The 71,667-nt window shown below is 46.1% G+C and overlaps 3 protein-coding genes and 1 non-coding gene across 4 annotated transcripts; 1 reads left to right on the forward strand and 3 right to left on the reverse strand.

Moving 5' to 3' along the window:
- The first annotated feature begins 8,360 nt into the window (after positions 1–8,360).
- ankrd53 (ankyrin repeat domain 53) lies at positions 8,361–11,551 on the forward strand. Its single transcript, XM_046328088.1, has 6 exons — positions 8,361–8,562; positions 9,130–9,283; positions 9,511–9,710; positions 9,862–10,026; positions 10,322–10,442; positions 10,661–11,551. Exons 1-6 carry the CDS (start codon positions 8,450–8,452, stop codon positions 11,243–11,245), a joined length of 1,338 nt encoding a protein of 445 aa, XP_046184044.1. The 5' UTR covers positions 8,361–8,449; the 3' UTR covers positions 11,246–11,551.
- A 2,241-nt stretch (positions 11,552–13,792) lies between these two features.
- On the reverse strand, positions 13,793–20,599 carry LOC124013680 (protein TEX261-like). The gene is made up of 6 exons (XM_046328089.1): positions 20,375–20,599; positions 16,900–16,979; positions 16,370–16,523; positions 16,124–16,191; positions 15,283–15,385; positions 13,793–14,916 (listed from the first exon to the last, which is right to left on the reverse strand). The coding sequence occupies exons 1-6, from the start codon at positions 20,442–20,444 to the stop codon at positions 14,801–14,803; spliced, it is 591 nt and encodes a 196-aa protein (XP_046184045.1). The 5' UTR covers positions 20,445–20,599; the 3' UTR covers positions 13,793–14,800.
- A 961-nt stretch (positions 20,600–21,560) lies between these two features.
- On the reverse strand, positions 21,561–52,800 carry LOC124013836 (shootin-1-like). Its single transcript, XM_046328400.1, has 16 exons — positions 52,492–52,800; positions 51,544–51,593; positions 51,306–51,366; positions 50,976–51,070; positions 50,521–50,701; positions 45,246–45,343; positions 45,078–45,159; positions 44,895–44,974; positions 41,223–41,376; positions 40,878–41,022; positions 40,602–40,660; positions 28,563–28,660; positions 28,411–28,440; positions 28,255–28,308; positions 27,720–27,910; positions 21,561–22,354 (listed from the first exon to the last, which is right to left on the reverse strand). The coding sequence occupies exons 1-15, from the start codon at positions 52,523–52,525 to the stop codon at positions 27,848–27,850; spliced, it is 1,284 nt and encodes a 427-aa protein (XP_046184356.1). The 5' UTR covers positions 52,526–52,800; the 3' UTR covers positions 21,561–22,354; positions 27,720–27,847.
- Positions 52,801–56,815: 4,015 nt separating this feature from the next.
- Positions 56,816–56,898, reverse strand: trnal-cag. Its single transcript has one exon. It is a non-coding gene; the product is annotated as a tRNA-Leu (tRNA).
- Positions 56,899–71,667: the final 14,769 nt, after the last annotated feature.

Raw genomic sequence — 71,667 nt, forward strand, 5'->3', positions numbered from 1 at the left:
TTTCCAACAATTGTTTTACAGACAGATTATTTCACTTATAATTCACTGTATCACAATTCCAGTGGGTCAGAAGATTGCATACAATAAGATGACTGTGCATTTGAACAGCTTGGAAAATTCCAGAAAATGATGTCATGGCATCCTTTAGAAGCTAATTGAAGTTAATTGACATCATTTGAGTCAATTGGAGGTGTACCTGTGGATGTATTTCAAGGCCTACCTTCAAACTCAGTGCCTCTTTGCTTGACTTTATGGGAAAATCAAAAGAAATCAGCCAAGATCTCAGAAAAAAATTGTAGACCTCCACAAGTCAATCCCCCTGAGACAACTGTCAACTGTCAATCTCACTGAGACAGACTCTCTCTCTTTGGGGTAATCTCTCCTCTCCACCTCATCCTTCCTGTGTTTTTGAGTTTTGTATTTTAGCATGCCTGGACTGCCAAGTGGGTGGGGTTTGCACTTTGGGGAATTTCTATTGGTTCCATTGCAACAGGCAAGCTCAATGAAGCACAGCTAAAGAATTTGAAATGATTGGAACCCAGGTCTGCCATTCACAGCATCGTGATTAAAATAATGCTCTATCTTCTCACCTATATACATGTGACCAGTGACCCATAACCCCATATGAGAATACCCCTAATGTACAAAACAAGTGAAAACCTGCCTTGACAGGCAATACAAAAAATACAAAATATGTTTTCTTGTCACATACACCGGATAGGTGCAGTGAAATGTGTTTATTTACAGGGTCAGCCATAGTAGTACGACGGGTTAAGTGCCTTGCTCCAGGATTTTGAAAAATTCACCTGAATTGCTCAGGTATTCGAACAGCGACAATATTTAACACAACACATTAAATGAGCACATAAGAAGGCCAAAATGGCTCCTACAGTGTCAATCCCGATATATGAATGCAATGGGGTTTTCTGCAGTCATGATATGTCCTTCTGGTGAACCCATGATGAGGGGAAATGCTCTGTGACCTGGATATAGATGCCCTGCATCCATCCATCCACACTACTCAGCAGGGTCATGGTGTTTGTGTTCATACACGCGCGCACACACACACACACACACACTTCCACCAGTGGAGGCTGTAGAGAGGAACCATTAGGAAGGAGGAAGGGCTCATTGAAATGGATAGAATGGAATTGATGGAATGGAGTAAAGCGCGGTTGCCATATGTGGGATGTGCTTGATGCCATTCAATTGATTCCATTCCAGCCATTACAATGAGCCCATCCTCCCATAGCTCCTCCCACCGGCCTCCTCTGGAATACACATATACACACACACTAGAACTACAGTACAGAACTACAGTACAGCTCGGGGCAGGCTGCCTTTCTGGTTATAGTGACACCCAACAGATTGACAGAACAGCCTTCCAAGCATATCAACTTCAACATCATATCACAAAAGGGAACAAGAGAGGCGAAGAGAGAGAGAAAGAGAGAGAGCGAATAGGAGAGAAAAAAAATGTAACTCTCTTGTACAAAAGAGCACAGGACCAGCTTAAGCAACGTCATATCGGCATTACACAACAGTTAGTGAGGTAGCTGGGTTTGGAGAGAAGCCGAGCGTTGAAATGAGATAGAAGACTAGTTTACGCTACAGTCCAGACTGGATTTAATTAATTTAATTTCTGTCTTTTACTCCTGACTGCACAATGAATGACTCCCCCTGCTGGGACAATAAAGTTTGAATTGGAAAATTTGGGCCTGGTTACAGGTTAACATTACTGGTGTTACTGTTCTGCTGTCTGCTACTGTACCTCACCCTCTCCTCCTTGGCACAGAGAGGCTGGAGTGTGTGTGTGTGTATTTGGTGCAGGTTGCCCATCGATCTGTAAGAAGATTGGCAGATGAGTCACTGGGCCATCGTCCTTCAACTATGTTACATCGTGCCTGCCACTCAGCTGGGGGGGCCAGGGACTGACATGTCATAGAGAGGCCATGGTCACCCGTCATTTCAGAGAAATGTCTCTCTTACCTTCCTGTTCACCCCCTGATCTTTGACTTCACTGCCCTAGCCCCATTATTATCTCTCACACACACTCATGTCCTTTCCCGCTCTCTGTTTTCCCCCTCTCTCTCTCTCTGGGGCTCACCCCTGCCTCTTTCGTCCATTATATTGCACTCTTCATTTACTCCTTCAATTCTTCATTAACCCAGCGCCATCGGCAATTCTCAGTTGCTCTTTAAATCTGTTTCGCCGCAGCTATTATCTTATTTCACTCATTATTGCCCTCTCTCTCTGTCTCTGTCGCTCTGTCGCTCACTCTTTTCCTCCCTCCTGGGCGCTCCAGCTAAGGCAGAGAAAAGAGGAGAAGAACGAAAGAGGAAAGGAGTGGAGAGGGAAGGACAGGAAAGTAACAGAAAGAGGAAAGGAAAAGGAAGGGGAGGAAAGAAAATGAAAGGAGAAGACTCTTCACAGGGACTTCATGGATGAGGGAGCATGACCCATCATATGAGATGTTTATCCTGATGAGGGAGCATGACCCATCATATGAGATGTCTATCCTGATGAGGGAGCAGGACCCATCATATGAGATGTCTATCCTGATGAGAGAGCAGGACCCATCATATGAGATGTTTATCCTGATGAGGGAGCATGACCCATCATATGAGATGTCTATCCTGATGAGGGAGCATGACCCATCATATGAGATGTTTATCCTGATGAGGGAGCAGGACCCATCATATGAGATGTTTATCCTGATGAGGGAGCAGGACCCATCATATGAGATGTCTATCCTGATGAGGGAGCAGGACCCATCATATGAGATGTCTATCCTGATGAGGGAGCATGACCCATCATATGAGATGTTTATCCTGATGAGGGAGCATGACCCATCATATGAGATGTCTATCCTGATGAGGGAGCAGGACCCATCATATGAGATGTCTATCCTGATGAGGGAGCAGGACCCATCATATGAGATGTCTATCCTGTTGAGGGAGCAGGACCCATCATATGAGATGTCTATCCTGATGAGGGAGCAGGACCCATCATATGAGATGTCTATCCTGATGAGGGAGCAGGACCCATCATATGAGATGTCTATCCTGATGAGGGAGCAGGACCCATCATATGAGATGTCTATCCTGATGAGAGAGCATGACCCATCATATGAGATGTCTATCCTGATGAGGGAGCAGGACCCATCATATGAGATGTCTATCCTGATGAGGGAGCAGGACCCATCATATGAGATGTCTATCCTGTTGAGGGAGCAGGACCCATCATATGAGATGTCTATCCTGATGAGAGAGCAGGACCCATCATATGAGATGTCTATCCTGATGAGAGAGCAGGACCCATCATATGAGATGTCTATCCTGTTGAAGGAGCAGGACCCATCATATGAGATGTCTATCCTGATGAGAGAGCATGAACCATCATATGAGATGTTTATCCTGATGAGGGAGCAGGACACAAAATATTAGATGTTTATCTTGATGAGGGAGCAGGACCCAACATATTAGATGTTTATCTTGATGAGGGAGCAGGACCCAACATATGAGATGTTTATTCTGATGAAGGAGAATGAACTAGCAGATGAGATGTTTATCCTGATGAGGGAGCAGGACCCAACAGGTGAGATGTTTATCCTGATGACGGAGCAGGACCCAACAGGTGAGATGTTTATCCTGATGACGGAGCAGGACCCAACAGGTGAGATGTTTATCCTGATGACGGAGCAGGACCCAACAGGTGAGATGTTTATCCTGATGAGGGAGCAGGACCCAACAGGTGAGATGTTTATCCTGATGACGGAGCAGGACCCAACAGGTGAGATGTTTATCCTGATGACGGAGCAGGACCCAACAGGTGAGATGTTTATCCTGATGACGGAGCAGGACCCAACAGGTGAGATGTTTATCCTGATGAGGGAGCAGGACCCAACAGGTGAGATGTTTATCCTGATGACGGAGCAGGACCCAACAGGTGAGATGTTTATCCTGATGAGGGAGCAGGACCCAACAGATGAGATGCTTATCCTGTGAGGACCGAGAGAGACGACGGCGTGCATCAGAGGCATCTTATAGTAGGATCCCAGCATGGGGCCTTCGCTTTTCTTTTCTACACTCTTAGAAAAAAAGAGTTCCAAACGGTTCTTCAGCGGTCCTCATTAGACAGAACCCTTTTTTGGTTCCAGGTAGAACCCTTTTTGGTTCCAGGTAGAACCCTTTTGGATTCCATGTCGAACCCTCTATTGAACGGGTTCTGCAACCAAAAAGGGTTCTTCAAAGGGTTCTCCTATGGGGACAGCCGAAGAACCCTTTAAGGTTCTAGATAGTACTTTTTTTCTTTCTAAGAGTGTATAGTGACTCACACTGTATACTATACACACCACTCACTGAGACAGAGTAAAACAAATACAGTGCACATCATTTGGAAGAGACATTTGATCATCAACGGTCCAAAATATTTCATTTTTGACAGTTAATACATTATATTCATTGTCTTCAGCTCCTCTAACTAATGTAATGTTCAGCACTCAAGCGCTGAAAGCCTACAATGAAACAGCCAGCCCATTGCATCGCATCACACATTCCCATATCTCAGTTCGCGGTCCTTGTCTCACTGGCACTGTGTTGGATAGTACCCACCGGGTGACATAGACAGAAACAGCGTCCACCCCTCTCTCCCCTATCTCACTGCCCCTCCCTGCTATTCTCTCCCATGTGCTCCCCCCCCACCCCTCCCTCCCCCTTCACCCCCCTTGCCCCATGTCTCACCCTCTTCGTACAGTGACAGTGCGTGCGTGGAGGCTGAGGGAGGTCGTGGTACGGTCACTGCTTAAAGCCCGGCCACATTGTGACTCCGAGCTGCAGAATGTGCCAGGATGCATTAACACACATGCTGCCTGGCTGAGCAGAGAGAGAGAGAGGGAGATAAAGAGAGAGATAGAGGGGGGGTGGGTAGAGAGAGAGAGAGAGAGAGAAGGATTAGAGATAGCGAGAGCAATAGAGAGAGAGAGAGAGAGAGAGAGAGAGAGGAGAGAGAACAAGATAGAGAGAGAACAAGAGAGAGAGAACAAGAGAGAGAGAGAGAGAGAGAGAGAGAGAGAGAGAGAGAGAGAGAGAGAGAGAGAGAGAGAGAGAGAGAGGAGCGAGGGCATCAGCGCACTTACACTAACATAGCACAGAGGCCCCCAGGGCATGAGGTCCTCACGAGGTGGCTCATAAAATATGAAGGCGCTGTGAGGCCTATGAAGCGCTCTTCATCTTCTCCATCTCGCTCTCATATTCTCTCCCCTCTTTATCTCTTTCTCTCATTTTCTCTTTCCATCTCTCTCTCTCACTGTCATTCTCTCTCTCTCTCTTTTCCTCCCTGTCCTTTTTAGCTCTCACTCTCCACATCAGCACAAATACATCCTTAGGCTGGAGCCCATCTTTTCACAGCAGTCATATTTCCACACAGGCTTTGTGTCTTTCAAATGGACCAGCAGTGAGAGCATGAGTGCTTGGGGATGAGAAGGGTACTGAGTCTGTTTGTGTGTGATTAAACGTGTTTGCATGAACACGGACTGACTCAATAGTATTTGCTTTAATGTTGAGTTTGAATGACTAATTGGCCGATCTTCATTCAGTGATCTCACCCAAAGCTCAGAACTCCGCCTCTTAGGGACCAGACTGGTGATCGGATGAAAAGGGGGAGCCAATGGCAAAGCATCACAGCTGGCCACTGCGGGCTTCTCAAGCTTCGAGGTCATGAGCTCATTTTCACTCCTGCCTTAAGCAGGGTTGAACAGCTCTGATGGGCCTTTTGCTAAGCTGTAACTATAGCTCAGATCAGATTTAATGGTGCGACAGTGTTGGAGAAATCAACCTGCTGGGGTTATATAGATAGTCAGTGGAGGGAGGCTTTGAAACGTTTGTCATCCACACACATGCATACACACACACACACACACACACGTATACACACACACACCACTCAAGCAAGCATCTGATCCGTGTAGCCAAACAGAAATTGACATACTGTATGAAAGGGTCTCTGTCCAGAGACTTCTGCTAGGAGCAAACATGAGTCCACAACATCGCACACATACACACGCACAAACACACACACTGCACTAAGTGCTCCACACGACCCCCACCATGTGGCCAAGGACAGGCTAGGGAAGTCACTGAGGCAGGGATGCATTTGGCGGACAGACTCCAGGGTCAAGCTGGGAGCAAAACCATCTCCGGCCTGACCTTGAACCTGTACTGAACGACAGTCAATCCCATACACAGTAACTCTTGGAACCACACAACACACAGTAACCATAGAAATAGAATTTGGATTCTACCATTTAAATAGAATTCTAAGAACTCCTAGAACAGGTATCTATCGAATTCCATTTTTTATAGATCATACAGTATGGCTTCTCCTGACCAAGTATGAGATGCAGAGGCTGTCTTTCTTCTGAGTGGCTATCACTGGACAGGGGAACATACACGTGACAGGCCTACTTAAAACAAAAGTGAATTAGTAGAGCAATCAGTTTTCATGTGAAGGTACAGTATTGCCATGACACATACTTTGCAAAGTATTATCAGATTTAACCAAGGTCCATCTCTCCCGGGTGTAGGCAGAGTTCACTCGGTCAATAATCAATGATCAGACTAGGCAACCCTTCTGATGAGAGCACTGATCACACAGAAACATAGAGAGTATCACCACACACAAGCGCGCACGCACGCACGCACGATCACGCACACATGCATACACACCACAGGACATTGCTGGCACTTTAATTGGGGAGAATGGACTCTTGGTAATGACTGGAGCGCAATCAGAGGAATGGTATCAAATACATCAAACACATGGTTTACAGGTGTTTGATGCCATTCCATTTGCCCCGTTCCAGACATTATTATGAGCCGTTCTCCCCTCAGCAGCCTCCACTGATACACACACACACACACCACTGTCCTCTCCTGTCACATTCTCAGCCAGCCTGCTCTCACAGACTAGACGTAACATAGCTAATGAAAATCTGGGACACTTAGTGTTACGTTTGGTATGGTTACATAAGACAGAAGGCTACTAAAATGAAAGGAGGGGGGTTGGTTGGTTGGTTGGTTGGGGTGGATGGTAGGCATATAACGCAAATTTTTAGCCACCCAAAAGTTGCGTTTTTGAATATCATCATGGATAACTTTAGCATTAAGTTCATTAGCAACTTTGCAACCGCTTAATACCTTTTTAGCATGTTAGCTAACCCTTCACCTAACCCTAACCTTAAACCCTAACCCTAATCCCTAGCCTGGCTAACATTAGCCACCAAGCTAAAGTTGCCCACAACAAATTAGAATTCATAATATGAAATAGATGATGGACCATACCAAACATAACGGACCATACTCATTTGGGTGTCCCAAATTTTAGCTTACTATGTTACGTCTACCCCTGAGTCCAGGTTGTTTCAGCGAGGCAGGCCTCCAATACTGGTTCCATACAGAATCGACCGATTTCATAGTTACTTTGCTCTGAAACCTCAGACCCATACACGACAACACATTCTCCAGCCAATGCATTGTCAATGCCTCTTCCCAGGGCTTTGGCTTGAACTATAGGAATCCCATTGGTTCTATGGAAGTATCCATTTCCCAGTATCATGCCAGGAGACACTCCATCTTACCTCATGAAGGCAAAAGGGGGATTTTTTATTTATTACCTTTATTTAACTAGGCAAGTCAGTTAAGAACAAATTCTTATTGAAAATGATGGCCTACCCTAGACAATGCTGGGCCAATTGCGCACAGCGCTATGGGACTCTAACCACAGTCAGACGTGATTCAGCCTGGATTTGAACCAGGGACTGTAGTGACTGCAGTGCCTTACACTGCTGCACCACTCAGGCCTCTGGTTAGATTGGATTGACCTGGATGTTGTTATTTGGGCTAGTAATTAGACAAATTCCATGTGGGCCAATGTGCCAGATTTGTGTATCATGTCATGGCATAGCCTACTGTAGGCTTATCATAGACATTAAAGGGAAAAAACAGAGGCCTCTATTGAAACGATTTACCACATTGATATGAAGGTCGGTGTTGAAATGATGACCACTTTAATGGGGAAAATTCTTTATGATGTAAGACTATGTATGTTACTGATAATATACAGTGTATATATATATATACATATATATTAAGTATGCTAGAACTTCCTTTGCTGTGAACTGGGCTATTTGTTTAATTCAACACATTTCATAGCCGTTACAAAACAAAGCCCAGTCGTCTGTAGGCTACGTGAGTGAGGAACAATAACAGAAGCAATTAGGATCAGGCCCGGATTCCTTCTACCGGAGGGGTTTCTTGGCCACTCCTCTACACACACACACACACACACACACACACACACACACACACACACACACACACACACACACACACACACACACACAAATTGACATAATTTATTTGCCTTCCACACTAGACTGCGATAATGAGCCATGGGCTATAACTCGAAAGTATTTCTATATTCTTGGACTGAAACATTAACAATGCGCATGTTTTCAATTAATTCTCTTTTACAAGGACAACTTCTGAATTCTGGAAAGATAAAGTAAGTGTTCGAATCAAATGGATTCTAAATAGGAAAGTTTCTGTCTGTCATGCATCGTTCTGTTGCAATGTTCTGTTTTGGGTTGTTGAGTAATATAAATACAATTAATTGTATTTTTGTTGAGTTGTTGTGCTTAAAAACAGTGGAACAATATGAAGAATAACCATAGCAACCATGGAACATATAAACAACCGCGGAAAGTTATCGACCTAAAGATGGCTACTATGTGGTCAAATTGTATCCGGATTTGCTAGACTACTTTGTAGCTATACATTTAGCCCGTTGAAACACTGTAACATTGTAGCCAAGCCTTCGTGCCTGTAATTTATCAGAAGTTATAGCGCAACTTGAAGTAGCCTAGCCTAGTGGTTGCGCACCGCCCAAGAGCAAGGAGTCGCCTTAATGCTGGCAGACGTTTAGGCTAACCAGAGCCTGGGTTTACTAGTTTATTTCCAACTATCGAACTATAATTTGAAAAACTAAAGACGAACTTTTTAAAATTCCTATTCTCAACCTGTTCCTGGACTGATTGTTGTTATTGAGTGACTGGATAATGTGCTCCTCCAGTAAGCCCAGGGTAGGTGGTGGGGTGGTGCTGGTGCGGCGGTTGGTGAAGGCTCCGCCGGACAGCGACATGTTCCAGGCGGCCACCTCGGGGGACCGTGACTGGCTGCGACTCAGCCTGAAGCGGGCGCTGTCCCCAACGCAGCTCGACAAACAGGTGAATCAAGCACTGTGTTGGCGGCTTGACTCGATGTCAATTCAATAACCCCATCTCTTGAAGTGCTGGTCATTTGTTTATATTTATGCATTCCAACATGTTATCTGTGGCTGTACTGACCTGCTGAGTGTCTGTGTCTGTCTGAGCGGGTGTCCATCCGTCTGCCCTTTTGTGCCTGTCTGAGTGCACAGTGCTCGCCTGCATACCTATATGTACACACACACTAGGGTCTGACGGTGCTCCACGTGGCCAGCCTACACGGGCAGTTGGAGTGTATGAAGCTGCTGTTGGCATCCCAAGTGGTGGACATAAACGCCAGCTGCCCCCTGGGCCGCAGACCCATCCACATGGTCCTCACTGCCAAGAGCAGACCCCACTCCCATGCCTGCCTCACCTACCTACTGGAGCATGGAGCCCTGCCAAACGTGTAACGACATCATCTCTTGCTCTGACAACATTATCCCAATGCCTATAATGAGCGTTACCTTTATAATGACGATGATGGAGACAATGACAGTGAAGATGAAGAAGGTGGTAATGATGTACTTTAAGAGAGTCGTGTATTGGTTCATTTCCAGAGCCACTGACACAGGGTTGACGCCCCTCCACCTGGCTGCCACCGAGGGCCTGTGGGAGTGTACCAAGACTCTAGTGCAGGCGGGGGCAGACACTGGTGCACGAGACAACCGAGGACACACACCTCTGGAACTGGCACGCATCTGGTGCCACAGAAGGATCGCCAGGTGTGTGTGTGTGTGTGAGAGAGAGCGAGAGAGAAAGAAAGACAGAAATAGAGGTATAGAGAAAGAGATGTGTGTGTGTGTGTGTTTGTTTGACAGGTTTGGTGTAGTAGTAGGGGTAACAAGTTGTGTACTTACCAGTTAATACAGCCATGTCAGAGAGATATTCATAGATCAGCTAAGGGGCGAGTGGAGCCTAGGAGTGGCGACACCTATCAGATGACAATGAGTTTACTCTGCTTATTTCTTAACAGAAGTGACACTTTACTTGACTGTATGTGTGATTGATTGTGGCCAGGTTTCTGAAGGACTCTATGTGGCAGAACGAGAAGAAAAGAGAGATGGAGAGGCGCAAGGCGCTGCAGAACCTTCGGCAGGACCTGTTCAACATGCACAGGAGGGCTGAGAACATGGAGAAGGTTTGTCTACTCTACTCTGTGGAAAAACACTGCAGTTATTATTACTGTTAACATTTTACTGATAGGAAGTTACTCATGAGTTACATAGATCTAACACTGTCATCAATGTTAAAATGTCCAAACGCTTGAATTTAATCAAAAGGGAATCATTACTTTTTTCCTAACGATTGTTACCTAGTTCTCCTCCGTGTCCATTTTTCTATGGTGACCTCCCTCAGGTGGGGAGACAGACGTTGATGGAAGAGAAGGTCACAGCGTGGGCCGATAAGAAAGGCCTTCCCCTCCTCTGGGCCCAGCCTATGGCCACATGGAACCAGGCTCACGCCCACTGCCTCTCCCCAGACCAGAGGCCACAAAGCCAGAGGACCATGGTCTGCCACAGGCAGCATCCAGGGGCCCCTCCTCGGGAGGCCTGGAACATCTCCCCCAACCCCTCCAAACCCCCGCCAGCTTCTGTCTCCCGGCCCCAGGGGGTGCGTCTGAGCAGCCAGCCTGAGAGGTCCCCTCCAGAGCCCGACCTGAGGCGCAGCATAACTCTCTGCAGGGCCCGTGGGGATGGACGTCCCCAGTACACTGCCAAGTGGGACGGGTCCCCCCAGTCGGTCCCCAACCTGCCCTGGGATGTCCTTCAGAGGGGGCTGTTCTCTGCTGCCTTCCCATCAAGGATTGCCTCACCCAACCACTTCCAGCCCAACCATGTGCTGGATCTGCCGCGCCTCGGCTGCTCCCCAGGACCCAACACCTCTCCCTGGACAGAGGTGGCCATGCACCTGGCTGAGGAGCTGGAGCCTGGCCACTACTGACTGGATGGAGAGGTAGAAGTTGCCCCTAACCAATGATCCAGAGTCAGATTTATTTCATCCCTCTCTGTGTTAAAGTTAGAATGGCAGGTAGGGCAATCTGATCCTAGATCTGTGGTTGGGGGCAACTTCTACTTTAAGGAATGGTGGAGATCCACTTTCTCCCAGTCTTAATCTACTGTAATGGAGAGACACTGTACTGACTCTACTGTCACCAAGCATCACAGGTGATTGGACAGTGGTGTTCTGCAAAACATATTTTGCATATCAGGAGTATTTTTATTATTAAAAGGTGTGATATTTGAGAAACATTACTGGTGTGTCATTAATACTGTATATTCTTGTCCAATAAAAATGGTCAGAGATTATGAAAGGTGTACAAGGATCGTTTGGCAATGTCAGAGCTAACTCCCGAAAATGGTTACAAATGGGTATTGTAATTAGTATATGACTATCTATGTATGTTGTTGAATACAGGAGAAATAAGGACTACCCTGTAACTTTCCACCCTGGGCTTGCTGTCCCAATTAAGTGCTTTCGTGTCATTATAGGGCTCCCCCATCCCAATGTCAAACTGGCTATGCATACATAAGTGGAACAACAGCTGAGTTCACCAGTCTCCAGCTACTTCTCTGTGGTTGGAGCCGCTCGGTCTCCTGCGCAAAGGTAAGGGAGGGGTGACACAGGGCTGAGACCACAGTAACCTGGGTCACTTGTCACAAACGGGGGCCTGCTGTCTTGATGACACTCCCTCAGGGTCTAGTCTGGGTCTGCAGGTGAGAGCTTGTCAAAATAAGGTAGGGGGTGGAGGTGGGAGTTGTGGTTTTGTCCGCTTACTTTGTCATCATAACGCTCACACTTCCTGAGAATCACTTCACACCCCAGCAATGACCTCTGCTCAACCTTTCGCCCCCTCCCCCCCGAAATGCTGCTAGCCCCAGAACATACACGTATAGTGAAAGCACACAATCAATATAGAGTACTTTGCAAAAGCAGGGTCATGTTCAGTTCAGTAGTGGGAGATCAATTTTTTGGAATGGAGAAATTACTAAACACAAGTCCAATAACAACGCTTATTTTCTATTAGAAGTGTTTAAACAATTCATACCCAGTGAACACAACCCAGGAAAGTAATTCTACATAACCGTTCACAAATTGAGTCTCACACCAGGTTAACAGAAAGGTTGCTTGTTCAAATCCCGGAGCTGACTAGGTGAAAAATGTGTCGATGTGCCCTTGAGCAAGGCACTTTACCCTAGTTGCTCCCTAGTAATTCGCTCTGGATAAGAGAGTCTGATAAATTACTTAAATGTAAAATGTTAACAGCCTCATCGCCAATCATTGATTAAGTCTGACAGTGGGGTCCGGAATTATTGGATCCCTATACGGCTGGTTGTGATACAGGATCGAACCAGGGTCTGTAGTGACGCCTCTACAGTAGCACTGAGATGCAGTGACTTAGACCGCTGCGCCACTCGGGAGGCTATTACGACTAATACAATTGCTCAGAGAAAGATTTTGTTTAACAAGTTAAATCAACACCACAAATATAGGGGTCAAATATGATTGGATCCTGTTTCCAATACCCTAGCACGCTCCCCTTGCGAGGATAACGACACTGAGCCTCTTTCTAAAATGTTTTATCGGAAGGGATCTTAGACCATTCTTCCATACATAATCTTTCCAGATCCTCCCCCGTAGGGATGATTGTTCTTTCGAAAGACAAACCCACCGCTGGTGGGCGTGTCCAAAGAGCTCTATTTTTATGTCATATGCCCATAGCACAGGTTCAAATTCAAGTGCCAACGCCGTTTAGTAAACTCCAATCGTTGCTATGGTCAGATGACATGAAAATACATACTCAGGAAACACCTCATCCCTACTGTAAAATATGGTGGTGGATCTTTGATGTTATGGGGCTATTTCCACTGGTCTTGGGGCCCTAGTTAAGGACATCATAAACTTGACCAAGTATCAGGACATATTAGCTAAAAACCTGTTTGCTTCTGCCAGGAGGCTGAAACTTGGCAGCAAGTTAATCTTCCAGCAACACAATAACCCAAGCACACATCAAACTCCACAAAGAAATTGTTAATTGACCACAAAAAAAATCTATATTTTTCAATGTACCCCATACTAGATCCTTGTACTCCATTGAAAACCTGTGGTTTGAATTGAAGAGGGTAGTCCTTAAGCGCAGACGAAAGAGGTCCAAGGATCTGGAAAGATTCTATATAGAGTAATGGTCTAAGATCCCTCCCAATGCGTTCTCCAATTTCATAAAACATTTAGAAAAAGTCAGTGCCATTATCCTCGCAAAGGGCGAGGGTGCTGGAGTATTGAAAGCAGGGCGTGCAATAATTGTGATTATTTTTGTTGTGTTACTTGTCAAACAATGAGACCACATCATCTAGTTTAAACACATTATTTTAGCTCACTATTAGTATTTTTTACTTTAGTTTTTGTTGCTCATCTTTATCAAGGGATCCAATAATTCCATACCCCAGCGAAAATACCATTTATCTTCCACAGTCAGTGATGAGTCTCACACCATATAACTGCCTCTTTAATAGCAATGCTACACATCCCTTTCGCAGTTTCTCTCGTCAAACTTACCCGATTCACCCATAACAAGCGTACAAGAATGATTGCGCGTCAACTACCTTATCACAGATTCAGAAGTATTCGTGGGCATGTTTTTTTTTTTTTTTTTTTTTTTTAATCAATTGACATACCTAAGAAAAATCAGTTGTATTATTTAAGCTTTCTTTTTCTTCTTTTGAATGGCTCAAGAGAATGAGCAGTCTGAGAGCCATGGAGTCATTGAGGATTGTTGAACGGTACAAAATAAAAACTCATTTGTTCCTATGCGGCCACGTACAAACATTGGCTTAGTAGGCGACCCCATACTAGTAGGGAGTTAGCGACCCAGCACACAACACAAGGGCTGCTTCCCAAAATGGTACCCTATTCCCTTCATAGGGCACTAGTTTGTTTTTTACCAGGGCCCATGGGACTCTGCACCATGTAGGGAATAGGGTGACCTTTGGGATGCAAACAAGAGATCCGGTCTAGGCCTCGTTTCACGCCAACCCTGTTCCCCTCTTTAACCTGCCCTCCACCTCCAACTGACTAAAACCGAGAGGGGACAACATGAACTTGTCCAATAAGAAACACTGGTTTTAGTTTTTCTTTTAAACAGAACAGAATAGTCTGATGCAGAAGAGAGCCTATTTGAGACACCTCCTGTAGCTGGAGAACAGGAGCCAGGGAGGCATTCAGTTCTTTGCTTGCAGTCACCATCATCACAGACAACCATGGATACCCTATTCACTATATGGTGCACTATATAGGCAACAGAGTGCCAATTCAGATGCAGACAGCGCTAGAGGGAGAAAGAGAGCGACTATGAGAGATGTACAAGTTCTGTAAACACACTGCTGCTAGTCCGTCGCAATAACGGGAAGCTCTCGTCTGCTCTGCTACGATGAGCTCTTCTTCCACCACTCCATTCGTCCCTTCCCAAATATACCCTTGTACCCCCCCCCGAGTAGAGCCTCAGTACATCTTCTGTCGACTAGGCAACACTGCCTCCTTGAGGAAAGAGAAGATGAGTAGGATGCCAGACCTCTTGCCCCTCTTGCCCTTGGTGAAGTAATTTGAGACCACGTCATCTAGAGAAGGAAAGAGAGGAGAAAATACATTTGAAATGTGTTGAATTTATCTAACCAGATAAGTTGTTGAGAAAGAGAGTTAAATCATTTTTAGTAAAAGAACCTGGTTGGCTAAGAGGTGAACAACTTGGGGGGGAATGGTACCTGAACGTGCTATATCTGGGTGGGGTCCAGCAGGGAGAAAACAACATTTAACGGAACTAGTTATATAGGGGAAAACGTACTTTCCTGGTAAACGTTTTCCATTTTAATTAAGTGTGTGCCCTACTGAACAGGACTAAGTATCCGTATCATAAGGCTCTGGTCAAAAGCAGTGCACTACACAGGAAATTGGGTGTCATTTCAGACTTCGCCTTAAGAGCTCACCTCCTTGCTGCACGGTGGACGGAAGCACGTTCTCCCCCGCCGATAGCGACACAAAGAAGGAGAAGGGGATGATCCACAGGCAGATGGTGAAGTACGCCAGGACCTTCAGGGAGAAGAAGATATGGAATTGAGAAGGAAAAGAGGTGAAGAGAGGAGCTACAGGGCCAGGAGTGATTCCTGACAAGGAAATACTCTGCCTTTAGAATTTACGACTAGGGCTCAGAGTTTTTCCTGATCATAGCAAAACATATAGCCTATGACTACTAGATCCTAATCAGCAGACGGCTGTTCTGTAAACACCGGCCTGAGAGGCTTTGTATGAAGGGCAAAAGAAAAAGCAGTGACTTTGTCACGTACAACAGAATCAGTGTTGAGAGAAAACAATCATAAATCAGTGATTCCTCAGTCTTTGAATATTAACTTCATTCAGTTTAAATATTACCATTACACATAGCAACTGTCTTTGCCCAAGGTGAGGTATTTGCAGGGTTGGGGAGTAACTGATTACAAAAAAAAAAATCTGTCTTCTTATGAAGGGGAAAGTAATCCAAAAGTACCTGCAAGTAATCTGATTACGCTACTGAGTTGGTGTAATCCATAAATGATGTTACTGATCACAATTTTGGACAGGTAACTAGTAACTGTAATGATTACATTTGGAACGTAACCTACCCAACCCTGAGTGTTTGAGCCATCACTCATATAGTTCCATTATGTCATTTGCTAAGTAAATAAAAAGATTATGTTCCCTGCAATACTTTGCTCATAAGAGCTCAGGAGTAATCAACACAGATTAGGCTTACCTCAGAGGTGTGTGTGTGTGTGTACGTCCTAGGCTTACCTCTGAGAAGGGGTAATACTCTTCAGCAAAGTACTGGAAAGCCATGTAGTGATTCAACACCACCAATACTGAGAGAAAGACAAAGATGTAGGAGGGATGAAGTGTATTTTAAACAGTTCAATTAGGCCACATGACCAGGGAAGAAACTCCAGGCCCTGCATATTATCGATTGGCGTTTACATCTAGAAAGCTATCGCCACTGTACAGTTGTTCCCGCCTCAGCTGCTGCCTGCCTCTGATGCTCACCACAGGAGAGAATGAAGTTGGGTGAGCTCAGCAGTATGTAAGGGAAGGTCTGCAGGAGGCCAAAGTACACCAGGTTGGTGAAGAGACCACAGCCCATCATCAGCCATGGGAAGCCCTCAAACAGGTACAGGCCCGTCAGCACACCTGTAGAGAACTAAAGTACAGTACACAGAGGAGGGGTGTTAGTAGTACTCCTCCCCTCTGCGGTATAGGACACATCTGAAATGCCTATTCACCAATGTAGTGCAACATTTTTGTTCATAGGCCTCTGGACCAAAGTAGTGCAACATTTTGAATGCGGCCTAGGACATATGGGAATACTGGGTCACCTAACAAGTAAAAAGGGGGAGAAGGGGAGAGTTGTTCAGAAGAGATGAATGTACTAGTAGGTGACCAAGGTATTCAGGCTGCAAGACTGATCGGTTACTGTAGAGAGGTAGTTTGAATGTGTACACTGTAGGCCGAAGTGTTCTGGGAAATGATCGGTCAAATTCACTGTGTTTAGATATCATCCAAGAGAAACTACTCACCAGTATCATGTACTTTATTATTCGACTAGTGGCAACTGTGTACTCTTCTATTAGTTCTGCCAAATAATACAGGCCAGCAGCTGGGGGGGGAGAGACGTACTAATAAATAAAATAAAAACAACCAACAAAATGCATTTACCAGCTTGTTCATAGACAGCACTGTGACATACAAGGGATGAGATCGATTGATGAATAAGTAAACAACATGCACGGCAGTAAACACACGCAAACAAACACATACATACACAAGACCCAAAATAACCCCTGAAAAACTGAAGGTAGCCTAGACAGAATCGGACATTTACTAACATGCTTCCAGAAAAGGCTACTTGAGGCAAAAGCACTAAAACGAGTCAGAACAATTACGTCAAAGAGAAGGGGGTGACAGCACACACACACACACACACACACACACACACACACACACACACACACACACACACACACACACACACACACACACACACACACACACACACACACGAAGGATCTGCATCTCGTCACGTAAGGCAAAGTACTCCAAGCCCACCCGGCCTTCTAAACACACAGAGTGGACTTTTGAACCCTATGCCCAAGTGCCGGTGAAACTCAGGCATGACAGGCAGACATTTTTATTTAGTTATTATCCCGCATCGGACAGCTCTCTCTCTCTCTTCGTTCTACCACCTCACTGCAAACTCACTCACTGTTTGAACAAGAGATTCAAGAGCTGTTTTGACGCACATTCGCATTAAATCCACATGGACTATGTTAATTTACTGGTTATTGGTGATTACTACATCATTGCTGATGACATTAGTTGCTAAAATAGACATGCCGGGCAATAAGTGACAGCTGTCCAATCAGATTGGATTTTAGGATAAAACTAAACAGCCTGTGACAAAAGTTCACTCACTCGACTTTCAAACTAGTATGATCTTCTAAGTTTACAGATGCGCATGCATTTAACACGTCAAAAATGTGTAGAATTTGTCAGCCCATCTGCACAGCTAAACCTACTAGCCCAGTAGACTGGTTTTAAACAAGGGCATAAGCCAGATGACTTCTACCCCATTCAGTCATACACACTAACTGCTTTAGCGCCTATTGACTAGGATTTGCCAGGGTGCTCAAGATTATCATGATACTTAGGTGCCGATGCGATATGTATTGCAATTCTCACTATTCTAAAAAGGTATTGCGATCATCAAAAATAATATCCCGATATCTAACTATCAACTTTTTTCCCATATCACTAATATTGACAATAGTATCTTCCCGAAAGTTAAACACGCATCGGTTGCGGTACGGTTTTGGAAGCATAAGGAGTGTATCTTCATATCAGCGCGAAATACTTTTCTATTTAAATTAGTACACACCTTTATATGGTTAGGGTTCCCACACAGAGGGGAGTATTTGGCTGTTTTGGCTTCCAGAGCCAATTCGCCTTTAAACAAAACATTGGTCCTTGGAATCAGAGTATGTGAACGGAGCGGAGCAATCTGTCAGGTTGGATGGGGAGGGTCACTGCACAGCTATTTTCAGGTTTCTCCAGAGATGTTCAAACAGGTTAAAGTCTGGGCTCTGGCTGGGCCACTCAAGGACATTCAGAGACTTGTCCCGAAGCCATTCCTGCGTTGTCTTGGCTGTGTGCTTAGGGCCGTCGTTCTGTTGGACCTTCACCCCCAATCGGGGGTCCTGAGTGCTCTGGGGCAGGTTTTCATCAAGAAGCTCTCTGTACTTTGCTCCGTTCAGCTTTTCCTCGATCCTGACTAGTCTCCCAGTCCCTGCCGCTGAAAAACATCCCCATAGCATGATGCCGCCACCACCATGCTTCACCGTAAAGATGGTGCCAGGTTTCCTCAAGACATGACGCTTGGCATTCAGACAAAATAGTTCAATCTTGATTTCATCAGACCAGATAATCTTGTTTCTCATGATCTGAGAGTCCTTTAGGTGCCTTTTGGCCAATTCCAAGCAGGCTGTCATGTGCCTTTTTACTGAGGAGTGTCTTCCGTCTGGCCACTCTACCATAAAGGCCTGATAGGTGGAGTGCTGCAGAGATGCTTGTCCTTCTGGAAGGTTCTCCCATCTCCAAAGAGGAACTCTGGAGCTCTGTCAGAGTGACCATCGGGTTCTTGGTCACCACCCTGACCAAGGCCCTTCTCCACAATTGCTCAATTTGGCCGGACAGCCAGCTCTAGGAAGTCTTGGTGGTTCCAAACTTCTTCCATCTAAGAATGATGGTGGCCACTGTGTTATTGCAGGCCTTCAATTCTGAAGAAATGTTTTGGTACCCTTCCCCAGATTTGTGCCTCAAAACAATCCTGTGTCGGAACTCTACGGACAATTCCTTCGACCTCATGGCTTGGTTTTTGCTCTGACATGCACTGTCAATTGTGGCACCTTATATAGTGTGTGCCTTTCCAAATCATGTCCAATCGATTGAATTTACAACAAGTGGACTCAAATCAAGGACGATCAATGGAAACAGGATGTACCTGAGCTCAACTTCGAGTCTCATAGCAAAGGGGCTGATTACTTACGTAAATAAGATGTTTTTTAAAAATTAATTTGTAAACATTTCTAAAACCCTGTTTTCGCTTTGTCATTATGGTGTATTGTGTGTTGATTGAGGATTTTTCCCCCCCATCCATTTTAGAATAAACCTGTAATGTAACAAAATGTGGAAATGCACTGTATATGATCTTTAATACGACATGTAGCCTATTTGAAATCACATGGTTTGGTTTCAATACTTAAAAACGAAATGGTAGGTCCAGGTAGTCACAAAAATAGACGAGTGTTGGCTAAATTGCGATTTCGATTAATGAAGCGGTGTGCAAGCGGGATTTAGGACCACTCAACTCTGCTGCTTGGAATATAGGAGTAACATTAGGGCAACGGTCGAACAGTTACGTGCCAGACATTTCTATCCAACTATTGCGTTCTACGATTGGCTTTCCAATAACGTTAGTTTGCGATTTTGTAAATAGCAGTGTTGTGGTAAAGATACTCGCTAACTAGTTAGTTACTAGTAGCCCCTTGCATAACAACCAGCAATAGGTAGTTAACATTGGGTAAGGTTTGTCACCAGCTGCAGGCTGGATGAAACGCCGCAGGTGAGCCAATATATTACTGTAGTGATTACAGTCAACTTTGCACGTGAAAACAAAGTAGATTTGCTTTACTCTCTTGGTTGGATTGTGAATCACAACTAACGTTAGCTACCCAGTTGGCTGTTAGCTCACACACTAGCTGTAGCTAGCTATGGGAATTTGCCACGCTACGTTATGTGCCTAGCATTGTTAACTACATTTCTACTATTATCCCAACTGGCAAGTTAGTCAAGTTTATTCTGCCACATTGCTGATTGTCACTTTGCTTGCACCCCTGAGCCCAGGCCGAATTGGCATGCATCGATAGGCTGGGTGTGAAAGAAGGTAATGTGGCGATGCTAGCTACTGTAGCTAACAACTTCAAAAAGTAAACTCACCAATTGCTAGTGTGATGAAAGATATCTGTATCACCAACGACAGCCAACTTAGTAAACAAATAAACCACATCTCGTTTCATGTAAAACACACACATATATATATATATTTAAAAACAAAAGTGACAGTAAGTGCTACGAAATAATTTAGCTAACTGGTGGTTGGTCAAAGTTCGCCCCACTGGCAGTCGGACATTGAGGAAAGCGCTGCAGTCTCCAGGGTCCAGTGTGGCTACAGCGCCAGTTATGGTCGGAGGAACTCCAGCACACTTGGACAGAGGGGGAGCTGCCTGCGCTCTGTACTTTACAGCTGGGGCTGGAATAAACGATCAGAAATGAATGTGCTGCTATTACCTGCTGGTCTTCCAGGTATGCTGTAAATGGTTAAATAACAGGAGAATCTTAATAGTGAGACAGTGGTAGAAATATAGTAGAATTAATAAGCTACTTTATTTCTGTTGATTTCATCACACACACACACACACACACACACACACACACACACACACACACACACACACACACACACACACACACACACACACACACACACACACACACACACACACACACACACACACACACAGAGAGAGAGAGACACACCTACACAGAAGGGAGTAGCAACATTATTTAAAAATCCTCCACCTTTGAGATTGAGTGGCAAAAAAACAATGAAAAATGTATGCTGAAAGTGAAAAGCAGACCTTTCTAGTAAAGGAGCCAAATTAAATAAATATATAATGACAGAACAGCGTGCAGCAGAAACTAAAATGGTGTCAAAGTGTGAAAGTAATCCCATCCTTTTCAAATGCTTTTACCAAAGAGCAGGGGTGTGTGGAAGTGTGAACTTGAAAAGCTGCCATCCATCCAGCCTCCATTTCAGACACTTTCAGAAGCTGGAGGACCTTTAAGATCACCTGAGTGCTCTTAGCTCGACAACACCTTGGCAACCCAAGTATATGAAGTGCCTAAATGGCAGCCGACACAATTCCTCTGTTGTGTGAGCTAATTAAGGCTAGCTACAAGGAGGTCGCTAGCTACAAGGAGGTCCAGAGTGCAGAATGAGAGGAAAGGTAGCTGTCCACTCTTCAAAAGAAACAGTATAAATTATTTGCTGGTGGTATGTGTATTTTTCATTCACTGGTACTGCATGTGTGCTTTCCATTTACAAATGGCAACTGAGGCATGATGTGAATAAAATATTGTATTATTTCCACTTTGAAGTATATTGTTTTTTTTACACAGCTGAAGCATAGCAGGTATTAGAGTGAAGTGACCCCCACACAAAAAGAGACAAGTATTCAGAGCATCGGGACAATAATGCACCAAGAATTCCACGATAAGAGCATCAATGCAGAACCACATTCTTCTCACTCTTTGCTTTTCTCGTTGCAACATTGAATGTGAATTGAGAGAAATTCATGGATGGGTTATTTCTCACATCCAGCACAAGTAGAATATCCGTGTACATTCTTACTGCCACAGAAAGGTCTTTGCCATTGGCTTTACTACCCTTAACCTAGTGTTTCCTGATCCTGGTCTTGGTGATCCAAATGTAATTGTTTTCCCTAGCACTGCACAGCAGTTTCAAGTCATAAACTCATCACCAAGCTTGGATTATTTCAATCAGGAGTGTGCTGCTATGGCAAAAACAGAAATGCACACCCCTTTGGGTCTCCAAAACCCAAAGATTAAGGTCAAGCCTCTCACATTTGAGTTACTATTATTATTAAAGGCAAAGGTTCCACATATACATCAAATATGTGGACTAGCTGGGGGTACACAAGGAGAGGTTTGGGAAACACTGTGGTACAGTATCCCAAAACTAGTCATCTGTTTTCCCAACTTTCAGATGTTCTCCTGGCAGATGATCAGTTTTGATTCTCTGATATGGGAGTTCCTCTTCTCTCTGTTTTGCAGGGGTGCTGCCACTCTCTCCTGCCCAGGGAAGTGCTCCTGCTGCTGGACTGCCCGGCTGGGGGCCTGGGGGAAAGACATGGTATATAAGCAATTTTTTATCTAAAAAATAAAATCTAAAATATTGTAGGTAAGTGAAAAACATCACTAAGGCTGTGTTTAGAAAGGCAGCCCAATTTAGTTTTTTTTCTTTTGATCGATCACATCTTTTTTAACATCAGATCTTTATCAGATTTGATCCGATTGGTCAAATGACCAAGTAGTGAAAACAAAAATCTGAATTGGACTGCTTGTCTAAACGTAGCCTGGGTAGGCTAATGGTGTGTCCTCCTGGTCCCTCGTTTGTTATCATCTTCATCAATCTTTCTCTTTAACCAACTTTGACCTAAAACCATTTCAAGCCATCCACGACCAGGCCAGTCCATCTTTAGCAAGATGGCGTAGCAGTCAGATGTCTTGTCGTGTGTCCCTTGTATATATCGTTTTATATATATATATTGTTTTTTTTTACATATTTTCCTTCGCATATCTTTTAAAACATTTTGCTAAACCTCAACATCTAAATACTCTCCTGTAACCAGCCTCACCCAATGTAGCGTGGATCTGCTTTTTTTTCTAAAGTATTTATATTTACTTCGGATCCGGAACCCCCTCAACTGAAGCTAGCCAGCTAACTACCAGCTATCAGTCAGCAAACCATTGCTAGCGGTCATCAGCTAACCAGTCATCAGCTAACCTTTAGCTCGGAAAACTCTCGCCAGTTGAAACAACGCGACTCTACCCAGAGCATAACGGACCTATTATTTTTATTTGTATTATTTTCATCCCCGGACTCCCACCGCAAACTGAACATTCTCATCTGGATCTTCACAACTAGCTAACTAGCTAACCGCAACCCCAGATGATTACTCCTGGCTATCGTTTCCATCCACTTAGCTTGAAGCTAGCCCGGCCAGAGCTCCTGTGCTACCACCGAAGCATTCTCCTGGGCTACAATATCCGGACCCACGACCGGTCTATCGCGACGTCCCCCAAAGCCTTTTTGCCCTTGCTATCTGCTTTCTTGCTAATTCGGCCTGCTAACTGCTAGCTTGTTTAGCCCCAGTCTGCTAACTGCTAGCTTGATTAGTCCCGGCCTACTAACTGTTAGCTTGTTAGCATAGGCCTGCTAACTGTCTGAATCGCCGTGTCCCCAGCCAGCCCAACCACTCACTGGACCCATATTTACTTTCAATCTCTTTTCGAGTTTTAATTCGATTATACCTCCCGGTAACCTGCCTCACCCAATGTGATACGGAATCGCTATTATTTTTAATTTTTAGAACACATTCAACAACCTCCAGAAGCTAACCAGCTAACTGGCTACAAGCTATTTAGTCATTGTTAGCCACTGCTAGCGGCTTTTACCTTCTGCACAGCCAGCCATTTTTTTTAAACCTGGATAATACTCGCCAGTCCAGCTTCCCTGCCCCATCCACCGCTGCCCCCTGGACACTGATCACTTGGCTACATAGCTGATGCATGCTGGACTGTCCATTAATCACGGTACTCCATTCTGCTTGTTTATGTTTTATCTGTCGGCCCCAGCCGCACTCAGGCTCTGTGTGTAGTTAATCCGACCCTCCCTGCCTAGTCAACGCCATTTTACCTGCTGTTGTTGTGCTAGCTGATTAGCTGTTGTTGTCTCACCTACTGTTTTAGCTAGCTCTCCCAATTCAACACCTGTGATTACTGTATGCCTCGCTGTATGTCTCTCTCAAATGTCAATATGCCTTGTATACTGTTGTTCAGGTTAGTTATCATTGTTTTAGTTTACAATGGAGCCCCTAGTTCCACTCTTTATACCCCCTTTGTCCCACCTCCCACACATGCGGTGATCTCACCCATTACAACCAGCATGTCCAGAGATACAACCTCTCTCATCATCACCCAGTGCCTGGGCTTACCTCCGCTGTACCCGCACTGAATATATTCTACCATGCCCAGAAATATGCTCCTTTTATTCTTTGTCCCCAGTTTTGATAGCCTTTAGCCGCACCCTCATACTACTCCTCCTCTGTTCCGCGGGTAATGTGGAGGTAAACCCAGGCCCTGCATGTCCCCAGGCACCCTCATTTGTTGACTTCTGTGATCGAAAAAGCCTTGGTTTCATGCATGTCAACATCAGAAGCCTCCTCCCTAAGTTTGTTTTACTCACTGCTTTAGCACACTCTGCTAACCCTGATGTCCTTGCCATGTCTGAATCCTGGCACAGGAAGGCCACCAAAAATTCTGAGATTTCCATACCCAACTATAACATTTTCCGTCAAGATAGAACTGCCAAAGGGGGAGGAGTTGCAGTCTACTGCAGAGATAGCCTGCAAAGTAATGTCATACTTTCCAGGTCCATACCCAAACTGTTCGATCTACTAATCTTAAAAATTACTCTCTCCAGAAATAAGTCTCTCACTGTTGCCGCCTGCTACCGACCCCCCTCAGCTCCCAGCTGTGCCCTGGACACCATTTGTGAATTGATCGCCCCCCATCTAGCTTCAGAGTTTGTTCTGTTAGGTGACCTAAACTGGGATATGCTTAACACCCCGGCAGTCCTACAATCTAAGCTAGATGCCCTCAATCTCACACAAATCATCAAGGAACCCACCAGGTACTACCCTAAATCTGTAAACAAGGGCACCCTCATAGACGTCATCCTGACCAACTGGCCCTCCAAATACACCTCCGCCGTCTTCAACCAGGATCTCAGCGATCACTGCCTCATTGCCTGTATCCACCACGGAGCCGCAGTCAAACGACTACCGCTCATCACTGTCAAACGCTCCCTAAAACACTTCTGCGAGCAAGCCTTTCTAATCGACCTAGCCCGGGTACCTGGGGGGACATTTACCTCATCCCGTCAGTTGAGGATGCCTGGTCATTCTTTAAAAGTAACTTCCTCACCGTTTTAGATAAGCATGCTCCATTCAAAAAATGCAGAACTAAGAACAGATATAGCCCTTGGTTCACTCCAAACCTGACTGCCCTCGACCAGCACAAAAACATCCTGTGGCGGACTGCAATAGCATCAAATAGTCCCCGCGATATGCAACTGTTCAGGGAAGTCAGGAACCAATACACACAGTCAGTCAGGAAAGCCAAGGCCAGCTTCTTCAGGCAGAAATTTGCATCCTGTAGCTCCAACTCCAAAAAGTTCTGGGACACTGTGAAGTCCATGGAGAACAAGAGCACCTCCTCCCAGCTGCCCACTACACTGAGGCTAGGTAACACGGTCACCAACGATGAATCCATGATTTTCGAAAACTTCAACAAGCATTTCTCAATGGCTGGCCATGCCTTCCGCCTGGCTACTCCAACCTCGGCCAAAAGCTCCCGCCCACCCCCCCCCCCCCACAGCTACTCGCCCAAGCCTCTCCAGGTTCTCCTTTATCCAAATCCAGATAGCAGATGTTCTGAAAGAGCTGCAAAACCTGGACCCGTACAAATCAGCTGGGCTTGACAATCTGGACCCTCTATTTCTGAAACTATCCGCCGCCATTGTCGCAACCCCTATTACCAGCCTGTTCAACCTCTCTTTCATATCGTCTGAGATCCCCAAGGATTGGAAAGCTGCCGCAGTCATCCCCCTCTTCAAAGGGGGAGACACCCTGGACCCAAACTATTACAGACCTATATCCATCCTGCCCTGCCTATCTAAGGTCTTCGAAAGCCAAGTCAACAAACAGGTCACTGACCATCTCAAATCACACCGTACCTTCTCCGCTGTGCAATCTGGTTTCCGAGCCGGTCACGGGTGCACCTCAGCCACGCTCAAGGTACTAAACGATATCATAACTGCCATCAATAAAAGAAAGTACTGTGCAGCCGTCTTCATCGACCTTGCCAAGGCTTTCGACTCTGTCAATCACCATATTCTTATCGGCAGACTCAGTAGCCTCGGTTTTTCTGATGACTCCCTTGCCTGGTTCACCAATTACTTTGCAGACAGATTTCAGTGTGTCAAATCGGAGGGCATGCTGTCCGGTCCTCTGGCAGTCTCTATGGGGGTGCCACAGGGTTCAATTCTCGGGCCGACTCTTTTCTCTGTATATATCAATGATTTTGCTCTTGTTGCGGGCGATTCCCTGATCCACCTCTATGCAGACGACACCATTCTATATACTTTCGGCCCGTCATTGGACATTGTGCTATCTAACCTCCAAACGAGCTTCAATGCCGTACAACACTCCTTCCGTGGCCTCCAACTGCTCTTAAACGCTAGTAAAACCAAATGCATGCTTTTCAACCGTTCGCTGCCTGCACCCGCACACCTGACTAGTATCACCACCCTGGATGGTTCCGACCTTGAATATGTGGACATCTATAAGTACCTAGGTGTCTGGCTAGACTGTAAACTCTCCTTCCAGACTCATATCAAACATCTCCAATCGAAAATCAAATCTAGAGTCGGCTTTCTATTCCGCAACAAAGCCTCCTTCACTCACGCCGCCAAACTTACCCTAGTAAAACTGACTATCCTACCGATCCTCGACTTCGGCGACGTCAACTACAAAATAGCTTCCAACACTCTACTCAGCAAACTGGATGCAGTTTATCACAGTGCCATCCGTTTTGTCACTAAAGCACCTTATACCACCCTCCACTGCGACCTGTATGCTCTAGTCGGCTCCAGGTCATCTACAAGTCCATGCTAGGTAAAGCTCCGCCTTATCTCAGTTCACTGGTCATGATGCAACACCCACCCGTAGCACGCGCTCCAGCAGGTGTATCTCACTAATCATCCCTAAAGCCAACACCTCATTTGGCCGCCTTTCGTTCCAGTTCTCTGCTGCCTGTGACTGGAACGAATTGCAAAAATCGCTGAAGTTGGAGACTTTTATCTCCCTCACCAACTTCAAACATCTGCTATCTGAGCAGCTAACCGATCGCTGCAGCTGTACATAGTCTATCAGTAAATAGCCCACCCAATTTTACCTACCTCATCCCCATACTGTTTTTATTTATTTACTTTTCTGTTCTTTTGCACACCAATATCTCTACATGACCATCTGATCATTTATCACTCCAGTGTTAATCTGTAAAATTGTAATTATTTGCCTACCTCATGCCTTTTGCACACAATGTATATAGACTCTCTTTTTTTCTACTGTGTTATTGACTTGTTAATTGTTTACTCCATGTGTAACTCTGTGTTGTCTGTTCACACTGCTATGCTTTATCTTGGCCAGGTCGCAGTTGCAAATGAGAACTTGTTCTCAACTAGCCTACCTGGTTAAATAAAGGTGAAATAAAATTAAATAAATAAATAAAATGTAGTACCATCAATTTAATGCCCGTGAACAAAACAATAACCAGAAAGGACACTGCAACCCTTAAAAACCCAAACTGACTGACTGTCCCCCAATTCCTAAAACAAAGGATGGAGATGCTACTGCACCTTGTATTTTGGTAGGGGTTATGGCAGTGGAGGGGGCGGAGCTGAGGGTGTCCTGTCCATCCGCCATGGCCCGTCTCCTTCTCTGTAGCACCATCTGTAGCTCTGCCTCCCCCACGTTTCGGCTGAACCTATTCCGTGACCATGCCCTCCTGTGGCCTTGGTGCCATGCCCTCCTGTGGCCTTATGGTATCCTAGTAGAGGCAGTACAGTAGACAATCAGGATAGGTGAGGAGGAGGTTAAACCAATCAGGTCAAAGAAAAGAAGAATTCAAAAGTACAGTAAACCAATTAGGGTACATTATTAATCCCGTCGACCTATTAGACTCACTTCTCTTGTAGAATTGAAAATCCTTAATTTTTTGATTTTTTTCTTGTTGTTGTTGACATTCTTATTAAACCTTTATTTAACTAGGCAAGTCAGTTAAGAATAAATTCTTATTTACAATGACGGCCTACACCGGCCAAGCCTGGAAGACACTGGGCCAATTGTGCACTGCCCTATGGGACTCCCAATTCTTAACTGATCCCATCTTACCAGCATTCCTTTCAGCTCCAGCACGGCTGACTTTCTCTTCTCAATCCTCTGGTCCTGTGATTGAAAGATTAATTTATTAAAAGCATTTTAATATTAAATAAATCAATAGTCTTTTATAACAATTATTATAATGAGAAAGGTATCAAAAGTGCTCACCCTCCAGGCACAGTCATCTTCTGATCCGACCTGAAATAGGAGGACAAAATGTCAGATGTCTCACCACTGCAATTGTAGATAGCATGATTGATTGACTGATTGGTTGATTGATGATTGATTGATTGATTGATACATGCACTATCTAGCCCTACCTGTGGTCTCTGACTGGGTCTCAGGACAATGCCTTTCTTTATCCTCTCCATCATCGCATCCACCGCTCGGGTCTTCATGTCCAAAGTAGGATCTGGCTCTGTTGGAGAAAGGGACACAACACAATGAATAGGCTACTTGAGCTGTGCTGTGTTGAACAATAGAACCAGGGTCTTAATTTCCCTCCTAAACCTGCCTTGAGTATCAAATCAAAATCAAATCAAATGTTATTGGTCACATGTGACGAATACAACAGGTGTAGACTTTACAGTGAATTGCTTACACAGCAATGCAGAGTTAAAAAGTAAGACAAATATTTGCTAAATAAAATTGGAAATGGTAACACAATAAAAACAATAAGGAGGCAGTATGCAAGTAGTACCAGTACTGAGTCAATATGCAGGGGTACGAGGTAGTTGAGGTAATACAGTATGTACATGTGGGGAGAGGTAAAAGTGACTTGGCAATCAGGATATATTATGAACAGAGTAGCAGCCAAGTATGTGAAGTGTGAAAGTTCGTCTATATGTGAGTGTGTGTGTGTGTGTGGTGTCAATATGCATGTGGGTGTTCTGTGTGTTTGAGCATATGTAGTGTGTGTGTGTTGGAGTGTCAGTGTAGTATGTGTGAGTGGGTGCGTAGAGTCAGTGCAAGAGTCAGTGCAAAACAATTAAGATAAAGAAATATCTGTGGCGCAGCGGTCTACAGCACTGCATCGCAGTGTTGTGGTGTCCCAACAGCCTTGGGTTCGACCCCAGGCTGTGTCACAACTGGCCGTGACCGGGAGTCCCATAGGGTGGGGCACAATTGGCCCAACATAGTCAGAGTTAGAGGAGGGTTTAGCTGGGGGGGGACTTTACTTCACTTAACCCATCGCGCTCTAGCAACTCCTTGTGGCGGGCCGGGTGCCTGCAGGCTGACTGCGGTCGTCAGATGAACGGTGTATCCTCTGACACATTGGTGCAGCTGGCTTCCGGGTTAAGTGAGCGGGTGTTAAGAAGCGCGGCTTTGCGGGTCATGTTTCGGAGGACGCATGACTCGAACTTCTCCTCTCCCAAGCCTGTTTTTGGAGTTGGAGCGATGAGACAAGACTGTAATCACGAAATTGGGGAGAAAAAAAGGGGGTAAAAATGAAAACATTACAGAGGGGGTCAATGTAAATTGTGCGGGTAGCAATTTGATTAACTGTTCAGCATTCTTATGGCTTGGGTGTAGAATCTGTTCTGGTGCCTTTTGGTCACAGACTTGGCACTCCGGTACCACTTGCTGTGTGGTAGCAGAAAGAACTCTCTATGACATTGGTAGCTGGAGTCCTTGAACATTTGTTTTACCATCCTTTGGTATAGAGGTCCTGGAAGGCAGAGAGTTTGGTCCCAGTAATGTACTGGGCCGACGCACTACCCTCTGTAGCGCCTTGCAGTCAGGTGCCGAGCAGTTGCAATACCAAGCAGTGATGCAACCAGTCAAGATGCTCTCAATGGTGCAGCTGAATAACCTTTTGAGGATCTGAGGGCCCATGACACATATTTTCAGCCTCCTGGGGAAGAAGAGGCGTTATTGTGCCCTCATCACAAATGTGTTGGTGTGTTTGGTCCATGATAGCTCCTTAGTGATGTGGACACCGAGGAACTTGAAGCTCTCGACCCACTCTACAGCCCCATCGATGTGAATGGGGCGTGTTCGGCCCTCCGTTTCCTGCAGTCCACGATAAGCTCCTTTGTCTTGCCCACATTGATAGAGAGGTTGTTGCCCTGGCACCCCACTGCCAGGTCTCTGACCTCCTCCTTATAGGCTGTCTTATTGTCGTCAGTGATCAGGCCTACCACCGCTGTGTTGTCGGCAAACTTAATGATGGTGTTGGAGTCATGCATGGCCACGCAGTCGTGGGTGAACAAAGAGTACAGGAGGGGACTGAGCACGCACCCCTGTGGGGTCCCCGTGTTGAGGGTCAGCATGGCGAATGTGTTGTTGCCTACCTTCACCACCTGGGGTCGGCCTGTCAGGAAGGATCCAGTTGCAGAGGGAGGTGTTCAGTGCCAGGGTTCTTAGCTTAGTGATGAGCTTGGTGGGTACTATGGTGTTGAATGCTGCACTGTAGTCAATGAACTGTCATGTTTTGTCATAGATTGTCATGTCTTGTCTCTGTGCTTTCTCTTCTATTCGTTTCCCCCTGCTGGTCTTATTAGGTTCTTTCCCTCTCTCTATCTCTCTCCCTCTCTCTCTCTCTCTCTATCGTTCCGTTCCTGCTCCCAGCTGTTCCTCATTCTCCTAACTACCTCGTTTACTCTTTCACACCTGTCCCCTATTTTGCCCTCTGATTAGAGTCCCTATTTCTCCCTCTGTTTCCGCTTCTGTCCTTGTCGGATCCTTGTTTGCTGTACTGTGTCCTTGTTCCGTCCTGTCGTGTTTTTGCCTTCTTCAGATGCTGCGTGTGAGCAGGTGTCTCTATCAGCTACGGCCTGCGCCAACCCGAAGCGACCTGCAGTCTGTGGTCGCATCTCCTGTTGTTCCCCTCTACTGACTAGAGGATTTCAGTTATTCCTGTTTGGACATTACCAGTGAAAGAATTCAGGATTAATCGTTTTTTGTTAAGACTGGAATAAACTCTGTTTCTGTTAAGTCGCTTTTGGGTCCTCATTCACCAGCATAACAGAAGGATCCGGCCAAGAATGGACCCAGCGACTACGGATCCTCGCAACTCAGCCGTCGAGATCCAGGGAGCGATGCTCGGCAGACACGAGCAGGAATTGTCTGCTGCTCGTCATGCCGTTGAGACCCTGGCCGCTCAGGTCGCCGACCTCTCAAGACAGTTTCAGAATCTCCGTCTCGAGCCACCAGCTACTTCCTGGTCTTCCGAGTCTCCGGAACCAAGAGTTAATAACCCACCGTGTTACTCTGGGCAGCCCACTGAGTGCCGTTCCTTTCTCACCCAGTGTGATATTGTGTTCTCTCTCCAGCCCAACACATACTCAAGAGAGAGAGCTCGGATCGCCTACGTCATATCACTCCTTACTGGACGGGCTCGGGAGTGGGGCACAGCTATCTGGGAGGCAAGGGCTGAGTGTACTAACGAGTATCAGAACTTTAAAGAGGAGATGATACGGGTTTTTGATCGTTCAGTTTTTGGGAAGGAGGCTTCCAGGGCCCTGGCTTCCCTATGTCAAGGTGATCGATCCATAACGGATTACTCTATAGAGTTTCGCACTCTTGCTGCCTCCAGTGACTGGAACGAGCCGGCGTTGCTCGCTCGTTTTCTGGAGGGACTCCACGCTGAGGTTAAGGATGAGATTCTCTCCCGGGAGGTTCCTTCCAGCGTGGATTCTTTGATTGCACTCGCCATCCGCATAGAACGACGGTAGATCTTCGTCATCGAGCTCGTGGAAGAGAGCTCGCGTTAACGGTGTTCCCCCTCTCCGCATCTCAACCATCTCCTCCCACTGGCTCAGGTATTGAGCCCATGCAGCTGGGAGGTATTCGCATCTCGACTAAGGAGAGGGAACGGAGAATCACCAACTGCCTCTGCTTCTATTGCGGTTCTGCTGGACATTTTGTCATTTCATGTCCAGTAAAAGCCAGAGCTCATCAGTAAGCGGAGGGCTACTGGTGAGCGCTACTACTCAGGTCTCTCCATCAAGGTCCTGTACTACCTTGTCGGTCCATCTACGCTGGACCGGTTCGGCAGCTTCCTGCAGTGCCTTGATAGACTCTGGGGCTGAGGGTTGTTTTATGGACGAAGCATGGGCTCGGAAACATGACATTCCTCTCAGACAGTTAGGGGAGCCCACGCCCATGTTCGCCTTGGATGGTAGTCTCCTCCCCAGTATCATATGTGAGACACTACCTTTAACCCTCACAGTATCTGGTAACCACAGTGAGACCATTTCCTTTTTGATTTTTCGTTCACCTTTTACACCTGTTGTTTTGGGTCATCCCTGGCTAGTATGTCATAATCCTTCTATTAATTGGTCTAGTAATTCTATCCTATCCTGGAACGTTTCTTGTCATGTGAAGTGTTTAATGTCTGCTATCCCTCCTGTTTCTTCTGTCCCCTCTTCTCAGGAGGAACCTGGTGATTTGACAGGAGTGCCGGAGGAATATCATGATCTGCGCACGGTCTTCAGTCGGTCCAGAGCCACCTCCCTTCCTCCTCACCGGTCGTATGATTGTTGTATTGATCTCCTTCCGGGGACCACTCCCCCGGGGTAGACTATACTCTCTGTCGGCTCCCGAACGTAAGGCTCTCGAAGATTATCTGTCTGTTTCTCTCGACGCCGGTACCGTTGTGCCTTCTTCCTCTCCCGCCGGAGCGGGGTTTTTTTGTTAAGAAGAAGGACGGTACCCTGCGCCCCTGCGTGGATTATCGAGGGCTGAATGACATAACGGTTAAGAATCGTTATCCGCTTCCCCTTATGTCGTCAGCCTTCGAGATTCTGCAGGGAGCCAGGTTCTTTACTAAGTTGGACCTTCGTAACGCTTACCATCTCGTGCGCATCAGGGAGGGGGACGAGTGGAAAACGGCGTTTAACACTCCGTTAGGGCATTTTGAATACCGGGTTCTGCCGTTCGGTCTCGCTAATGCTCCAGCTGTCTTTCAGGCATTAGTGAATGATGTACTGAGAGACATGCTGAACATCTTTGTTTTCGTTTACCTTGACGATATCCTGATTTTTTCACCGTCACTCCAGATTCATGTTCAGCACGTTCGACGTGTACTCCAGCGCCTTTTAGAGAATTGTCTCTATGTGAAGGCTGAGAAGTGCGCCTTTCATGTCTCCTCCGTCACATTTCTCGGTTCTGTTATTTCCGCTGAAGGCATTCAGATGGATCCCGCTAAGGTCCATGCTGTCAGCGATTGGCCCGTCCCTAAGTCACGTGTCGAGTTGCAGCGCTTTCTCGGTTTCGCGAATTTCTATCGGCGTTTCATTCGTAATTTCGGTCAAGTGGCAGCCCCTCTCACAGCCCTTACTTCTGTCAAGACGTGCTTTAAGTGGTCCGGTTCCGCCCAGGGAGCTTTTGATCTCCTCAAGAAGCGTTTTACATCCGCTCCTATCCTTGTTACTCCTGACGTCACTAAACAATTCATTGTCGAGGTTGACGCTTCAGAGGTGGGCGTGGGAGCCATTCTGTCCCAGCGCTCCCATTCTGACGATAAGGTCCATCCTTGCGCGTATTTTTCTCATCGTCTGTCGCCGTCGGAACGCAACTATGATGTGGGTAACCGCGAACTGCTCGCCATCCGCTTAGCCCTAGGCGAATGGCGACAGTGGTTGGAGGGGGCGACCGTTCCTTTTGTCGTTTGGACTGACCATAAGAACCTTGAGTACATCCGTTCTGCCAAACGACTCAATGCGCGTCAAGCTCGTTGGGCGTTGTTTTTCGCTCGTTTCGAGTTCGTGATTTCTTATCGCCCGGGTACTAAGAACACCAAGCCTGATTCTTTATCCCGTCTCTTCAGTTCTTCTGTAGCTTCTACCGACCCCGAGGGGATTCTCCCTGAAGGGCGTGTTGTCGGGTTGACTGTCTGGGGAATTGAGAGACAGGTAAAGCAAGCACTCACTCACACTCCGTCGCCGCGCGCTTGTCCTAGTAACCTTCTTTTCGTTCCTGTCTCTACTCGTCTGGCTGTTCTTCAGTGGGCTCACTCTGCCAAGTTAGCTGGCCACCCCGGCGTTCGGGGTACGCTTGCTTCTATTCGCCAGCGGTTTTGGTGGCCTACTCAGGAGCGTGACACGCGCCGTTTCGTGGCTGCTTGTTCGGACTGCGCGCAGACTAAGTCAGGTAACTCTCCTCCTGCCGGTCGTCTCAGACCGCTTCCCATTCCTTCTCGACCATGGTCTCACATCGCCTTAGACTTTATTACCGGTCTGCCTTCGTCAGCGGGGAAGACTGTGATTCTAACGGTTGTCGATAGGTTCTCTAAGGCGGCTCATTTTATTCCTCTCGCTAAGCTTCCTTCCGCTAAGGAGACGGCACAAATCATCATTGAGAATGTGTTCAGAATTCATGGCCTCCCGTTAGACGCCGTTTCGGACAGAGGTCCGCAATTCACGTCTCAGTTTTGGAGGGAGTTCTGTCGTTTGATTGGTGCTTCCGTCAGTCTCTCTTCCGGTTTTCATCCCCAGTCTAACGGTCAAGCAGAACGGGCCAATCAGACGATTGGTCGCATATTACGCAGTCTTTCTTTTCGAAACCCTGCGTCTTGGGCAGAACAGCTCCCTGGGCAGAATACGCTCACAACTCGCTTCCTTCGTCTGCTACCGGGCTATCTCCTTTTCAGAGTAGTCTTGGGTACCAGCCTCCTCTGTTCTCGTCCCAGCTCGCCGAGTCCAGCGTTCCCTCCGCTCAGGCTTTTGTCCAACGTTGTGAGCGCACCTGGAGGAGGGTCAGGTCTGCACTTTGCCGTTATAGGGCGCAGACTGTGAGAGCCGCCAATAAACGTAGGATTAAGAGTCCTAGGTATTGTCGCGGTCAGAGAGTGTGGCTTTCCACTCGTAACCTTCCCCTTACGACAGCTTCTCGCAAGTTGACTCCGCGGTTCATTGGTCCGTTCCGTATTTCTCAGGTCGTTTATCCTGTCGCAGTGCGACTTCTTCTTCCGCGACATCTTCGTCGCGTCCACCCAGTCTTCCATGTCTCCTGTGTCAAGCCTTTTCTTCGCGCCCCCGTTCGTCTCCCCCCCCCCCCCGTCCTTGTCGAGGGCGCACCTATTTACAGGGTACGGAAGATCATGGACATGCGTTCTCGGGGACGTGGTAACCAGTACTTAGTGGATTGGGAGGGGTATGGTCCTGAGGAGAGGAGTTGGGTTCTATCTCGGGACGTGCTGGACCGTTCGTTGATCGATGATTTCCTCCGTTGCCGCCAGGGTTCCTCCTCGAGTGCGCCAGGAGGCGCTCGGTGAGTGGGGGGGTACTGTCATGTTTTGTCGTAGATTGGCATGTCTTGTCTCTGTGCTTTCTCTTCTATTAGTTTCCCCCTGCTGGTCTTATTAGGTTCTTTCCCTCTCTCTATCTCTCTCCCTCTCTCTCTCTCTCTGACCTCCTCCTTATAGGCTGTCTTATTGTCGTCAGTGATCAGGCCTACCACCGCTGTGTTGTCGGCAAACTTAATGATGGTGTTGGAGTCATGCATGGCCACGCAGTCGTGGGTGAACAAAGAGTACAGGAGGGGACTGAGCACGCACCCCTGTGGGGTCCCCGTGTTGAGGGTCAGCATGGCGAATGTGTTGTTGCCTACCTTCACCACCTGGGGTCGGCCTGTCAGGAAGGATCCAGTTGCAGAGGGAGGTGTTCAGTGCCAGGGTTCTTAGCTTAGTGATGAGCTTGGTGGGTACTATGGTGTTGAATGCTGCACTGTAGTCAATGAACTGTCATGTTTTGTCATAGATTGTCATGTCTTGTCTCTGTGCTTTCTCTTCTATTCGTTTCCCCCTGCTGGTCTTATTAGGTTCTTTCCCTCTCTCTATCTCTCTCCCTCTCTCTCTCTCTCTCTCTCTATCGTTCCGTTCCTGCTCCCAGCTGTTCCTCATTCTCCTAACTACCTCGTTTACTCTTTCACACCTGTCCCCTATTTTGCCCTCTGATTAGAGTCCCTATTTCTCCCTCTGTTTCCGCTTCTGTCCTTGTTGGATCCTTGTTTGCTGTACTGTGTCCTTGTTCCGTCCTGTCGTGTTTTTGCCTTCTTCAGATGCTGCGTGTGAGCAGGTGTCTCTATCAGCTACGGCCTGCGCCAACCCGAAGCGACCTGCAGTCTGTGGTCGCATCTCCTGTTGTTCCCCTCTACTGACTAGAGGATTTCAGTTATTCCTGTTTGGACATTACCAGTGAAAGAATTCAGGATTAATCGTTTTTTGTTAAGACTGGAATAAACTCTGTTTCTGTTAAGTCGCTTTTGGGTCCTCATTCACCAGCATAACATGAACAGCATTCTCAGGTAGGTGTTCCTTTTGTTCAGGTGGGAAAAGGCAGTGTGGAGTACAATAGAGATTGCGTCATCTGTGATCTGTGGATCTGTTGGGACATTATGCAAATTGGAGTGGGTCCAGAGTTTCTGGGATGATGGTGTTGATGTGAGTCATGTCCAGCCTTTCAAAGCATTTCGTGGCTACAGATGTGAGTGCTATGGGGCAGTAGTTATTTAGACAGTTTACCTTGGTGGTCTTAGGCACAGGAACAATGGTGGTTTGCTTGAAACATGTAGTTATTACAGACTGGATCGGAGAGAGGTTGAAAATATCAGTGAAGACACTAGCTGGTCAGCAAATTCTCTGTGTGTGTGTCTTGGTTATATATCTGGCCCTGCGACCTTGTGAATGTGATCCCTGCACAGATAATGTTTCTAACCTCTCTGGATTACAACCAAACAATGATCAGTGTACCATATTACGTATTGGATCGCATAAAAATACAACTTTTACATTATTGTGAAGTTTTTTTTTACCAATAAAATTGTCTGACGGTGAAGTGGACAGACTCGGTATTCTGATCCCTAAAAAAATAAAGGAACTTACTACAACCAATTTTAACAGAAAGTTGGCAAAAAATAGATAAGATCTTGCAACCATGGAAAGGTAAATACCTGTCTATTTGTGGAGAAATTACCCTGATTAATTCTTTAGGCATATCCCAGTTTACCTATTTACTTATGGCCCTGCCATTTAAGCAAAACATATTTCACTTTATTTGGAACAGACAATAGTTATTTATATAGTGAATATGAGTTTGGGGGGAGCTAAATGTATTAATTATGAAAGCACTAAACCTCTCACTAAAAACATCAGTCATACATATCCAAGATGTATCACAACTGGCTGTAATTGGAAGTCCCATAGGGCGGCGCACAATTGGCCCAGCGTTGTCCTGGTTCGGCCGGTGTTGGCCGTCATTGTAAATAAGAATTTGTTCTTAACTGACTTGCCAAGTTAAATAAATGTTTAAAATAAATAAATAATTAAAAATACAAAAATTATACTTAAACCTGAACTGGTTCTCCAGGAGAGTAAGCATTGTAAGCAAAATGTCCTACTTTACATTGATCCAGAAAATATCTTTGTAATGATATTATGAATAGGAAAGGTAGAGTTATGTCACATGTGCAGTTAACAAACATATATGAAAATGTTTGCTCTATCCAAAATTACAACCAACTGATTGCAGCATTACCGCAAAAATTAGGAGGCAAGTGGACGGGGGAGAAGGTAGGGAACTTGTTTGTCTGCCCTTTATTAAAGACACAAATTTGCCCCATTTTTTTATGTATCTAAAAACATATGCCAGTTTTACTTGCAGGCCAAAATGTTGACGGCGGTGCCATACAGGTTGCAAAATAGTTGGGCAAAGACTTTCAACCGTGCACATGGTTTATGAACTAATACGCAAAACAACGCTTGATTGAAAATGGAGTTTTTCATTTTAAATGATTATACAAAATTCTTGCCACAAACAGAATGTTATGGGGCATACAACCAACTTAGCTCTGCAAATATTGCTATGAAGAGACAGAATCAGTAGATATCTGGTCACAGTTTCAGGAATGGCTGAAAAATCGAATCATTTACCTAAAATCACCCAACAAAAAGCACTCAACAATATCATCATATTTTTAGTAAAAACATGTATCTTTAACTTACAATCTGACGATACTATGTGTTTACACGGGTTTGAAATTGATGTGAAACAGAAAAATATGGAAATCTAAAGAGGCCGGTTTACGGAGATATGTGGGATGGACTGTGAGTAGCTGAGTGGTGCGTTTTAAAAGCTCATGTTCTATAATAGTTAGGACTGAAAAAAATGAATAAGTACTATCTATCTAGATGCAATGTACAGTATATAGAAATATGAAATTACTTTATCCATACTATGTAATGTCATGACTGTCCTGTGAGGATCAGAATGGGTCAGGTCAGACTGACGAGATTGTGACAGTAACCAGGCCTCTCTCTCTCCCACAGAGGGGAAATGGGGAGCTGCTGGATCGTCAACCGTTCACACTCGGTCGTAAATTACAAGAGAGGGAGACTCTCTCGCTTGTTCTTTAGTATTAACCAAAGGAATGTCTTTGTTCACAGACAGTTTTGCCCGCCCAAAACTCTAACATCCAAAAAGTGATAATGGAACAATATTTCTAACATAACAATGTGGGAAATGGTCAGTGGGGAACTATGGAAAACAGATGTCATATTGTTTTACATTTTGTAATGTTATTACATTTTCATCCAATATGTTGTGAACACATATGAAAGTGATGAAGGTATTTGTGTTAATAAGATAGGAATGTGATTTTAGTTTTCTAATGAGATAATAGTTTTTGATATTCTTTGCACATTAAGTAGCCACGCCACGAGTGCGGTCAGAGAGCTTGTCAGAATGACGGAACTTTTTTACTAAGATTGCATAAAGGCTTGAAAGAGAATCAACCTTTAGACCAGGAAACTTGAGGTGGAGAGCTACACGTTTGGAATGGTTGACTCTTTGAACCTCAACACGAGGTGAAGAAATGAACTCACCTTCCTTTGGACCAGAGAGACGAAGAGTTGCAGCTCATGTCCATCGTGGTCCGAATCCTGAATACCAACACGAGGATGAAGAGTCGAGAAGCTCACCTCAGACAATCACTGGTACAGCTGATTAGCTGTCTTAAGGCAAATATTGAGAAAAGCTAATCTAAGTGAGACTATCCTACTACGTTCATCACCAATGGGAACCGTCGACATGGCTGGTTATCGTCCAAAGTGACAACAGTAGAAAACGGGAAAGGGGAGGGGAGATCCCTATTGGACAATCAGAGCCATATAGCTGGAACAACTTTCAGAGAAGGTTTGGTTCCGACCGAGATAAACGACAAACAAAGGCATTTCACACGTAAATACATTCATGATTTCTTATTCCAAGTGGTTCGTTTGCAAGATATATGATTAATGTCCTCTCTCCCCCCTCTTCATCTATGTTGGAACAAGCTGTCATATCTTGTCAGTCCACTAGGGACCTTTGTCTCATGTAAGTGTGTGTGTGTATTTTGTGTTATTATTTAGTTAGCTAGTAAATAAATGATTAAACCAATTTGTGTAGTACTGAATTATGCGCAAGTCTGGGGTTTTTGCAGATCCAAGAAGGTGACGATCGTTCAGAATGAGTATTTGACAAGAGGTAATGATTAATAAGATGGCTGTTTATTAACATTATAGGTAAAGACCTTATAGAGTTTAATTTGGAAGATGGTAACTTTCTAAACAACTTCTTCCGTGGTGCCCCAAATCTTAATTACTTAATTGTTACATTGTTAATTTAATGGGGTAACAATTAAACATAGTTAGTGGATTAAATAAATAACAGTCATCAGATTAAAGTCACGACAGTAACTACTGCAACTACAAAAAAACAAGTGCCATGTATGTAAAATGTGTGTAGAATATACATGTAACAACAAAAGAAAAAGCTATATTAACTAAGTTTATTTTTGTCCTCCGAAGAGGGTGGAAATGCGTAATAATAACATGGTATGTTATGCAGGTGAATGAGGACCCAAAAGCGACTTAACAGAAACAGAGTTTATTCCAGTCCAAACAGAAAACGACTAATCCTGAATTCTTAACAGGTAATGTCCAAACGGGGAATAACAGAAATCCTCTAGTCTGTAGAGGGGAATAACAGGAGAAGTGGCCACAGACTGCAGGTCGCTTCGGGTAGGCGCAGGCCGTAGCTGATAGAGACACCTGCTCACACGCAGCATCTGATGAAGGCAAAAACACGACAGGACGGAACAAGAACACAGTACAGCAAACAAGGATCCGACAAGGACAGAAGCGGAAACAGAGAGAGAAATAGGGACTTAATCAGAGGGCAAAATAGGGGACAGGTGTGAAAGAGTAAACGAGGTAGTTAGGAGAATGAGGAACAGCTGGGAGCAGGATAGAGAGAGAGAGAGGGATAGAGAGAGGAAAAGAACCTAATAAGACCAGCAGGGGGAAACGAATAGAAGAGGAAGCACAGGGACAAGACATGACAATCTATGACAAAACATGACATGGTAAGAACACTCACTATTCTTATCAATGTTGTTGGCTGACTCCTTCCTCTTGTTGCGAAGGACGACTAAGGGACTGAAGAGGGGAAGAAGAGAAAGTGTTGCAGAAGTTGTTTATTTAATCAAATTAACTAAATTATTTAATCAAACGTACCTATGAGTATTACCATCACCTTGCTTTGTAACAAAGGTCAACAAGTTTTCATTTTCAATGTAAGTTCAAGTTGTTTGAAATAGGATACCTCTACCAGCTAATATCGTGGTTATGTATTTAAAGTATATAGAATACCTACTCAACAGCAGTACTGGAGGACGGTGGGGGCAGGGGTGGTGGAGGAGGAGGAGGAGGTAGTGGAGGAGGAAGTGCAGGGGTTGAGTTGTCCTTCTCTGAAACCAGGTCTTTCTCTGCGTCTTTCAGCCTATCCTCAAGCTGTTTCACTAAAACGAAGAGAAAGTACCACCAACCACAAGTGTGTCATATTTGAATACCGTAAAATAGCATTTGTTTGAATATTGAAAATGGGGCAACGAGAAATTCAACTTCAGACGGTTATAGTGTTGTTTTTTTGTAATTAAATATTTGAATTGTGCATCAGTGTCCTATGCTCACTGTGACCAAACTTCATCTGTAAATGTACCTTCCCCCTGAAGCTGGGTGACAGTGTTCTGAGCCTCCCTGAGCTGGGTGTCCATGGTCCTCCTCTCCTCCTCACTGCTCTCCAGTTGGCCTCTGACACATTGCAGCTCAGACAGAACACTGCTCTCTTCCAGAGCACACTCGGTCGGTTCCACCTTTGATAGTCATGTACAGCAACATGTATTAGACTTACTGACTATTTTTTAGGTTTTGTTGTACATTTACCCCTTTTTCTCCGCAATTGGTAGTTACAGTTTTGTCCCATCGCTGCAACTCCCCTACGGACTCGGGAGAGTTGAAAGTATGGTGGAAATTACAAGATTATGTTATTATGCTGTTATTGCATCAAATGGTTGTTTTATGCAACAGAATAAGAACGCTCATCTATGCGTGTTCTACTGAGGATGGGCCTCTGGAAGATTTACAATGTCTTTGGGGATACCGCATTCCAGAGCATGAGTTAATGTTTCTGTTCTATACGGTACCAGGGAGAGATGGCTCCAGTATGGAGTTGGGGGACCAAACATTGGTCTCTACACAATGAGTTCTTGTGTTTTTACAGCATAGACTGTCTGCTGTGAATTATAATTATCTTTCATACAAATCTAAACCTTGTGACCCATTCCATACATCTGTTGCGTGTCATATAGACTGAAGGAGGATGGACTTTGCTAGAAAATGCTGTGGCTCAAACCATCTCTTTGAGTTCTCATTGATCACCTCCAGGGGTGATTACCAACCAGCTTCATTACTGCAGTAATTAAATAATGAAGTTTGATTGTTTTGAAGAAATCTTAAAAGTCGCTTATTTTGATTACAATAATTCCACCACAAAGGTCAAGAGTCATGCGTCCTCTGAAACACGACTCTGCCAAGCTGCACTGCTCGATTAACTTGGAAGCCAGCCGCACCAATTTGTCAGAGGAAACACTGTTTAGCTGGCAACTGAAGTCAGCTTGTAGGCGCCTGGCCCACCATAAGGAGTCGCTAGAGCGCAATGGCACAAGGAAATCCCACCCCTAACCCAGACAATGCTGGGCCAATAGTGCCCCACCTCATGGGTCTCCCAGTCACAGCCGGCTAGGATCGAACCCGAGTCTGTAGTGACGCCTCAAGCACTTTGATGTAGTGCCTTAGACCGCTGTGCCACTCGGGAGACCTAGACCTATACATTTAAATGTAACCTATTCAGATCCATTGCTCAGGTATTATACGCCAACAAATACACTGTAGTTTCTTTTTTTACCCCCTTTTTGTGATTACAATCTTGTCTCATCGCTGCAACCTCTCAACAGGCTTGGGAGAGGCAAAGGTTGAGTCATGCGTCCCCCAAAACATGGCTTAACCCGGAAGCCAGCCTGCGGACTGAAGTCAGCCTGCGGGCGCAAGGAGTCGCTAGAGCGCAATGAGCCAAGTAAAGCCCCCCCCCCGGCCAAACCCAGATGACTCTGGGCCAATTGTGCGCCGCCTTATGGGACTCCCGGTCACGCCCGGTTGTGATCGAACCCTAGGCTGTAGTGACACTGCAACACTGCATGGCAGTGCCTTAGACCACTGTGACACTCAGGAGGCCTAATATACTGTAGTTTCAAAGAGACTCGAACATTGCCTCTCTCTCACTCACTCACTCACTCACACATACACTCTCACTCACACACACACTCTCACTCACACACACACACACACACACACACACACACACACACACACACACACACACACACACACACACACACACACACACACACACACACACACACACACACACACACACACACAATCTACCACACACACACACACACACAATCTTTATCTCCTGTAGGGTACTGCTGATGTGGGCCACCTGTTCCAGAGCATGTTGGAGCTGGAGACTGGTCTCTGAACTCTGCTGCAGCACCATGCTCTGTCTCTGGGTCTCCTTCTGCTTCACCAACACCTGCCAGTCAGTCAATCAATCCATCAATCATGAATCAATCAATTGTCAATCATTCATTTGCTTTTTCATATTTTGTTTTGGATGTGCAAGAGTTATGACCAGCATACAGTCATCAGAGGTATGACTAGTGGAAAGGGGTGGTATGAAGTCAAATTAAATGAATATGGAATCCTATACAGAATGAATCCAAATTCCCTTCCAGCAGCATAGATAAAGCTGTAATGTGAAGCTGTAAATGGTCAAATGATAGTGCAACTAGGTTTAACAAAACCGTTACAGTCAGAGACAGTGAGTTTAGGAATTGAAAGTCCGTGAGTCACTTTCACTTTTGGCTCCCACGAGGTCGAACACAGTGAAGGTGTGGCGACAGCAGTCATCTGTGTGTTTGACTATACATCATCATTACAGTTAACAAAACAACCAGTCCCATATTTACTCCCAATTACCCTGGTGTAAGCACTCTAAAGTCCCTATAGCACAAGGCTACTTTCACACAGCTAGGGACCAAGTAGGGAGTGCTGTTTGACAAGGGAAAGGGGCTGCTGGTTTCCACACAATATGCACACACGCATGCACAGACACACACACACACACACACATGCTTAGCTAAGTTATTTCCTATTTGAGGCCCACATCATTATTATGCAGCACGACACATGCGGAGAGAGAAGACCTATGAATGGGGAGTGTGTTTTCAAAACATGTGAAAGTAGACAAATAGAGGCTTCATACACACACACACACACACACACACACACACACACACACACACACACACACACCATCAAACAAATAATGCTTCGCATTGCATTAAGAGTAAAGGGGGCTGAGTTGTGTGGTTGTCTCAGAACAGTAGGGGTCCTTTTCACAGGTAAGGATCCCTGCGAGGCGTCCCATTATGTGCCTGTCTGGCAAATAGCGAACATCGTGCACAAAGGCGACAATTGCCAGCATTCAATGTAAAGTGTCAAGCTAAAGGCGGGGTTGTGTTTAAAGCTATAGTCCCCGTTCTCAAAATGCCGCCGTGATGGATGCTCATTATAAAGCGAGGGGGGGGGCTCTAAGAGGGGAGACTACTTTTGTTGTCCTCCTAGACGCCCGTAAAAAAATAGAAGGAAAGGATAGCCACCTTTGTTTACAACAGGGCCAGCTGGGGAAACGTGAGCTGTGTGTATGTGTGTTTACAAAGTGACCAGCCTGCCTGTGTCCCTCCCTTCTCACACCTCTTTGTATTGTATTTGTTTGGCTAATTTGTCCTCTTTAATGAATACAGAATGAATGGGTGTATCTACCCCACCCCCCTCCCCGCGCGCCCCAAAATATGCCCCCTGTCTGAATGAGGAAGTGAGTGTCTGAATGAGGAAGTGAGGAAGTAGCCCTGCCCTCCCTCTGTCCAATGCTCCTCCATTCACTAGGACTGCCCTCGGGGCCCTGGTTGAGGCCACTGCTGCTCCTTGTCTTCCTATGGCATGCCACCTATAGGAGTGTGAGATGGGTGCACACTCGCACGCACACACACACACACACACACACACACACACACACACACACACACACACACACACACACACACACACACACACTGAGAAAACAGAAACACATACGCATGTACACAAAACGCACAGAAATGATATACACAAACGGAAACACATACGCATGTACACAAAACGCACAGAAATGAAATACACAAACCGAAACACAGGGTTGTGTACCTGGTGAGCAAAGACCTCAGCGTGCTGTCTGAGACCCTGTTCCAGGTCCAGTTTCTGACGGATCTCTGTGAACTCCTCTGTCACTAGCTGGGATACTATGGGATACTATGGACCCACATACACATAAAACATTGAATGTGACTTTGGTATGAGGTGAATGGAGCGTATATCATGAGGAACACTGTTATGTGTCTTAGTGGGGTCTCACCTCTCTTCATCTTATTCATGTTCTTGTTCTGCTTGGACAGTTTCTTCAGTATGGCCTCTTTCTCCCCAATCTCTAGGGCCAACTGAGTGGCACATGTGGAAGAGTGGGAAACAATAAATACTTATAAAGTTTTACTTAGTACACACACACACACACACTGCTATCTACCTGTTCTTCGAGCTGGCTCTGCTCTCTCTTCAGTGAATCGACCTGCTCACACAACTGCATCTTCTCCCCCAGCAGCTGTTCCACTGAGGCCTGCAGCTCTGACCATGATGGAGTGAGAGAGAGGGTGGGTGGGGGAGAGAGAGCGAGAAAGGGGGAGATGTCATGCTGGTGAAAGAGGACCCAAAAGCGACTTAACAGAAACAGAGTTTATTCAAGTCCAAACAGAAAACGACAAATCCTGAATCCTTAACAGGAAATGTCCAAACAGGGAATAACAGAAATCCTCTAGTCTGTAGAGGGGAATAACAGGAGAAGCGGCCACAGACTGCAGGTCGCTTCGGGTAGGCGCAGGCCGTAGCTGACAGAGACACCTGCTCACACGCAGCATCTGATGAAGGCAAAAACACGACAGGACAGGGCGATACACAATCACAGCACGGTGAATTCTAAACAAGGAACCGACGGGACAGGAACGGAACACAAAGGAAGAAATAGGGACTCTAATCAGGGGAAAGGATCGGGAACAGGTGTGGGAAGACTAAATGATGATTAGGGGAATAGGAACAGCTGGGAGCAGGAACGGAACGATAGAGAGAAGAGAGAGCGAGAGAGTGAGAGAGGGAGGGGGAGAGAGAGGGATAGAAAGAGGGAAAGAACCTAATAAGACCAGCAGAGGGAAACGAATAGAATGGGGAGCACAGGGACAAGACATGATAATAAATGACAAACATGACAGTACCCCCCACTCACCGAGCGCCTCCTGGCGCACTCGAGGAGGAATCCTGGCGGCAACGGAGGAAATCATCGATGAGTGAACGGTCCAGCACGTCCCGAGACGGAACCCAACTCCTCTCCTCAGGACCGTAACCCTCCCAATCCACTAAGTATTGGTGACCCCGTCCCGAGAACGCATGTCCATGATCTTATGTACCTTGTAAATAGGTGCGCTCTCGACAAGGACGGGAGGGGGAGGGAAGACGAACGGGGGTGCGAAGAAAGGGCTTAACACAGGAGACATGGAAGACAGGATGGACGCGACGAAGATGTCGCGGAAGAAGCAGTCGCACAGCGACAGGATTGACGACCTGGGAGACACGGAACGGACCAATGAACCGCGGAGTCAACTTACGAGAAGCTGTCGTAAGAGGAAGGTTGCGAGTGGAAAGCCACACTCTCTGGCCGCAACAATACCTTGGACTCTTAATCCTGCGTTTATTGGCGGCTCTCACAGTCTTCCCCGCAGACAAAGGCAGACCGGTAATGAAGTCTAAGGCGATGTGAGACCATGGTCGAGAAGGAATGGGGAGCGGTCTGAGACGACCGGCAGGAGGAGAGTTACCCGACTTAGTCTGCGCGCAGTCCGAACAAGCAGCCACGAAACGGCGCGTGTCACGCTCCTGAGTCGGCCACCAAAAGCGCTGGCGAATAGACGCAAGAGTGCCTCGAACACCGGGATGACCAGCTAACTTGGCAGAGTGAGCCCACTGAAGAACAGCCAGACGAGTGGAAACAGGAACGAAAAGGAGGTTACTAGGACAAGCGCGGCGACGCAGTGTGCGTGAGTGCTTGCTTAACCTGTCTTTCAATTCCCCAGACTGTTAACCCGACAACACGCCCATAAGGAAGAATCCCCTCGGGATCAGTAGAAGCCACAGAAGAACTAAACAGACGGGATAAGGCATCAGGCTTGGTGTTCTTGCTACCCGGACGGTAAGAAATCACAAACTCGAAACGAGGAAAAACAACGCCCAACGAGCTTGACGGGCATTAAGTCGTTTGGCAGAACGGATGTACTCAAGGTTCTTATGGTCTGTCCAAACGACAAAAGGAACGGTCGCCCCCTCCAACCACTGTCGCCATTCGCCTAGGGCTAAGCGGATGGCGAGCAGTTCACGGTTACCCACATCATAGTTGCGCTCAGATGGCGACAGGCGATGAGAAAAATAAGCGCAAGGATGAACCTTATCGTCAGACTGGAAGCGCTGGGATAGAATGGCTCCCACGCCTACCTCTGAAGCGTCAACCTCGACAATGAATTGTCTAGTGACGTCAGGAGTAACGAGGATAGGAGCGGACGTAAAACGTTCTTTTAGAAGATCAAAAGCTCCCTGGGCGGAACCGGACCACTTAAAACACGTCTTGACAGAAGTAAGAGCTGTGAGAGGGCAGCAACTTGACCGAAATTACGAATGAAACGCCGATAGAAATTAGCGAAACCTAAAAAGCGCTGCAACTCGACACGTGACCTTGGAACGGGCCAATCACTGACAGCTTGGACCTTAGCGGAATCCATCTGAATGCCTTCAGCGGAAATAACGGAACCGAGAAAAGTAACGGAGGAGACATGAAAAGAGCACTTCTCAGCCTTTACGTAGAGACAATTCTCTAAAAGGCGCTGTAGAACACGTCGAACGTGCTGAACATGAATCTCGAGTGACGGAGAAAAAATCAGGATATCGTCAAGATAGACAAAAACAAAGATGTTCAGCATGTCTCTCAGAACATCATTAACTAATGCCTGAAAAACAGCTGGCGCATTGGCGAGACCGAACGGCAGAACCCGGTACTCAAAATGCCCTAACGGAGTGTTAAACGCCGTTTTCCACTCGTCCCCCTCTCTGATGCGCACGAGATGGTAAGCGTTACGAAGGTCCAACTTAGTAAAGCACCTGGCTCCCTGCAGAATCTCGAAGGCTGATGACATAAGGGGAAGCGGATAACGATTCTTAACCGTTATGTCATTCAGCCCTCGATAATCCACGCAGGGCGCAGAGTACCGTCCTTCTTCTTAACAAAAAAGAACCCCGCCCCGGCCGGAGAAGAAGAAGGCACTATGGTACCGGCGTCAAGAGACACAGACAAATAATCCTCGAGAGCCTTACGTTCGGGAGCCGACAGAGAGTATAGTCTACCTCGAGGAGGAGTGGTCCCCGGAAGGAGATCAATACTACAATCATACGACCGGTGAGGAGGAAGGGAGTTGGCTCGGGACCGACTGAAGACCGTGCGCAGATCATGATATTCCTCCGGCACTCCTGTCAAATCGCCAGGTTCCTCCTGAGAAGTAGGGACAGAAGAAACGGGAGGGATGGCAGACATTAAACACTTCACATGACAAGAAACGTTCCAGGATAGGATAGAATTACTAGACCAATTAATAGAAGGATTATGACATACTAGCCAGGGATGACCCAAAACAACAGGTGTAAACGGTGAACGGAAAATCAAAAAAGAAATAGTCTCACTGTGGTTACCAGATACTGTGAGAGTTAAAGGTAGTGTCTCAAATTTGATACTGGGAAGATGACTACCATCTAAGGCAAACATGGGCGTAGGCTTGTCTAACGGTCTGAAAGGAATGTTATGTTTCCGAACCCATGCTTCGTCCATGAAACAACCCTCAGCCCCAGAGTCAATCAAGGCACTGCATGTAGCACCCGAACCGGTCCAGCGTAGATGGACCGACATAGTAGTGCAAGATCTAGATGAAGAGACCTGAGTAGTAGCGCTCACCAGTAGCCCTCCGCTTACTGATGGGCTCTGGCCTCTTACTGGACATGAATTAACAAAATGTCCAGCAACTCCCAATAGAGGCACAGGCGGTTGGTGATCCTCCGTTCCCTCTCCTTAGTCGAGATGCGAATCCCTCCCAGCTGCATGGGCTCAGTCTCAAAGCCAGAGGAGGGAGATGGTTGCGATGCGGAGCAGGGAAACACCGTTGATGCGAGCTCTCTTCCACGAGCCCGGTGACGAAGATCTACCCGTCGTTCTATGCGGATGGCGAGAGCAATCAAAGAGTCCACATCTGAAGGAACCTCCCGGGAGAGAATCTCATCCTTAACCACTGCGTGAGTCCCTCCAGAAAACGAGCGAGCAGCGCCGGCTCGTTCCACTCACTAGAGGCAGCAAGAGTGCGAAACTCAATAGAATAATCCGTTATGGACCGTTCACCTTGGCATAAGGAAGCCAGGGCCCTAGAAGCCTCCCTACCAAAAACTGAACGGTCAAAAACCCGAATCATCTCCTCTTTAAAGTTCTGGAACTTGTTAGAGCAATCAGCCCTTGCCTCCCAGATAGCTGTGCCCCATTCTCGAGCCCGGCCAGTAAGGAGTGAAATGACGTAAGCAACCCGAGCTCTCTCTCTAGAGTATGTGTTGGGTTGGAGAGAGAACACAATCTCACACTGCGTGAGAAAGGAGCGGCACTCAGTGGGCTGCCCGGAGTAGCAAGGTGGGTTATTAACCCTAGGTTCTGGAGGCTCGGCAGGCCAGGAAGTAACAGGTGGCACGAGACGTAGACTCTGGAACTGTCCAGAGAGGTCGGAAACCTGAGCGGCCAGGTTCTCCACGGCATGGCGAGCAGCAGACAATTCCTGCTCGTGTCTGCCGAGCATGGCTCCTTGGATCTTGACGGCAGTGTAACGAGCGTCTGAAGTCGCTGGGTCCATTCTTGGTCGGTTCCTTCTGTCATGCTGGTGAAAGAGGACCCAAAAGCGACTTAACAGAAACAGAGTTTATTCAAGTCCAAACAGAAAACGACAAATCCTGAATCCTTAACAGGAAATGTCCAAACAGGGAATAACAGAAATCCTCTAGTCTGTAGAGGGGAATAACAGGAGAAGCGGCCACAGACTGCAGGTCGCCGGGTAGGCAGGCCGTAGCTGACAGAGACACCTGCTCACACGCAGCATCTGATGAAGGCAAAAACACGACAGGACAGGGCGATACACAATCACAGCACGGTGAATTCTAAACAAGGAACCGACGGGACAGGAACGGAACACAAAGGAAGAAATAGGGACTCTAATCAGGGGAAAGGATCGGGAACAGGTGTGGGAAGACTAAATGATGATTAGGGGAATAGGAACAGCTGGGAGCAGGAACGGAACGATAGAGAGAAGAGAGAGCGAGAGAGTGAGAGAGGGAGGGGGAGAGAGAGGGATAGAAAGAGGGAAAGAACCTAATAAGACCAGCAGAGGGAAACGAATAGAATGGGGAGCACAGGGACAAGACATGATAATAAATGACAAACATGACAGGAGAGAGAGGAGGAGAAGGAGAGAGAAAGTGAAATGTGAGAGAGAAAGATAAGCAGGTATCTTATATCTCTTTACATTTTCTTGGTCCGTCGGGTAAAAGTACAAAAAAACAATCCTCTCAAATCTCAATTCTATTGCCTTGTCATACTGGTATCTCTCACTCATGTTCATACATTATACAGTATGTGTTCGGGATGGTAGTTGTTGTGTATGGTGGATCTCAGAATGTCTCTATACCTCTGATCTGTGCCTGTCCTTGCAGCACAGCCTCCTCACCGCTGTCCCCATCGGGGTTGGGGTCGACCCCCTGGTCAGACTCCAGGTCAAAGGTCACGGTGGCCATGTATTCAGGAAGCTTAGGGAGGAGTGGCAGCAGACCTTGGCTCCTCCTCTTCAGAACCTTGTTCTCTTTTGTCACCTTTGTGTTCAAGGAGAAAGATATCTGATAAGAGCAGTGTTATTTATTCCACAGGGCGTGCAGGCTTTTGTTCCCGCCTAGTAGTGATTCAACTTATGAACTAATCATTGAGCCCTTAATCATTAGCTGACTTGTCTGTGTTAGTACTGGGCTGGCACAAAACGTGCACACCCAAGTGGGACACTGATTGGTTCAGTGGATGACATCACTGAGACATTCTTTGGAGTTCCAACGCCGTCGCATGACGAACTACAGTAACCACAATACACCCCACCTTGACAGCGAGGGCCTCTGCACTCTCCCTGCAGGAGCGTTCAATCTGGAACTGCATCTCTAGAACATCCATCTCCTTCAACAGCTGAGAGGATACTGAGGAGAGAGGGGGAGAGAGACAATGGGAGTGTGGAGAGCGAGAGAGAGAGAGAGAGAGAGAGAGAGAGAGAGAGAGAGAGAGAGAGAGAGAGAGAGAGAGTGAGAAAGATGGTATTAGGCTGCTGGATGAATAGACTCCTACAATGGGTGCGCATTTATTCTCATTACGGAAGCTTCATTGGAAAGCTGAGCTCCCACCATGTAATCAAGGATGTTGACTGGTGCAGCTCACCTTCCTCCATCTCCGACAGCTTCTGACTGGCCTCATCCCTCTGCTTTTCCAGAATCTCACACTACAGGACAGATCAAACAAAGAGACACATGAACAGAGAAATCAGTCACATCTTACTTACTTTTTATTGCATAAGAAAGTAAATAAACAACGTGCTTGGAGTTATTAGTATAAGATCTTGGGGGGGGGGGGGTTCAATAGAGGAACACTGGGGCATCACAGATGCTATTGAAGATACCTGAATATCTCCTTCATCTTCAGAGGAGCAACTTCTTTCTCCACTCGAAGCTGAGAAAATGGAGAAAAAGTTATTCCAGAACAGAAACAAAATGTTCAGTTATTACAGCTCTGAATCATGAATAAGTGGTCAATAAATGAGGAAGAACGACATTCGAAACCAAATGAGTAAGGTTTTCACTACAGATGTTGGATCTTAATTTGAGCCAGTGTGCTACAGCAGTAAAAATAATTCTGCAGCAACAGGAAATGTGAATTATTATGTGGATTAAAATGAATGGACATTTTAGTATGGCATGATGCAGTTTTCATATGGGAAAATCAAGTCTGAAATTTCAAAGTGGGAAATTACAAACGTTAGAAGCCTCTTTAAACCTCAAATACACTACAATTTTAACATCTCCTGCATTGCAGGAAAGTTCTCCTGCAAAGGGTGATCAAATTAAGATTGTTTTACTTCTGCAGTACTTTACAGGCCCTAAAAGAGGAAGCTCCACCTTCTGTGAGAATTACAGGAAGAGATTCCGGAAGTCTCACTTGAACAGGGATCTAAACCATGCCTTTCCCATAACCACCCAGGATTATAACTAATGGAAGCATTATTAACACATATCCTACCAAAAAGGTTAACATTGAAATGGAACATAGGCTATACAGTAGTTTATGGGACTGGCCTGCGCATTAGCCATATACAGTAGGCTTTGTCATCATCAAGCAAAGCTTTACACGAGGTTAGGGATATCAGAAATATTTCCATAATTCACATGAAATATCAGATAGTCACTTAAGTATTTGTCTAAATAAGTCCATGACACCTTTCTCACTTCCACATTCATTTACCCTCAAATGCAGACCTAATTTCAAACAACAAACGCTGTAAGTAAGGTATGGAATTTGGACCAGTTGATATACCAGTTTAATAATACCCCTGAATCGTTGACAGTCTCACCTGCAGCAGTGCTGTTTTCCCCTTGGAACGACATGATTACCCAGCTAGCCTCCGGTTCTTTCGCCTCTGGTTCTATTGCCTGTGGTTCTATAGGCTTTGGTTCTATAGCATATGGCTCTATAGCCTCTGGTTTTAGCCTAAGGTTCTATAGCCTCTGGTTCTATAGCCTCTGGTTCTGTAGCCTCTGGTTCTACAGCCTCTGGTTCTATAGCCTCTGGTTCTATAGCTTATGGCTCTATAGCCACTGGTTCTAGCCTCTGGTTCTCTGACTCCCTGATAACAGTCTCCTTGTTCTGTTCTGACTCAGGATCTTACTTCGCCTTTGACCAGCACACACATTCCCACAAACACACACACCCCCAGTGTGTAGGAAAGGGAACCGAAAGTCTTGACTTGGAGTGATACAAGACGGGGAGTTGTTCACACATACTCATACCAGTGGTGAAAAAACTATAATTGTGCATATTTTAGTAATTTAGCACAGGGTTTCCCAAACTCCGTCCAGGGGCCCCCCTCATGAATGTAAGTTTTTGTTTTTTTCCCTAGCTCTACGCAACTGATTCAAATAACCAACTCATCATCAAGTTTTGATTATTTGAATCACCTTCGTAGTGTTAGGGCAAAAACCAGACCAAGAAACCCTTATTTAGCAAACACTCTTATCCAAAGCGACTTAAAGTGGTGAGTGCATCCATCCCCCCCCTCTTCTGGGTCCCCATGAGGGTCAACCCCACAACCTCGGTGTTGCACAACCAACTGAGCCACACAGGTCCGCATTTTAAGGTTAGGACCACTACATTGAATTCTTCCATCCTAACATTGTCACCGATGACATCTCTGCATGTCCTTAAAAGATCCCCTTCTTCCACTAAACACCTGAAGTATCCCCAGCCTCAGTAAGAAATTGTGCACTCCAGTTGACATCTCTAACGGGGACACTGTCTTTGTAAATCTACAGTAAAATCAAAGTGTGTCTCTCAGGAGAAACCATTCCTGGTATCTTCATATTACAGTAGAGGAACATGTTGTGTGCGAACCAAATGGCACCTTATTCCCTATGTAGTGCACTACTTTTGAACTTGACCCATTGGGCTTTGGTCAAAAGTAGTCCACTAGATATGGGATAGAGTGCTATTTGGGACACAACCCTTGACCTCTGTTTGCAGTCTTAACAGAGATCTGCCATTAAAAACTTTTTAAAATCATCCTGGAAATGACATGACATAGATTGGGAAGAAGAACCCTCAATTATTCACACACACACACACACACACACACACACACACACACACACACACACACACACACACACACACACACACACACACACACACACACACACACACACACACACACACACACACACACACACACACACACACACAACCAATTACTCAGACTATTCTCCCCCATGTTATTTATTCATAATCCCTAGAGTGGATATTGTTGTTTTTAGCAGCACACAACTTCACAGGGACCAGGCCTATATCTGGTAAGGGCAGAGACCTCAGTTCCAGCCCTGATGTTCGGATTAATAATAAAACAACGTGTAATAAATACCAGCATTGTGAAGGGAAAGACTGAATTCAGCAACAATCAACCCAAAAAGAACAGTACTGACTGTCATACTTTTCAGCAGTAGAATGATTTTCCAGTACTGATAGACTGACCCATGGTGCTACTTTAAAACTGGTTGGATGGTCTCATTCGTCATCCTGAGAGATTGGGTGTGGTGGGACGCTGCAGCACTTAGCCTATGTTCTCTCCGGGAGAGTTTTTATTGTGAGGTTTTTGTGAGAATGGATTGCAGCGGCTTGGGTAGCGTAGCTACATTGCAACCAAACGTCATTGTGAACGTCATTACTTTGCAAACAGACCCACAATAACCATGGCACAAATATAACACAAAACTAGAGGGAGTGGGACACACCAATAGGCTACCGTTGAAAAAAACCAATATGACTTTCTATGAAACAACTCGTGCTTTTGATTTATCAAACATGCGTTTACCTCATCTCTTACACTATAAACCATTGTGAATGTGCCAAAATGTTTTTTTTTTTAACACATAGGTTTCTAGATCAATAACAAACATTTATGGTTTTGATAAATGTGATTTTGATCACGATGTGCCCCCCCCACCAGGCTTGTAGATTTGTCTGTCACCATGGATACGTGGCCCCCAGGCTTGTAGATCTGTCTGTCACCGTGGATACGTGACACTTTGTTACATCAGTTACAGAAGGGTGATAAAGGTGAAATTGTCACATAATATCATGGCTGTCTGTTGGCATTAGCAGGGGACATTATCCCAGGGAAAGACTTGTGGAGCACTACTGGGCGCATAAACAAATAGGTGGAACAAATTGGTGGAGAGAGCGTAGTGAGGTGTAGGCCTGACCTTAGTTGACCTGGTAGTTATTAAAAACTGTTATATGATGTTTTTCCTGAGTCACTAATGAGTTGGTAACATTTAACACAAAGAAAGGCTAGCACAGTTGAATATAGTCACAAAGTCACTATTAGCCTACTGTCAGGACCCGGTTACGAACCCGGGTCTCCGGAGTGAGAAACAGTCACTTAACCAACTGAGCCACGAATAGTCGGCAGAACCTAGAAGATGAGGCAGACACAGCAGTACTTGAGACGGTGTATTTAATGAAGTAAAAAGTGAAGTTCTTCAGGAAAACATGTAACTCCACAACCTCAAAAGGAATCCTACAAGAACAAAGGTAATCCTCCAAGACAAAAAAGGTAAATCCACAAGGTGGAAGGTAAAGCACAAAAAGCCTCAAAAGATACTCAAAAAACAAACAAACAAGAACAAAAAAACAGAATTCCACAAGAGAGTCCACCGGGATCAACAAGAGTTCTCAGAGTACTAGGGCTGGGTGCTAACATACAAACACAGAGCAAAGAACAGAGGAAAACAAAGGGTTTAAATACAATCAGGGGAAACGAGGCACAGGTGCAAATAATAATGGGGATCAAGGGAAAACAATAGGTCAAAAGGCACAATGGGGGCATCTAGTGACCAAAAACCGGAACAACCCTGGCTAAATCCTGACAGCCTACCCCCCCATACACATTGTCAATCGAAAGAATCTGACCCTTCCACCGTTCTTTTTCGCTCCTATTTGTACATTTTGTAATCGTTGTAAAGACTGATTCCATGCATTAGAGCATTACCTATCTTTTATCAAAGCAAACCATTGTGACACATTCGATTCATTCTTTTAAAGCCATAACCATCATGGAATTCATTGAATAAAATGTTGTTGCTTTGGATGGATCACAAGGTATCCACATCGGGGGAAATTGTGAGGAAAATATTTAGATAAAATATGTTCAGGATTATTTCAGAACAATTCATGGTTCTACACCTTTGTGGTTGATAAAAGGCATGCCTTTATAACAATTGTTAGAGGTTGTCCATGGCCAATTTCTAGAAGTTCCATAAAATTGTTTAGTTTTACAATTAGGCTGTTCGACCAACTCATCTAATATTTTTGCATACGAAATAAGACTTTTTTACATTGATTGCTGCAAAATAAATATACATGTTGTTGCTGTTTTCAGATGTTTTTTGTTGGTTGTATAACTATTTATTTATACATCTTTGTTTATTGAAACATGAAGAATATATATGAAAATACCTTTTTACATCAATATGTTCAAATAAACGATTTATGAGATGAATAACTATACAAACATTTATTCAGACAGTGCAACGATCGTCTTCGTGATAAAGAGAGGAGGCCCAAAGCGCAGCGTGGTAAGTGTTCATGATGATTTTTTAATAGAAACGAACTGAACACTGAAATACAAAACAGTCAACGATGTGAACAAAACGAAAACGAAATCCGTGTGGCCAACACACTCACACGGAAACAAACACCCACCAACCAAAAGTGAAACCCAGGCTACCTAAGTATGATTCTCAATCAGAGACAACTAACGACATCTGCCTCTGATTGAGAACCATACTAGGCCGAACACAAAAACCAACATAGAAAAACAAACATAGACTGCCCACCCCAACTCACGCCCTGACCATACTAAAACAAAGAATAAAATAACAGAACTATGGTCAGAACGTGACAGACAGCCTGGTGAAGATATTGGCCTACACCAATTATTGCAATAGTTATTGCACAAGACAAAATATGAATTAATTATAATTCTGAACTTGATTGATTTCTCATCTTTATGTTGATTTTGTAACACGAATAAATGTTGCGCAATGAAACGAATAGATGTTAAGAAATACGATAAATCAGCTTCATCATTCTATCTCTTTTCTCAGAACTTGCGCAAAAGTAATTGTCAGAAGTGGGATTCGAACCCACGCCTCCAGGGGAGACTGCGACCTGAACGCAGCGCCTTAGACCGCTCGGCCATCCTGACACACGGAGCTTTTGATCAGCACGTGTTTTAACACACTGGGTTTGTTCATCCTTTTGAGAGTCTGAACATTGGCATTATATCATCAAAACATATATTAGCGACTGTCTCTGCTAGAAATGTTTACGTTGGGAATCAACACTGGCGATTTCAGAACCGACTTCAATGGAATGAGATATGTTACTACTGGACTAGACTAAAAACGTGCTACGATGGATGATTCGTTAGTTAATAGTATAAATGAACCCATTTTCACGTTCTATTTTTATTATAGGCCAACATTTTCTATTTTTAATAACAGGCGTACCATGTCTTGTTTTTGACTTCACCATTTGGATGCCATATGGACTCAACATCAGGGGTGAGAAGTTGCATTGTTGGAGAAATGAACTTGTGAACTGTTTGTTTATTATCTCCATCATGTCTTGTCTGGGCCAGCTGGCCTTAAAGGGATAGTTCGGCGATTTTACATCCATCCTCACATGATGTATTCAGACTGCTCACAACAAAACAACTTATTTGTTATCCTCAAATCTCTCCATTGCTCAATCATCTGAGATCCTAAACCGGCCCTGCCCATAGATTTACCCCTAATATCAACGGGGTGTTATACATGTCTATTTACAAGCACAGATGTAATGCATCTTATGCCCAAGAGTGAGAGAGACAGAGAGAGAGAGTACGAGAGATATAGATGGAGGGATGAACAGGGGGTGGGAGATGGCAGAAGGCAAGAGGGAGAGAGAGGGATATAGATGAAGAGAAAGAAAGAGAGAGAGAGAGAAAGAGGGAGCGAGATGGGGATAGAGGGTTATAGAGGTAGAGTGAGAGAGAGAGGGATATAGAGAAATAAGAATAGAGAGAGAGAGGGGGAAATAGAGAAAGAGTGTGTGTGAGAGAGAGAGAGGGGGAAATAGAGGAAGTGTGTGTGAGAGAGAGAGAGAGATGGGGGGGGAATAGAGGAAGAGTGTGTGAGAGACAGAGAGAGAGAGAGACAGAGGGATGGGGCCAGTACGGTGCAGCCACAGAGGCAGCAGAATCTGTGTGTTGATAGTCTGTGGTGATAATACAGAACTCACTGGGTGTAGGGGATAACGATCTGATACCTTGTGCCGATTGAGGACACACACACTCCACCCAGCATCTGGCATGTGTGTGTGTGTGTGTGTGTGTGTGTGTGTGTGTGTGTGTGTGTGTGTGTGTGTGTGTGTGTGTGTGTGTGTGTGTGTGTGTGTGTGTGTGTGTGTGTGTGTGTGTGTGTGTGTGTGTGTGTGTGTGTGTGTGTGTGTGTGTGTGTGTGTGTGTGTGTGTGTGTGATTACAAGTTGTTGTTTATTGCTTTGTATGGAGGCAGCAGGCTATGGATGGACTAGGGCACAAGGCGAGCATCTGGTGGTGCCAACTGCAGCTGGCTGGCTTATCATAGTCATGATACTAGGACTAATACCCCAGATAGCTTTGGGTTCGTTTGGGAAGAGTACATCAATGTACAGTATACAATGCATTCGGAAAGTATTCAGACCCCTTCCACTTTCTCACATTTTGTTACGTTACGTTTTTTCATCAATCTTTTTGCAAAAGATAAAAACAGAAATACCTTATTTACATAAATATTCAGACCCTTTGCTATGAGACTCAAAATTGAGCTCAGGTGCAACCTGCTTCTATTGATCATCCTTGAGATGTTTCTAAAACATGATTGGAGTTCACCTGTGGTAAATTCAATTAATTGGACATGATTTGGAAAGGCACACACCTATCTATTTAAGGTCCCACAGTTGACAGTGCATGTCAGCGCAAAAACCTAGCCATGAGGTTGAAGGAATTGTCCATAGAGCTCCGAGACAGGATTGTGCCGAAGCACAGATCTGGGGAAGGGTACCAAAACATTTCTGCATCAATAAAGATCCCCAAGAACACAGTGGTTTTCATCATTCTTAAATGGAAGAAGTTTTGAACCACCAAGACACTTCCTAGAGCTGGCCAACCGGCCAAACTGAGTAATCAGGGGAGAAGAACCTTGGTCAGGGAAGTGACCAAGAACCCGATGTTCACTCTGACAGAGCTCCAGAGTTCCTCTGTGGAGATGAGAGAACCTTCTAAAAGGACAACCATTTCTGCAGCATTCCAAAAGGCACATGACAATCCGCTTGGAGTTTGCCAAAAGGCACCTAAAGGACACTCAGACCATGAGAAACAAGATTCTCTGGTCTGATGAAAACAAGATTGAACATTTTGGCTTGAATGCCAAGCATCATGTCTGGAGGAAACCTGGCACCATCACTAAGGTGAAGCATGGTGGTGGCAGCATCATGCTGTGGGAATGTTATTCAGTGGCAGGGACTGGGAGACTAGTCAGGATAGAGGGAAAGATGAACGGAGCAAAGGACAGAGAGATCCTTGATGAAAACCTGCTCCAGAGCGCTCAGGACCTCCGGCTAGAGCGAAGGTTCACCTTCCAACAGGACAACGACCCTAAGCACACATCCAAGAACGCAGGAGTGGCTTCATGGCAAGTCTCTGAATGTCCTTGAGTGGTCCAGCCAGAGCCTGAACTTGAACCCGATCGGACATCTCTGGAGAGACCTGAAAATAGCTCTGGAGCAATGTCCAACCTGACAGAGCTTGAGAGGATCTGCAGAAAAGAATGGGAAAACTCCCCAAATACAGGTGTGCAAGGCTTGCCGCGTAATACCCAAGAAGACTCGAGGCTGTAATCGCTGCCAAAGTGATTCAGCTGAGTAAAGGGTCTGAATACTTATGTTAATGTGATATTTCCTTTTTTTTGGAGGGGGGGGGTGTAGATTGATGAGGGGGGTCTGAACGTAACAAAATGTTGAATAAGTCAAGGCGTCTGAATACTTCCCGAATGCACTGTAATACGTAGCACTCACTCACTTTCTGTCAGTTAGTTTATATATTATATTTATATATTATTTGTCTGTTGACAAGTAATCATTAACACATGTGGACATGAATGAACACACAAACACACACACAGTCACACACAAATACACACACTTCACTTCACCTGCCATGCCTTGCCCTGATCCGCCCTGCCTCTCTCAACAGGGATGACAGTGTGATAGGATTATCCAGATTTTGGCAGGACAACAGCTGCAGATGACTGAGAAGCTACCCTGCAGAAGTCACCCAAAGGTCAATGGGGTCACGACCCCCCCAGGGCAGACAGGACACAAGACAACTGGCAGGGGTAAGGGGAGGAGGAGGGGGGAGAGTGGCTTGGAGGAGGAGAGGAGGGGATGGTTCAGTTAAAGCTAAAGATAGAGCATGGATTAGCAAGGATGAGAAGAAGTGAATGGGAGGATGATACGATATAACATATTTTATGCCTGATGGTACTGGGAAGCACAGTAGAGAGCGAGGGAGGGAGAGAGGGAGATAGGAAAGAAAGGGAGGGGAGAGAGGGAAGAGAAAAAGGGGGGAGAGAGCGAAAGGGAGGGAGGGAGAGAGAGAGAAAGAAAGAAAGATTGAGAGAGAGAGAAAGCCTGATGTTACTGGCGGAGTACAGTAGAGAGAGAGAGAGAGAGAGAGAGAGAGAGAGAGAGAGAGAGAGAGAGAAAGAGAAAGAGAGAGAAAGAGCGAAAGATCGAGAGAGAAAGAAAGCCTGATGTTACTGGGGGAGTACAGTAGAGAGAGAGAGCGAGAGAGAGAGCGAGAGAGAGAGCGAGAGAGAGAGAGAGAGAGAGAGAGAGAGAGAGAGAGAGAGAGAGAGAGAGAGAGAGAGAGAGAGAGAGAGAGAGAGAGAGAGACATAATGAAATGTGACAGAGCAGCCTCACAGATACTTGTGAACCCTCGGTGACTCCGCTGTGCTGTGAAAACAAAAACAAACCAGAGCGATGCCGCGAGGCCCCCTATTTTTCTGTTTGTGCAATTTTTTTGTCCAAACAAACAAAAACATGCTTTTTATATTGGAACCGAATGGAGAGCCATATCACTTCCATTTTGACCTCCAACCATTTTGTAAACCATTCTGATACGACTTGGATCACTACACTGTAAGGACCAAATGACTTGATGTAGTCGTGATATGACTTTGAGCCATTCTAATACATGCACGTCTCATGCACATACAGCGAGCTCCAAAAGTATTGGGACAGTGACAATGTTGTTGTTGTTTTGGCTCGGTACTCCATAACTTTGGATTGGAAATGATTCAATGACTACGGGTTTAAAGTGCATACTGCCAGCTTTCAATGGATTGTATTTTCATCCATACACATTTTAGGGGACGAGAAGTATTGGGACTAATTCACTTATATGTGTATTAAAGTAGTCAAAAGTATAATATTCCTAGTACACAATGACTACATATAGCTTGTGACTCTACAAACTGGGCACATTTGCTGTTTGTTTTGGTTGTGTTTCATATCATTTTGTGCCCAATAGAAATGAATAGTAAAACATGTATTGTGTCCTTTTGTAGTCACTTTTTATGTAAATAAGAATAGAATATGTTTCTAAACACTTCTACATTAATGTGGATACTACCATGATTATGGATAGTCCAGAATGAATTGTGAATAATGATAAGTGAGAAAGTTACAGATGCACAAATATCATACCCCCAAGACATGCTAACCTCTCACCATTACAATAACTAGAGTAGAGAGAGAGTGAGGTTCTACTTGGAGGACTGTAGGTGGCGCTGTAACTCTGTGTTCTGCCACCAGTTGCATTCTCTGCATTTCTCCATGCAGAGTCCAGGACCAACCAACCAACAGCAAGCCAACATTGAAACTGAGAGGCCACAGACCTAGAAATAAATATAGAAGCTGTTGTTTGTTTCACACATTTAATTAACTATATTAATTATGTTGAATTTGTGGAAAAATATGATATTATATGCATTTGGCCATCAGTGTCCCCCTTCAAATATGCTGTTGTGTTCAATTCTACTACTTTTCCATTTAATTATACCTGCACCTGAGAGACTATTTCCACCGGAGAGACTATACACACCTTAGAAAGTATCTACACTGACCACCCACACATCCAACCCTTACACACAAAATGACACACAAACACAAACAAACATGCATAACACACACACACACACACACACACACACACACACACACACACACACACACACACACACACACACACACACACACACACACACACACACACACACACACACACACACACACACACACACACACCCACCCACCCACCCACCCACCCACACACACACACACACACACACACACACACACACACACACACACACACACACACACACACACACACACACACACACACACACACACACACACACACACACACACACACACACACACACACACACACACAAGAACACTCAGAGCTGACAAATGGCACACACTCCCCGTCAACACTGCTGTTCTAATATATACTATTGATTCCAACGACCCACTTCATATGTTTATATTGCTTCTACTACTTGTTGTTTTTGACTTGACTCTTTTCATTGTTCTTTTTTTGATGAATGCATTATTGAGGGCGCATTTTGCTGCACCTTTTATACCTGCGGTGAACTGTGTGTGTGATGAATACATTTGATTTGATTTCATATTATAATCATTCAAATACAAAATGTATTCAATGTTGAGTTCAATTACTCCGAATGATTTGGAACTTAGTTCATATTTTAATGTTGCTTTGATCGTCTTTTATCTATCTCTACCAAACTATTAACAAATTAAGCAATTGAATGCAATTCATTTAGATTTATTTGAGCGAATATTTCAGGTAATTGAAAAGCTGACGAACATCAATGATCTGAAGTGTTTGTGTGTGTTTGTGTGTGTGCGTGTGTGGGTGCTTTGTGAATTGAGAATGAGAAGGGAAATTATGCTGCTGTGTGAGAACGTTGAAAAAAACGTCATAACAGCACAAAGAGGTCATCTCTAGTCTAGAAAACGCCATTCGAATCGGCAGACAGACAAACAATGCCAGTCAGCCAGCGAGAGTCTTATTGACCTAGACTTGGTGGCATCACACACCGTGGTACACCATCTCCATCACCATCGTCTCAGCATCATGAGTTTACAGAGGAAACTGTCTGTCTGCTGGAGCCGACTGGCACACAGTGGCACAGACAGCTGATCACCGTCTCATACCCGTAATGGCTGATCACTGTCTCAGAGTAGAGCCAGAATGGTGGCAGAGGAAGCTGGCATCTGGGCAGTCACAAAGTGGCACAGTCAGTGACCGCCAACCAGACATCCCTGGCACAACAGTCAACAGAGAAACAGACTGGGAAGGAGTTGAAGGAGACTGGTTGGCTAATATGACTGGGAAGGAGTTGAAGGAGACTGGTTAGCTAGTAGTTTATTTTACGGTGAAGTAATTAATTGGTGTTTACCTGGTAAATTACCAGGTATCAATGAGTATTTTCTGGTACTTACACCAATTAATTGAACACAATTAACTGTAACTACCTGAAACCAAATAGTAACAAATGGTGCTTGTTGCAACTAGTCCCAAAGACACAGTTAAGTAATTAATAGGTTATTCCTTTGTAATTACCATGTTACTATGCAGTTTCCAAGTAAGTACTAGGTCATTTCTGTAAAATAAAGTGCTACCATGAGTGGATACACACACACACACACACACACACACACACACACACACACACACACACACACACACACACACACACACACACACACACACACACACACACACACACACACACACACACACACACACACACACACACACACACACACACACACACACACACACACACACACACCACACACACACACACACATAGGAGGATGATTTATGGGTGACTTGCTCAATAGTTTACATTGCCATGGAGCTGAGATTAGGGCTGTTAGGGTGACCGTATTACCGTCACTAAGGCGGTCACGAGTCATGACCGCCTTAAATTCCACGTGACCGTTTAATCACGCTAACTAGGCTTCTCCAAGCTTGCTAACTGCCTGGTACTCAGCACTCTATTGTCCCTCTAATCACTCTGACATCAATGCAAATGTTTTCGAAAATCAAATCAAACACTTTATGAGAGCCCATGAGCTCACGTTGTGCAACATTTCTATAGGCTATGCAATTGCGGGAGAAAACAGAGTGATGGCCTCTACTAAAAAGAGGAGGATCGGATCAGCTTAGTAGGCTAGGCCTACTTAATTAATTTATTAACTTTCCAAATATCAAACACATTGTTTTGCTTTAAAACAGGAGTATAGCCTACCAGGCTGGCATGGAAATGAACCACAGGAAAAGCGTCCTCCATTCGCTATTTAAGTACATGGATGGCATGTATTTTATTCCCCATGCCCATGTTCCAAGACAGGTGAATGATAACGGTCCAGGTCCATACAAAAGCAAAACAAATTTCACATGTACATTATTTAGTATGTGTAAAGACAACATTAAATTAAGAATAGTCTGCTGGGTGAAAATATTAGTCTATCACTTGTGAATGATGCCCAGCGTGTTCAGTACTTTTTCAAAACATAGTCGCACACCTCGTGTAGCCTACCCCATAGGCCTATATGTTTTGATAAGGTTTGTATCACAACTAAAGTGGCCAAATAACTTCAAACTGGCGTGTGAGTTTCAAGTTTGGGGAAGATCATTTTCACAAATAAAAAAAATCAGCTTTATATTAAAGCATTATATGTATTATTGCATTTGGGATCACTTTTCTATCTTTCTATCTCCTTTCACCTTTCCCTGCCCTCTCTCTCTCCTTTCAGCTTCTCCTGCCCTCTCTCTCATTTCGCCTTCTCTTGCCCCCTCTCTCCTTTCACCTTCTCCTGCCCTCTCTTTCTCCTTTCACCTTCTGCTGCCCTCTCTCTCCTTTCACCTTCTCCTGCCCTCTCTCTCCTTTCACCTTCTCCTGCCCTCTCTCCCCTTTCACCTAATCCTGCCATGTCTCCTTACACCTCCTCCTGCCCTCTCTCTCCTTTCACCTTCTCCTGCCCCCTCTCCTTTCACGTTCTCTTGCCCTCTGTCTTTCATTTCACCTTCTCCTGCCCTCTCTCTCTCATTTCACCTTATCTTGCTCTCTGTCTCCTTTCACCTTCTCCTGCCCTCTCTCTCTCCTTTCAGCTTCTCTTGCAATCTCCCTCTCCTTTCACCTTCTCCTGCCCCTCTCTCTCCTTTCACCTTCTCCTGCCCTCTCTCTCCTTTCACCTTCTCCTGCCCTTTCTCTCTCCTTTCACCTTCTCCTGCCCTTTCTCTCTACTTTCACCTTCTCCTGCCCTTTCTCTCTCCTTTCACCTTCTCCTGCCCTTTCTCACTCCTTTCACCTTCTCCTGCCATTTCTCTCTCCTTTCACCTTCTCCTGCCCTTTCTCTTTTTACCTTCTCCTGCCCTCTCTCTCCATTCACTTTCTCCTGCTCTTTCTCTCCCCTTTCATCTTCTCCTGCCCTTTCTCTCTCATTTCACCTTCTCCTGCCCTCTCTCTCTCCTTTCACCTTCTCCTGCCCTTTCTCCTTTCACCTTCTCCTGCCCTCTCTCTCCATTCACCTTCTCCTGCTCTTTCTCTCCCCTTTCACCTTCTCCTGCCCTCTCTCTCCTTTCACCTTCTCCTGCCCTCTCTCTCCTTTCACCTTCTCCTGCCCTCTCTCCCCTTTCACCTAATCCTGCCATGTCTTCTTACACCTCCTCCTGCCCTCTCTCTCCTTTCACCTTCTCCTGCCCCCTCTCTCTCTCCTTTCACGTTCTCTTGCCCTCTGTCTTTCATTTCACCTTCTCCTGCCCTCTCTCTCTCATTTCACCTTATATTGCTCTCTGTCTCCTTTCACATTCTCCTGCCCTCTCTCTCTCCTTTCAGCTTCTCTTGCAATCTCCCTCTCCTTTCACCTTCTCCTGCCCCTCTCTCCTTTCACCTTCTCCTGCCCTCTCTCTCTCCTTTCAGCTTCTCTTGCAATCTCCCTCTCCTTTCACCTTCTCCTGCCCCTCTCTCTCCTTTCACCTTCTCCTGCCCTCTCTCTCCTTTCACCTTCTCCTGCCCTTTCTCCTTTCACCTTCTCCTGCCCTCTCTCTCCATTCACCTTCTCCTGCTCTTTCTCTCCCCTTTCACCTTCTCCTGCCCTTTCTGTCTCCTTTCACCTTTTCCTGCCCTCTCTCTCTCCTTTCACCTTCTCCTGCCCTCTCTCTCCTTTCGCCTTCTCTTGCCCCCTCTCTCCTTTCACCTTCTCCTGCCCTCTCTCCCCTTTCACCTAATCCTGCCATGTCCCCTTTCACCTTCTCCTGCCCTCTCTCTCCATTCACCTTCTCCTGCCCTTTCTCTTTCCTTTCACCTTCTCCTGCCCCTCTCTCTCTCTCATTTCACCTTCTCCTGCCTTCTCTCTCTCCTTTCACCTTATCTTTCTCTCTGTCTCCTTTCACCTTCTCCTGCCCTCTCTCTCTCCTTTCAACTCTCCCACCTTATCTTCTCTTACTCTCTGTTCTCCTTTCACCTTCTCCTGCCCTCTCTCTCCTTTCAGCTTCTCTTGCCATCTCTCTCCTTTCACCTTCTCCTGCCCTTTCTCTCTCCTTTCACCTTCTCCTGCCCTTTCTCTCTACTTTCACCTTCTCCTGCCCTTTCTCACTCCTTTCACCTTCTCCTGCCATTTCTCTCTCCTTTCACCTTCTCCTGCCCTTTCTCTTTTTACCTTCTCCTGCCCTCTCTCTCCATTCACTTTCTCCTGCTCTTTCTCTCCCCTTTCACCTTCTCCTGCCCTTTCTCTCTCATTTCACCTTCTCCTGCCCTCTCTCTCTCCTTTCACCTTCTCCTGCCCTCTCTCTCCTTTCACCTTTTCCTGCCCTTTCTCCTTTCACCTTCTCCTGCCCTCTCTCTCCATTCACCTTCGCCTGCTCTTTCTCTCCCCTTTCACCTTCTCCTGCCTTTCTATCTCCTTTCACCTTTTCCTGCCCTCTCTCTCTCCTTTCAGCTTCTCCTGCCCTCTCTCTCCTTTCGCCTTCTCTTGCCCCCTCTCTCCTTTCACCTTCTCCTGCCCTCTCTCTCTCCTTTCACCTTCTGCTGCCCTCTCTCTCCTTTCACCTTCTCCTGCCCTCTCTCTCCTTTCACCTTCTCCTGCCCTCTCTCCCCTTTCACCTAATCCTGCCATGTCTCCTTACACCTCCTCCTGCCCTCTCTCTCCTTTCACCTTCTCCTGCCCCCTCTCTCTCTCCTTTCACGTTCTCTTGCCCTCTGTCTTTCATTTCACCTTCTCCTGCCCTCTCTCTCTCATTTCACCTTATCTTGTTCTCTGTCTCCTTTCACATTATCCTGCCCTCTCTCTCTCCTTTCAGCTTCTCTTGCAATCTCCCTCTCCTTTCACCTTCTCCTGCCCTCTCTCTCCATTCACCTTCTCCTGCCCTTTCTGTCTCCTTTCACCTTTTCCTGCCCCCTCTCTCTCCTTTCACCTTCTCCTGCCCTCTCTCTCCTTTCACCTTCTCCTGCCCTCTCTCCCCTTTCACCTAATCCTGCCATGTCTCCTTACACCTCCTCCTGCCCTCTCTCTCCTTTCACCTTCTCCTGCCCCCTCTCTCTCTCCTTTCACGTTCTCTTGCCCTCTGTCTTTCATTTCACCTTCTCCTGCCCTCTCTCTCTCATTTCACCTTATCTTGCTCTCTGTCTCCTTTCACATTCTCCTGCCCTCTCTCTCTCCTTTCAGCTTCTCTTGCAATCTCCCTCTCCTTTCACCTTCTCCTGCCCCTCTCTCTCCTTTCACCTTCTCCTGCCCTCTCTCTCCTTTCACCTTCTCCTGCCCTTTCTCCTTTCACCTTCTCCTGCCCTCTCTCTCCATTCACCTTCTCCTGCTCTTTCTCTCCCCTTTCACCTTCTCCTACCCTTTCTGTCTCCTTTCACCTTTTCCTGCCCCTCTCTCCTTTCACCTTCTTCTGCCCTCTCTCTCCTTTCACCTTCTCTTGCCCCCTCTCTCCTTTCACCTTCTCCTGCCCTCTCTCCCCTTTCACCTAATCCTGCCATGTCTCCTTTCACCTTCTCCTGCCCTCTCTCTCCATTCACCTTCTCCTGCTCTTTCTCTCCCCTTTCGCCTTCTCTTGCCCCCTCTCTCCTTTCACCTTCTCCTGCCCTCTCTCTCCTTTCACCTTCTCCTGCCCTCTCTCTCCTTTCACCTTCTCCTGCCCTCTCTCTCCTTTCACCTTCTCCTGCCCTCTCTCCCCTTTCACCTAATCCTGCCATGTCTCCTTACACCTCCTCCTGCCCTCTCTCTCCTTTCACCTTCTCCTGCCCCCTCTCTCTCTCCTTTCACGTTCTCCTGCCCTCTGTCTCTCATTTCACCTTCTCCTGCCCTCTCTCTCGCCTTCTCTTGCCCCTTATCTCATTTCACCTTCTCCTGCCCTCTCTCTCCAGATGAAATCTCGCGTCTTGTGACGGCCGGCCGCCCAACAACCTGCCCGCTTGACCCTATCCCCTCCTCTCTTCTCCCTTACCTCACCTCGCTCATCAACTCATCCCTCATCAACTCATCCCTGACCGCTGGCTACGTCCCTTCCGTCTTCAAGAGAGCGAGAGTTGCACCCCTTCTGAAAAAACCTACACTCGATCCCTCCGATGTCAACAACTACAGACCAGTATCCCTTCTTTCTTTTCTCTCCAAAACTCTTGAACGTGCCGTCCTTGGCCAGGTCTCCCGTTATCTCTCTCAGAATGACCTTCTTGATCCAAATCAGTCAGGTTTCAAGACTAGTCATTCAACTGAGACTGCTCTTCTCTGTATCACGGAGGCGCTCCGCACTGCTAAAGCTAACTCTCTCTCCTCTGCTCTCATCCTTCTAGACCTATCGGCTGCCTTCGATACTGTGAACCATCAGATCCTCCTCTCCACCCTCTCCGAGTTGGGCATCTCCGGCGCGGCCCATGCTTGGATTGCGTCCTACCTGACAGGTCGCTCCTACCAGGTGGCGTGGCGAGAATCTGTCTCCTCACCACGCGCTCTCACCACTGGTGTCCCCAGGGCTCTGTTCTAGGCCCTCTCCTATTCTCGCTATACACCAAGTCACTTGGCTCCGTCATAACCTCACATGGTCTCTCCTATCATTGCTATGCAGACGACACACAATTAATCTTCTCCTTTCCCCCTTCTGATGACCAGGTGGCGAATCGCATCTCTGCATGTCTGGCAGACATATCAGTGTGGATGACGGATCACCACCTCAAGCTGAACCTCGGCAAGACGGAGCTGCTCTTCCTCCCGGGGAAGGACTGCCCGTTCCATGATCTCGCCATCACGGTTGACAACTCCATTGTGTCCTCCTCCCAGAGCGCTAAGAACCTTGGTGTGATCCTGGACAACACCCTGTCGTTCTCAACTAACATCAAGGCGGTGGCCCGTTCCTGTAGGTTCATGCTCTACAACATGCGCAGAGTACGACCCTGCCTCACACAGGAAGCGGCGCAGGTCCTAATCCAGGCACTTGTCATCTCCCGTCTGGATTACTGCAACTCGCTGTTGGCTGGGCTCCCTGCCTGTGCCATTAACCCCCTACAACTCATCCAGAACGCCGCAGCCCGTCTGGTGTTCAACCTTCCCAAGTTCTCTCACGTCACCCCGCTCCTCCGCTCTCTCCACTGGCTTCCAGTTGAAGCTCGCATCCGCTACAAGACCATGGTGCTTGCCTACGGAGCTGTGAGGGGAACGGCACCTCAGTACCTCCAGGCTCTGATCAGGCCCTACACCCAAACAAGGGCACTGCGTTCATCCACCTCTGGCCTGCTCGCCTCCCTACCACTGAGGAAGTACAGTTCCCGCTCAACCCAGTCAAAACTGTTCGCTGCTCTGGCCCCCCAATGGTGGAACAAACTCCCTCACGACGCCAGGACATCGGAGTCAATCACCACCTTCCGGAGACACCTGAACACCTCTCCCCTTTCACCTTCTCCTGCCCTCTCTCTCCTTTCACCTGCCCTCTCTCTCCTTTCACCTTTTCCTGCCCTCTCTCTCCTTTCACCTTTTCCTGCCCTCTCTCTCCTTTCACCTTCTCCTGTCCTCTCTCCTTTCGCCTTCTCTTGCCCCCTCTCTCCTTTCACCTTCTCCTGCCCTCTCTCTCTCCTTTCACCTTCTCCTGCCCTCTCTCTCCTTTCACCTTCTCCTGCCCTCTCTCTCCTTTCACCTTCTCCTGCCCTCTCTCTCCTTTCACCTTCTCCTGCCCTCTCTCCCCTTTCACCTAATCCTGCCATGTCTCCTTACACCTCCTCCTGCCCTCTCTCTCCTTTCACCGTCTCCTGCCCCCTCTCTCTCTCCTTTCACGTTCTCCTGCCCTCTGTCTCTCATTTCACCTTATCTTGCTCTCTGTCTCCTTTCACCTTCTCCTGCCCTCTCTCTCTCCTTTCAGCTTCTCTTGCAATCTCCCTCTCCTTTCACCTTCTCCTGCCCCTCTCTCTCCTTTCACCTTCTCCTGCCCTCTCTCTCCTTTCACCTTCTCTTGCCCTCTCCCTCTCCTTTCACCTTCAGATGCCCCTCTCTCTCCTTTCACCTTCCCCTGCCCTTTCTCTCTCCTTTCACCTTCTCCTGCCCCTCTCTCTCCTTTCACCTTCTCCTGCCCTCTCTCTCCTTTCACCTTCTCTTGCCCTTTCTCTCTCCTTTCACCTTCTCCTCCCCTTTCTCTCTCCTTTCACCTTCTCCTGCCCTTTCTCTCTCCTTTCACCTTCTCCTGCCCTCTCTCTCTCATTTCACCGTCTCCTGCCCTCTCTCTCTCCTTTCACCTTATCTTGCTCTCTGTCTCCTTTCACCTTCTCCTGCCCTCTCTCTCTCCTTTCAACTTCTTTTGCTCTCTGTCTCCTTTCACCTTCTTCTGCCCTCTCTCTCTCTCTCTCTCTCACCTTCCAGCTTCTCTTGCTCTGTTTCACCTTTCACATTCTCCTGCCCTCTCTCTCTCCTTTCAGCTTCTCTTGCCATCTCTCTCTCCTTTCACCTTCTCCTGCCCCCTCTCTCTCTCCTTTCACGTTCTCCTGCCCTCTGTCTCTCATTTCACCTACTCCTGCCCTTTCCCTCTCCTTTCACCTTCCTTTCACCTTCTCCTGCCCTTTCTCTTTCCTTTCACCTTCTCCTGCCCTCTCTCTCTCTCATTTCACCATCTCCTGCCCTCTCTCTCTCCTTTCACCTTATCTTGCTCTCTGTCTCCTTTCACCTTCTCCTGCCCTCTCTCTCTCCTTTCAACTTCTCTTGCTCTCTGTCTCCTTCCAGCTTCTCTTGCCATCTCCCTCTCCTTTCACCTTCTCCTGCCCTCTCTCTCCTTTCACCTTCTCCTGCCCTCTCTCTCTCCTTTCAGCTTCTCTCTTTCCATCTCCCTCTCCTTTCACCTTCTCCTGCCCTCTCCCTCTCCTTTCACCTTCTCCTGCCCTCTCTCTCCTTTTATCCTACCTCTTCTTTCACCTTCTCCTGCCCTCTCTCTCCTTTTACCTTCTCCTGCCCTCTCTCTTTCCTTTCACCCTACCTCTTCTTTCACCTTCTCCTGCCCTCTCTCTCGCCTCCATCTGTTATTTGCTAATTAACAAACCACAAGTGAACCAAACGTTAGCTAGCGATGACGTAATACCCCATTTTCCACTTGCTTCACTGTCTATCACATCACCAGATCAATTCCCATCCATTGATATCACAAAAGTTTCACCTAAATCTACCAGTCAGTTCTACTGATTCCTCACAAATCAATTCTCTCACTAGATGAACAGTTCTTTCCCTTCCCTCCCGCTCCCATCCCCCCGCTCGTTAATCACACACCATCACACGTCGACAAAGACATGAGAATCAACCAGAGAGGTGGCGGTAATAATG

The sequence above is a fragment of the Oncorhynchus gorbuscha genome, linkage group LG25, assembly GCF_021184085.1.
Source record: "Oncorhynchus gorbuscha isolate QuinsamMale2020 ecotype Even-year linkage group LG25, OgorEven_v1.0, whole genome shotgun sequence".
In the NCBI taxonomy this organism is placed as follows: Eukaryota; Metazoa; Chordata; class Actinopteri; order Salmoniformes; family Salmonidae; genus Oncorhynchus; species Oncorhynchus gorbuscha.

Excerpts from the sequence above, each read along its gene's own strand:
- LOC124013836 (XM_046328400.1), bottom strand. The coding sequence starts at position 52,525 with ATGTCGTTCCAAGGGGAAAACAGCACTGCTGCAG. Across the intron at positions 41,377-44,894 it reads CTGGAACAGGGTCTCAGACA|GTGGAACCGACCGAGTGTGC; the intron begins GCACGCTGAGGT and ends TGACTATCAAAG. Across the intron at positions 40,661-40,877 it reads TCCTCCAGTACTGCTGTTGA|TCCCTTAGTCGTCCTTCGCA; the intron begins GTAGGTATTCTA and ends TCCCCTCTTCAG.
- ankrd53 (XM_046328088.1), top strand. The coding sequence starts at position 8,450 with ATGGGCTATAACTCGAAAGTATTTCTATATTCTTGGACTGAAACATTA. Across the intron at positions 9,284-9,510 it reads CAACGCAGCTCGACAAACAG|GGTCTGACGGTGCTCCACGT; the intron begins GTGAATCAAGCA and ends CACACACACTAG. Across the intron at positions 10,443-10,660 it reads GGGCTGAGAACATGGAGAAG|GTGGGGAGACAGACGTTGAT; the intron begins GTTTGTCTACTC and ends GACCTCCCTCAG.
- LOC124013680 (XM_046328089.1), bottom strand. The coding sequence starts at position 20,444 with ATGTGGTTTATTTGTTTACTAAGTTGGCTGTCGTTGGTGATACAGATA. Across the intron at positions 15,386-16,123 it reads AGTATTACCCCTTCTCAGAG|GTCCTGGCGTACTTCACCAT; the intron begins GTAAGCCTAGGA and ends TTCTCCCTGAAG. Across the intron at positions 14,917-15,282 it reads GTCCACCGTGCAGCAAGGAG|ATGACGTGGTCTCAAATTAC; the intron begins GTGAGCTCTTAA and ends TTCCTTCTCTAG.